This window comes from Manis javanica, chromosome 13 (assembly GCF_040802235.1).
Source record: "Manis javanica isolate MJ-LG chromosome 13, MJ_LKY, whole genome shotgun sequence".
Lineage (NCBI taxonomy): Eukaryota > Metazoa > Chordata > Mammalia > Pholidota > Manidae > Manis > Manis javanica.
Window position 1 is genome coordinate 87,791,814 of NC_133168.1, and position 72,089 is coordinate 87,863,902.

Consider the following 72,089-nt stretch of genomic DNA (forward strand, 5'->3'; position numbering starts at 1 on the left):
TCTGGTTGATCTGTCTGTTTATGTGAGTGGTGTTTTAAAGTCTCCCAAAATGGATGTGCTACAGTCCATTTCCCCATTTAATTCTGTTAGCATTTGTTTTAAATATTTTGGTGCCCCTATGTTGGGTGAATAGATATTTACAATGATTATACCCTCTTGCTGAACTGGAAGCAGCAGCCCAGCAACAGGCCCGTTACATCATCAGGTGGTTTAAGTTCAGTGAGGATCCTGGCCATAGGAACCCCAACTTCCCCACACTCATCATTCTGATTTTCTGTTGCTGATATATTTTTTCTTGAAATATAATTGATATACACTATTATACTGGCTTCAAGTACATAACAGTGATTCCACAGTTCTGTTACATGTATTTACTTAACAACTTATATCTTCATTCATCTGACACATATTGAGAGCACACTGTTGCCAGGCTCCATCATGATTGCTGACAATGCAGTCATGCACAGACAGACAGACATCCTTGTGATGGAATTTCTCAGATCCCATTGTCCCTGGGCTGCTCTGGCCTTGGTAGGCTTTTGTATCAGTGGCCTGAAACCACCGCTGTGCTATTGTCCCCACCACTCATTCCCTGTCAGCCCTGCTGGGCTCCTGTTGTTCTGTATCTTCATTTCAGTGCTACTGTGTTTCAGTGTTCCTTTTCTTCAATTTACATTCTGAGTGGTAGACTCTGGATGGGAAAGATTTTCCTGATCTCTTCTACCATCTATGGACTCCCTCTTTCCCACCTCACAGACTCACAGGTGCCCCCACTGGCTGCCAATCTCCAATCAGTTCTTGAGTCCCAAATTCAGTTGACTGTCTCCTGCTGCTTGGAGGTTCTGGGAATATCATGAATCCAGTTGCCTAGCCAGCAGGTGACTCATTCCAGCTCTTCCCTGGGGCTTTTCTGAACCTTTAACTGTTCCAGGTCCACATTCGGGAGCACATGCAGTGTCCACAACTTGTGTGTTCACCCACATTTCTCAAATATTGAGGCTCCATCTTTGTTTACACTTCAGCACCTTTCTGTTGTAAGACAAAACTTCTGGGATGCTCATTTCCCAAAAACAAGTTAACCTCTTCCATCTGGAGGTAAATCTACAGAACCTTTAGATTTTACCACTCACTCTGTGTGTGACATACTTGGTAGTACATGGAAGTATTTGTCTCTTTTCTGAATGCGACCAGCTGTGTCTTTTTATATTTTCCATTGATTTAATGTGTTGAAACGAAAGGGTGCCAATCAAATGCCATCTTATCCTTCGTTGGTTTCAAACAGTATAGCAAGAAGTCTGGTGGTTGAAAGCACTAAGCTCATAGAGAAAGTGAACACGAGGTAAAAATAAATTAGTCAATGAATGAATGTTTTCAATATGACTCATAAATTATAATTATGTTGTTTATAATATATGGTATAAATAATTATATAAATTAACAATATTCAGGAATGATGAAAATTTTGTAAGAAATGAACATGTGGTACCATCTTATAGGTTATGGTTGAAATCTCATAATTCCACTGATTTTATGGATGAAGGAGCATATTATTACTTTGGCCATGATCGTGTAATTTCTCATAACCTTATTAAAAATGAAGTGCCCTGACTTCAACTCATGATCGCCTATGTGAAAGAAAAATATACACTGAACAGATTGCCATGGAAACTGGAAGAGGAGTTTTTAAATTCTTCAGTCTGTCTACAGTGACCATAGTTAGAAATGTCAAAAAATGTATAGATCATATCCTGCAGTATGAAAGAGACAGGATTCAGATTAAGATTCTGGAAACATTCAGGGGATCTTGAAAGAAACATCTCATAGTGTTTGCACTTTACCATTACTTAGCTGAATTTACAAATGTATTTTTTATAGAAAATATAAACTCTGATTTCACACTTAGATAAAAACAGGTTTCCTGATGTCACTAATTGGATGAGATGACATTGCTTATACTGAAAATATGAAGATGGGATCCAATTAGAGGACAGTGTCTCCACACATGCAAGGTGTGGGCATTGGGGAGAGAGAAATGGATGGTGTGCCTCGGGCCTTGTGGGGTAGGGAGGCAGCCATCCTAATTGTCTGCCTTCTAGCGTCTTGGTCTTTAAGGGTTTGCACTGTCCTGGGACCCAAATAATAAAGTTTGTCTAATGAGGAGCTTAGGATTTTGAGCCTCTGGGGATGCAGAGACTGCAAATAGTGGGTCTGTGACCACCTCACTTAACGGCCCTGCCCAGTCAGGAGCAACAGCTGAGCCACCTTCCTGCCATGGTCCCTTTTTCCCAGAAACCCAGGGCTTCACAGGGTTCCTCACTCCTTCTCAGAGCAGAACTTGTGTCTCCATCATTCAGTATCCAGGGAACATGGTGAACATCGACCATCCTGCAGTGATGCCAGCCAGGTAATCCAACATCCCCTAGACAATGCTGTGATCTGAGGGCGGCATTTAGGACACACGCATTCCCGCGAGTTGCGAGGCATGCCCCTGCCTAAGGTGATCAACAGTGAGTGTGCACAGGACCCCTGCCTCAATGTCATGACCTTGAAATGTCTGCTTGCAGCTTTGCGACAATGCCCAGCTCCCACACTGCTGGGCTTCCCCTCTGTCTATGCAGTGGGAGGAACCATTTTTCTGTTGGGAATAAATCCTCCCCTTCACAAACATGATGCCGGCTACAAATTCTCTGGCGTTTACCTGCACCTTGGTGCTGGTGGAGGGCAGGGGTGTTAAGTCAGTTTCACCTGAAGCCACAAACATCCACCTACGGAAGAGCTTGGGTGTCACACTGGCCGCCTGGCTGTGCGGACTGCGCCGGAGGAGAGCAGACGCCGACCACAGAGCGGGCTGCTTCCTTTCCCTTCTTGCCCCCTTTATAAAATGAGCAGATGCTTTGAGCAGCATAATCAGTTAGAAATGCCTCCACTGACCCCTTTCTAGGGCTAACAAACACTGCCGTTCTGTTATATGAGCTTCATGCCTATTTCACTCAACAAAATAATAGAAATACAGAAAACACTCCTTCAACTTCTCCTTCATTCCCTGATTCCCTCCACAGAGGCAGCACTAATGTGATGCTGTTCCCCAGGCAGGCTTTCAGATTGTGTTTATATAAATATTTGTTTAATTCAAAGATAGTTGATGTATAATACTGTCTCAGATGTACAACATAGTGATGCAATAATTATATACATAGCTAAATGCTCACTACAGTAATATATAAAATTGAACTGTGCCTATTATTTATTCCAATGGCAATACCTAGAGGTGGATGATAATGTACGTGAATTTGATAATATTGACTGGTGAGCACATATTTATGTATACGTCAAAGTTAAGCATTATAACATCTCGCAGCTGGGAAATGGAGAGCTGAATTATGAGGTATTGTGTAGAATAATCCATGGTAGTTAAAAGGAATGAGGCAAATTGAGCATGCCGGCAGCAAGTAGGAAAGCCAAACATGTGTCAAGTAGGAAAACCAATTTTAAACGTGTACAGGGCATGACTGTGTATGTGTGCCTCTTAGAAAACCAGGACCAATGCATTAGGTTGCAAGAATACTACCTAATATAAGAAAAAGTGCAGAAGATGATGGATATCAAGTAAGGACAGTGTTTCATGCTGGGAAGGAAAGGAACCCAAATTGTACAAACCTGACATGGGGACTTCCTGTACCTCTTATTTAATGCAATGAAAATACCTCTAGGAAGAATGGGGAACAGCGTGAATTGGCTAATGTTGGCTGAGGTTGTACAGTCCTTCACTGCTAGTCTCTGTACTTTTTAATGCTTGAAAAATCCATCATAAGAAGAAACATGCCAATGTAAAACATATTTAAAATGTTTGCATGCTGTAGACGTTTTAGCAAACAATTGAATCTATTGTAGGTTTTCATTGCCTGTATTGATCATGTATCCAGTTTATTTTAGCATAAAACTCATTTTCATTGCCTTTTGTAAGTGACATGTGAATGATATTTCCTTCCTTGACCAAGACTCCTTATCATTAGGAGTTCTCAAAATCCAAACAAGAACACCGGGCTTCTTTCTCAACAGCTAAAGAGTTTTCCCCATCCACACAGCAAGTGCAGGGGCCTGGATTAAATTCAGTCTCAGAGTCTATAGATTATACCAGACAAAGCGGTCCTCTGATGGCAACTTGGGTCCTCGGGAGTTGGTAGACCTTGAGTGACCAGGACATGCTGTTAGATGCCAGGCTCTGGTGCTTCGTCTTCCCAGGACAAATTATCATTATTTGTATCAGTCTTTCAGATTCTTATGCATTTCATGCTTCCCTATCAGCTGGTTTTTTAAATTATATGTCATCTCGTTCATTAAGTTATCAAGTTCCTCAAGATGAGACCAATTTTGTAATTTCACTCTTATATTTCTGATTGAAGGTGTGAAATATTCTGAGGGAATAAAGCCATGTGATCTGTATTCCACACCCGTAACTCACCACAGTGTGTCAGACAGTCATTGTCAATACAATTTTGTGCTGCTTATGTGAGAGGAGGGTAGACAGGAAGGGAGAGAGAAGGGAGAGAGGAAGGATGGAGGGAGATACAAGAGGAGGAAATGGTTCCTGGAGTCCCTGGGGTCCATGGTACGGATGAGCATGTTTCTAGCACAGCAGTTCTCAGACGTCAGTGCATATCAGCATCACCTGGAGGGCTTGTTTAGATAGGTTGCTGGGCACCTGCCCTGGGAAGCATCATCAGTAAGATGGAGCGGGACCCAAGTACCGGCATCGCTAACAAGTTCCCACGTGGAGCGACTGCCTGTCCATCAACCATTCATTTCATTTCATTGGTGACCAATATTTCTGTAGATTCTTCATCAACATGGAACCCAGAAATCACACAGATGTTTCAGGATTCCTCCTCCTCACATTGACAGAGGATCCAGAGCTACAGCCCCTCCTCTTGGGGCTGTTCCTGTCCGTGTACCTGGTCACCGTCCTGGGGAACCTGCTCATCATCCTGGCCGTCAACTCTGACGCCCACCTGCACACCCCCATGTACTTCCTCCTCTCCAGCCTGTCCCTGGCTGACATCGGTTTAAGCACCACCACCGTCCCCAAGATGCTGGTGAACATCCAAGCGCAGAATCAGCACATCAGTTACACTGGCTGCATCACCCAGCTCTGTTTTATCCTGTTTTTCATTGGTTTTGAAAACTGTCTCCTTGCAGCAATGGCCTATGACCGCTACGTGGCCATCTGTCACCCTCTGATGTACACAGTCATCATGACCCCCCGGCTCTGTGTTCTGCTCATTCTGCTCTCTCTGCTCTTTAGTGCTGGGGATGCTCTGCTCCACAGTCTGCTGGTGCTGCGGCTGTCCTTCTGCAGGGACCGGGAAATCCCCCACTTCTTCTGTGAATTTGATCAGGTCATTAAGCTGACCTGCTCTGATACCTTCCTCAATAACTTCCTGATATTTTTTGTGGTTGGCCTAATTGGGGGTGTAACTATCTTCGGGATCATTTTTTCTTATGGTCAAATTGTCTCTTCTATTTTGCAAATGTCAAAAACAGGGGGAAAGTATAAAGCCTTTTCCACCTGCGGTTCTCACCTCTCAGTTGTCTCCTTGTTCTATGGGACAGGTTTTGGGGTGTACATTAGTTCTGCAGTTACCGACTCTTCCAGGAGGACTGCCGTGGCTTCAATGATGTACACTGTGGTCCCACAAATGCTGAACCCCTTCATCTACAGCCTAAGGAACAGGGACATGAAGGGGGCCTTTCGAAAATTCATCAGGAGGATACCTCTCCTTTAGTGAATTTGTCATCTTACTTGAGTCAGGTCTAGAATGAGAGACATTCTAGGGTTTCAAAGCACTTAACTTTTCAACTACTATGATTCTGTCAAAATGACCAGGAAATCCTGATGCTGAGAGCCTGACAAATTGGGATTGAAACCCAATTTTTCTCTTTGTCTAACTTTGTGACTATTGACAAATGATTTCAGCTGTCTAAATTCAGTTTTCTGGGCCATGTTTGATAAAGAGATTTTGGGTCCTGGGATGTTGGTATAGTGTCTGGGGGAGAACATTCTCAAAGTAAAATGGGACATGGTGGTTAGGGCAGAGAGTGTGTGTAAGCTGGGCTGTGGTCTCAGGTGGGCACTAGTTTTTGCCTTATCCAGTTGTTAGGACCGTGTGGATTTTGCCCCATATGTAGGCCTGCTGAGAGAGAAGAGGGATGGTCTTTCTAAACCAGCTTGCTCATTATTGAGTGATCCTTCTATTAAACTGTTTCTGCAGAGTGCTGTCATTATCCACTCTCCTCGGTTTCATCAGGTGTAGTATTGGTATGATTAGATTATGTCAATGGTTTTTGTTCCTGAGATATACGAACTGAAATCTGAAGCATTCTTCAGTTATAAAGAAAAAAGCAGCCTAAGAGGTAGAATTCTTCTCCAGGTACATGTAGTCAAACTATTGAAAATATCGTTTTCTAGGAGAGATGATCAACGAGTAAATGACATTTTCTGTACCCTTTTTCTCTCAAGAGCATGTTGACTGTTGAGTACCCTTATTCTTCCAGGTGCATTTGCCAATCAGCCAAGCAGGTTCTCTGAGGAACTAGGAATGTCACTGCATCTGTTGATGCAAGGATGTCCTCAGATCCTCCAGCTATTGCTATTTGACAGGAAGCATTTGACCGATCAGTCAGCTTGTCTTTCCTTTTGGCAATGCACTTCTGCCATTCAAATCCTTTCCATATACTTACTGTAGCAGAATCTGCCAGCTGATGTCCCCAGGGTCCCACCCGGCAGAGCTTCAGTCCCCTTTTGCCTCAGTGACTTACACCAAACATGATAACTAGTCCTTCCCAGAGGCTGCATCATGTAACTCTCAAGAGCAGATAATTAGGTGATGAGTCATGCCACATTCCAAGAGTCAGAAGTGTTCATACCCAATGCATTCTTCATCTGGTTGGGGTGTGTGTGTGTGTGAAATTTCCCTCACCTAAAATTAAACATTAACCATGTTAAAGTGTTTTAATTCAATGGTATTAGTTACATTCCCGCTATTTTGTAACTCTGACACTGTTTCCAAATCTTTTGCATCCCCGTAAATAGAAACTCTGTATCCTAGAAGCCAGCACTTCCCAGTTTCCCTCCCTCCAAACCCTGATAATTTCTAACCAAATTTCTGTCTCTAGGAATCACTTAAATTTAAAAATAAAACAGCCAGGTGTTTTTCTTTTAACCTGTAAAAAAATGTATTTATTTGTGTAGAACAGAGCATTGTGATGTGGGCCAGGCAAGGTGGGGCAAAACTATAGGCAAATGCAACAAGCAAAGTAACAGAGCCTTATTTTATGGAGAAGGATGACAAGTTGGGAGGGGTTGCTTTGAAGAAAGGCAGGAGTTCGGAGTGACGACAGTTGATCACTGGCTGAAGTGTAGGGCAAGTGGATCCCTTGTAGGAGATACAATGCACATCATTTCTCTGTTGGGGTCTGTAATTGAGGTGAAGTGGTAGTGCTCCCCCTTCTAGCCTCCTGACTCAAACTTAGGTTTTCTTTTATTCTTTTTGACATATCACACAATATATATCTTTTGATGTCTAGCTTATTTCAGTTTTCAAGGTTCTTCCATACTGAGCCATATATCAGAACTCCATTCATTTTCATTGCTGAATAATATTCCTTTGTATAGGTGGAGTGCATTTTCTTTATGGTTCAAACATATGAACATGAGTTATTGCCACGTATTGGCAGTTCTGACTAATGCTGCATTGAGTGTTGATCCAGAAATATCTGTTTGAGTCCCTATCTCAGTTCTTTAGAATAAACACCCATGAATAAAATCACTGAGTCATCTGATAACTTCGTTTTAGCTTTCTGAGAAAACCACAAATTGTTTTCCATAGTGGCTGTACAATTTTTCCATTCACACCAGCAATGGATCAGGGTCCCCAATTCTTTCAAAAAAGTTTAAAATTTTTTTATGAACACCAATGTATCTGCTTTTCCTTTTGTTTCATGCTTTTGGTGTAATATATAAGTGCACCAGGAAGTTACTCAGGACATTCACAAAGTTCTGAATGTATTTACCTTTAAGCCACTGTGAATAATGCTGCCATGCGCATGGGTGTACAAGCACCTGTTCAAGTCCCCGCTTTCATTTCTTTTGGGAATATATCTAGTAGTAGAATTAGTAGATCATATGATAATTCTACATGTAATTTTTTTTTCAGGAAATGCCATGCTATTTTCAATGGCAACTGCACTATTTTACATTCCAAGAAGACTGCCAAAGGGTTTCAGCATCTCCCCATAATTGCTGACACTTTTTCTGTTGTTACTTAAAAAAAAAAACTGCAATCACCCTACTGCATATCAGGGTGCATCACATGTGGATTTGATTTGCACTTGCTTAATGATTAGTGATGCTGAGCATCTCTTCATGTACTTGTGGCCTTTCCTTTGTCATCACTGGAGAAAGTGTATCCGAGCCGTGGTGCGTTAGTCATGGTTTAAAAACCATTTAGTCATGGTTTTTGTATGTTGTTGAGTTGTAGGGGCTCATTATGTTTGGGGGAGTATTAATCCATTATCATTTTAGCTTTAAAGTAGTTAAATTTATCACTCTTCTCACTTTTTACAGTGATTGTTTTATCCTACTTAAGAAATTATTACGTCTTGTCTATAGTTTCTTGCACTGTTTTCTAGGCATTTATCATTTTGTCTTGACTTTTAAGTTTTGATAGTTTGAAATAGTTTTTGAGTATGATGTAATATAGACTATAATTTCATTTTTCCTTTTAAATATAAGAATAATTTCAGCAATATTTTCTGAATGGGACCATCCTTTCCCTGCTTTGCCTTCACTGTCCTCAATAAAATCTTGGTAATTGGTACTATTTTTTTTTCTGTTCCAGAACAATACCATTTCAGTTACTATTTCTTACCTGTGTAATTAACTGTATAAGGTGTTCCCTAGTATACCTTGTAAGGCGGGAACTCCACTTTGTTCTCATCACGTCCAATATTCTGTCTCCATTGCCCTTTCATATAAATTTCAAAGTCAGCTCTCAAATGCAATAAAATCCCAGATTTGCCTTAAATTTACAAAGCTATTTGAGGAAGATAGATATCTCTATAATATTGGGCATATCAACCCCTGAACTAGTATATTCTTTCCCTTAATTTAGATCTTCTTTAGTGTCTTTCAGTAAAATGTTATAGATTTTTCCATGATGTGCTTTTGCATCCTTGTTAGAATTCCTCACACGTATCTACCTGACGATCTTGTTAGAGGCATCCTTTAAAATCACACTTGGGAAACAAATTGTGCTTCATAAAGACAATTGGCGTGTTCCTATGTCTCCAATCATCACCAACACTTGTTATTTCTTGTTTTTTGGATAGCGGCCATTCTGACTTGTGAGAGATGATACATCATGGTAGTTTTGATTTGCGTTTCCCTAATGATTAGTGATGAGGAGCATCTTTTCATGTGTCATTTGTGTTTCTTCTTTGGAGAAATGTCTGTTCAGGTCTACCTCCCATTTTGTAATTGTTTTATTTGGTATTTTTTGGTGTTGAGTTGTATGAGTTATTTATATATTTTGGATGTTAACCCCTTATCAGATAAATTGTTAATGAATATATTCTCCTATATTGCAGGTTGCCTTTTTGTTCTGCTGATAGTGTCTGTTGCCATGCAAAGCTTTTTAATTTGATGTTGCCAAACTTGATCAATTTCCATTTTTATTCCCTTGCCCAAAGGGGTGAGTCCAAGAAAAAATTGCTCATACTAATGTTAAAAAAATTTCTGCCTATGTTTTCTTCTAAGAGTTTTATGGTTAGAGGGTTTACATACAGGTCTTTGATCCATTTCACATTACTTTTGTGTATGGAGTTAGGCAATAATCCAGTTTTTCCAATACCAGTTATTGAAGAATCTGTCTTTACCATTTTATATTCATGATTTCTTTATCATATATTAATTGGCCATATATTGTGGGTTTATATCTGGGCTCTCTATTCTGTCCATTGATCTACTGGCCTGTTCTTGTGCCAGTACCACATTGTTTTAATTACTGTTGCTTTGTTGTATAGCTTGGAGACACGAGAGTAAGCCCCCTAGCTTTGTTGTTCTTTCTGTGGATTTTTTTTGGCTATTTGGAGTCTCTTTCAGTTCCATATGAATTTTAGAACTATTTGTTCTAGTTCATTGAAAGTGCTGTCGGAATTTTGATAGAGATTGTATTGAATCTGTAAATTGCTTCTGGCAGGATGGTCATTTTAACAATATTGATTCTTCTATGCATATGCATTGCTGATTCTTTAGATGTGTGGCTTGTTTTTGCATATCCTTTATAGAGTTTTATGAATGAACACATGTGCTTAGTTTTGATATAGTTGACTTTGTCAATATTTTCCATAATGCCTTGTGCTCAAGATGTCTTTTTTATGAAATACTTCCTTGAATCTGAAGAATTTTAGTATTGGCTTTTATATTTGTGGCATGAACCCATCCACAATTTGGTTTTGCTTTTGATGAGAGGAAAGAATAAAATTCATTTTTATGACCCTGTACCTTTTAATTGATAGTCCATCCCATCACTGTAATCCCACTTCTGTGATAACAGAGTAGTGCATATTAACATCAATGTAGTGGTTCTCTCTGGAGAGGAAAAAATTATCAAGAATGTAGAGAATAAAGTGGAAGCATGGAGAGACTTCAAATATACATGTTATTTTATTTCTTTATAAAAACATAATGTAAGATAACAGTACATTTTTTATTTTGTTGAGTGACTCTTACCAGGAACATTGTTTAAAGTGTCTTAACTGTATTTATAATTACATGATTTCTACCCACATATATAATCTATGTTTTCACACCTAAAATTGGAATTGGGCTTCCAGAGATCCAGTGTCAAGCGAACAGAGAAGTTGGTTTAGATCCCCATGGAGACTTTTTCTGAAATACTGAGTAGGAAGCAATTTCCTCCACCCCTTTAGTTTCTTCTACCTGGTTTAAGAATCATATTGACATAAGACAGAATAATAGGGGAAAAAATTAATTACATATATAAATATATCCTTTTCTGCTGAAAAAGATCTAGTTTAATTAGGTCTGAAATAGCAGAGTCATAGGAGATGTGGAGGTCCAATTAAACTTTAGTGGATATTGCTAAACAATTTTCCAAAAATGGTAAGTCAACTTAACCACATGTTCAAAGTCTGCATGTCAACCTGAGCTAAGGAGGATGGGATAGGGGTCTGAGATGTCAGAGGAAAAGGGAAGCAATTCACAGGCATAAGAAAGAGTACATGTCTGAGAAACAAATGTTTGCTTGGCCACACAGAAAAGCTGGGACCCAGAGAGGAAATGTGACAGGCTAGCCACACCCCTCCCTGTCCCCCACCCCTTGCTCACATTATCCTGGAGTTCCCCGTGGGGATGGCCCTCCTCCTGGGGCAGGTCCTCCATCTAAATTGTTATGCACTAGTTGGGGTGAGCATTAAAAATGTACATAACTATTGAATCACTATGTTGTACAATATAAGATTGTGTATCAATTATAATAAATAATATCCAGAAAAATCTTTTTATTGAATTGAGGGGGGTGTCAAGTTTCTTTCTGAATCTTTTGTGCCTTGGGTGCCTGCAAGTCGGAGACAATCTGCATGTCACAACGGCACCTCTTATGGGCAGCCTGCTCTTGGCGCCTACAGAAACAAAGATGCCTGTGTTTGCAACTAAATTCATTGGAAAATAGTGTGTGTGTATAGATGCAAGGCAAGTGGAGTCAGGTAAACATACACAGGTGGGGAGAAGTGGATAGTAGGGGCACAGCCATCCAGAATTCCTACTGTCTATAGACTTGGTCTTTAAGGGTTTACACTGCTCTGGGATCAGAATGACACTATAGGCCTGGCTAATGAGGATCTTGGGATATTGAGCCCCCAGGGGTATTGAACCCTCGAGGATATAGACTGCAGATTCCGTCTGTGGCCACCTCACCTGACAGCCCCGCCGAGTCAGGAACCACACACGTGAGGCCCCTCCCATGGGTGTCCTCCTTGATCACGAGCCAGGGGCCTCGGTCAGGCTGTCTGCCCTTCCTGAGGACAGACCTCCATGTTCCACATCCAGGGGCTGCATCGAGCATCACTCCTCCGTGAAGCGAACCAGGTAATCCAAGTCCCCGAGTGAATGCACTGTGAATAAGAGGATGTGTTTTATCAAACTTATTTCCTGTGGAAGCAGCTAGGTGAGTTCATGCTTAAAGTGATCAGAACCCAGTCGGCCGTGGAGCTCCGGCCTCACTGCCTGTCAGCACACCGGACAGACACCCCATATATGGGATTTCATAGCCCGCATGGCACCAGTGCTCCCTGGCTTTCACTCTCCGGGCCTCCTAACCCCACCTCTAGGGTGCACTTCCTCCAGAGCCAAAAGCTGCCCCTTCTCAGACAGGATGACGGTTATTTTTTCTAATATTTACTTCAGTCCTTGTGGTGGGAGCATGGAAAATTTTTGCTGATATTTTCCGTTGATTCCCTTTCCTGGTTCTTGATAATTTGAGTGTGTAGAACAGTTGTTGTCTTATTCCCATCGAGAATGAGCAGGATCCTGCTTGTCCACCTGGTCTCTGTTAAACTACCATGTACTTTAAATAAAAGCAGCAGAGAAAGTGTTGTTTATTTTATTTAATTTTTATTTTATTCCTCATACATTAGGACAGCAGCATCAAAAGAGAGAGTGTGATTTTTAAATACCCACATGCCCACCCCTCACATCATTCCAGTGCACGAATGCTGATATTCTGTTGTATCACCTTCAGATTTTTATATAAAATAACACAACAATACGCCTGCAGAAGGCGCCCCTATTGGATTCCCCTCTGTTTCCCCTCTTCCTTTCCTGGAGGCATATTATTTTGAACATATGGCTTCCATCATGCATGGCTTTTGACTGTACCTATGTCATAAATATACATAAGAATAAAAGGCAGTTACTGTAATTCTTGTCAAGTAGGGACTGGAGAAACAAATTGTGATGTATCTATATAGTAAGTCACTTCCTGGTTTTTCTAAATTTCATAACTTTTCTTTTGTTTACAATTTAAATATAGTTAATTTCTGTCTGGTTTTTAAATTAATGGAGCTGAACTGAATATCGAGATAAATAAAAAAATAGTTACACAAGGAGCCAACTGTATGTGACACGTTCAGTGGGGTCATGTTCACAAATCGTTCTTAAAGTACAAAACTGTGCAATTTTTGTGGCATCATATTATTAAATGTATAAAAAGTGCTGATGAGACCTGTAATCCAGTTAGAGTTGTGGTTCCTCAGGGGAGGAAAATAATTAGGATTGTGTAAATACATGATACAGGCTCTTTAAGTATATCTATTAAATGTGGTAATAAAATTAAACTTTTATGATGTGTGTGACTTTGATAATGTTGACTGGTGGGTACCAAGCTCTTTATTGGTATCTTTGTACTTTCGTTGCTCTTGAATAATTCATAACAAAAACAAGCACATCTATGCAGGATTAGAAAATGTCAAAAATATCTCATGGATAGACTTTCATCATACATGTTTTCCTCCAATAGGTTTTCATTATTTGTGTTCAATCCTGTATCTATTTATTTTTATTACTTGACTCATCTAAACTGCTGTGCAGTTCATCTTCTGTCCCTGCCAAATGAATAATGATACCACCAATGTTTCCTTAATTCCCTTTTTGCATGATTAAGGTTCCCAGCTGGGCTTGCAGCTCATAATGTCTTCCCTGAAATTTGCTGTTGTCACAGGTGGGATGTTCTTCTTGATTGTTTTCTTCCACTTGCCGAGCCCACTGCTTTCTTCCGATGAGTGACACATGCCAGGAGCTGCTGTTCATGGCAGAAAAGGAGAACCACGATAGGAAATGTCAGGGTGGGGGTGCCCTGTGCTGACCGCCATGCTGGATGTATTTCTATTCATCGTCATCATTGTAACATCCCCATAAGGTCTGATGAGGGTTCCCGTTACACAAGTGAGGACACGAGGCCTCTGAAGAGACAATGTTCCCAGTTCACAAAGCAAGTGCTGGTCTGGACTGAAATCACTGTTTGAGTTCAAGTTATCCTCCAAATGATAAGGGCTGTCGCGGCCACTGCAGGCTCCCCAGGAGAGCGAGGACCACGGCTTCACAGAGACCATCCTGTAGGTCACTCGATTGGCCTGTAAATAGCAGATATTTCTGCTTTATCTTGTCTTGACCTTCAAGGACCTACAGATTGTTGTTTTCCTATATGCCAGTACAATTCATTCTTTCTCAGTTTTAACTGTTTTTCTTAATGATATGACACTGTCACCTTAGGGAAGACATCCTCTCAGGATGAGGCAGAGCATCTCCCCGACACAGTGTCTGCTTCCTGTAGAATGAACCACTACGGCCGATGAGGACCGTTTCAACCGGGGCGTCTTATGATCTTCAGGCTGATGGGCAGCATTTCTTCTCTTTGCCAGGAGCTGAGCATATACTTGGATGGATGCCTGGACCTGCTACATGCTACTTCATGGGTAGAGGTAGACATACATGGCAGGAGCTGGAAAAGAGTTTGGACATTGCTCAGAATTAAAATGTCAAAAATGTTAAATGAAATTGTGAAATCTGTATGATTATAAAGGCTCGTTCTGTGTCATCAGGGGCATTAAGAGAGACTGTTCAAGAGAGTCGACTCAGCAGACATGTGGTCTAGACTGAGACCCAGTCTTTGCCGTGCACTGACCGTACTTCCTGTCCATGACCAAGCCTCTACTTACCCAAGTGTCCTCATGGGTAAATGGGATCATAGCATGTAAAATGCATCTGTAATGTGACCAGTCCTTCAGGTGATTCTGAAAAAGGCCAAATATTGGGGACCATTGTTCTAGATGCAGATTTTGTAACATTATTCTTGTCCTTCTGTTTGTTTGAAGGCATGGGATATTTCTAAAGGAAATGCCATGTCTTATTCTTGGTGTCAGTCTCAGCAGTTGGCACAATGTGTAAAATGGATTTGGTGATCTCTAAAATTTTGGGTCAGTAATGGGAAGACAGGAAAGAAATAGTGTGAGAGATGGTGATGGAGAGAGAAATTAGCAGAGGGACAGATCTGAATATTCATCTGGGTTCACAATATATATAGAGGTTTGTTTTGATTTAAGCACTGATTCTCAAGTATTAGCATGTTTGAAATTCATCTGGAGGGCTTGTTGAAACATACTTTTCTGGTCCTCACCCCTGAGTTTATGCACAGGAAATTTTCATTTCTATCAAGTTCCCAGTGGATATTGCTGCTGTTAGACCAGGAACTATTTCCATTTTTTCACTACTTCTTTCACATTAGATTCGTCAAGAATATGAATCACACAGATGTTGCAGAATTCCTCCTCCTGGGACTGACAGACGATCCAGAACTGCAACCATTCCTCTTCGGGCTGTTCCTGTCCGTGTACCTGGTCACCATCCTGGGGAACCTGCTCATCATCCTGGCCATCAGCTCTGACCCCCATCTCCACACCCCCATGTACTTCTTCCTCTGCATCCTGTCTTTTACTGACATATGTATAAGTACAACGACAGTCCCCCAGATGCTAGTGAATATTAACAGAGAGAATCAGCACATTAGCTACACTGGCTGCATTACACAGATTGGCTTTGTTTTATTTTTTGTTGGTTTTGAAAACTGTCTTCTGGCAGCAATGGCCTATGACCGCTATGTGGCCATCTGCCATCCACTGAGGTACGCAGTCCTCATGAACCCCCGACCCTGTGCTATGCTGATTCTTCTCTCTCTGCTCCTCAGCACTGGGAATGCCCTGCTCCACAGTCTGATGGTGCTGCGGCTGTCCTTCTGCAGGGACCTGCAAGTCCCCCACTTCTTCTGTGAACTTGCTCAGGTCATCAAGCTGGCCTGTTCTGATACCCTCATCAATAACTTCCTGATACATTTTGTAAGCAGCCTATTTGGGGGTGTTCCTGTATCTGGGATCATTTTCTCTTATACTCAAATTCTCTCTTCTATTTTGAGAATGCCCTCAGTGGAGGGTAAGTGTAAAGCCTTTTCCACCTGTTGGTCTCACCTCTCAGTTGTCTCTTTGTTCTATGGGACAGGTTTTGGGGTGTACATTAGCTCTGCTGTTACTGGCTCTTCCAGAAAGGGGGCAGTGGCCTCAATGATGTACATCGTGGTTCCCCAGATGATGAACTCCTTCATCTACAGCCTAAGGAACAGGGACATGAAGGGGGCCTTGAGGAAAATAATCAGTAGGATACCTCTGTCTTTAATGGGGTTACCTGCTTTGAACTTGTTTTTCTTGAATGCGTCAAAGTAACTGGAATTCTGGGTGGGCCAGATGCCTGTTTCTTCCACCACTGTGAGACTCTAACATTATCAGATCACTCCATGGCCACGTGCATCTCAGCAATGGCTTGAGTTGTGATGATACCTTACCTTTTGTTCAGTTCCAGGATAATTGAGAATGACCTCAGTTTTCTAAACTCTGTTTCTTTGCTCTGGACCCATACAACCAAAGCCGAGTCAGGGGTTCTAGTTTAGTGACTTTTTTTGTCAATTGCTCTCCAAATGAGGAAAATTGTTGAAAGTGGATAGGATGGGGAAGGGATTGAAGGCAAGCTGCAATCATTTCTAGAGACTAGCTTTTGTCTGATCTGTGGTTATGACCATGCCGGTTGCATCCCAGATTTAGGCGTGCAGTGGGGCAAGGGAGTTCACCTTTCAAACCCCGATTTAGTACTCAGACTAGTCATCTGTAAAACATACCCTCCCAAGTCTATGTTAGCCTCCACTATACTAATTTTCATTAAATATAAAATTGATACAATTAGATTATCTGAGTGGTTTGAGATGATTGTGCAATATTTGAGATTCATCAGTGGGAAGCAGATACAGGTGTCATTCTTGGACATAATGGCTGGAGACAAAAACCTGACTATTCTCCCCTTTTTAAGTTGATGCTGTACCTTTGCATAACATCAACAGAAGACGTATATGTCATGAGTGAATGCTGGTCTTCAAGATGTATCATCACATCCTTATTCTCCTTACGGTGATACCATATAAATATGAATTTGTATGATACTAGAGTCCATGGTACTTATTTAGAAAAGGAAAATTTTCAGTGAGGCACCTTCAGCTGGATTATCTGGAGGAATGGACAGTGAATGTAATCACGTGTATCCCTAAAATACAGACTGATATGGAGAAGACACAGAGAGAAGGTGCGAGCAGTGTAACTATGCAGAGAAATCATTTTGAGGCAGCCAATACTTAATTTTCATATTGTATGTTTTGCCTTACAAAAAGTCATGTATTTAGCTTTATGCATCTTTTTATTGCTTTTGCATGTGCATGTGTAGAATGTATTGAGAAGATTTGCTTCTTTATGACCTTGTTAAAGTTTCAACTCAATGAATGAATATCCCTTCTTGGTTGTTATTCTCCTCATTGTACCTCTGACATTCATACGTGTTATTGGGTTTAGCTATTATTTGTTTATTTTCAGTCCTCTCTATATTACATATGGTTGATAAAAAGATATAGGGTTTCTGATGCTGATTAAATTTTGGGAAATACTTTCTCCTACTATGAATAAAGCTGTTTGAATATTCTTTTCCACATCTCCTGGCATAAATCAGAGAATGTTTTACAGCTGGGGTGGAATTATTGACTATTGGGAGCATCTTTCCTCCTTTTGTAGTTCCCAGGAGTTTTCCTGAGCCGTTGGACCAATTTACCCACACATTGTATGTTCCAGCTATTCTACATCATCACCAAAACATTTTCATTCATCTGATGAGGGGCTGTGAAATATTTAATTCACTTACATTTCTCTTATTATGACGGGAAGCATTTTCACATATATGGGCCATTTATTTTCCCCTTTGTGTGAAATCCATGTCTGTCATATACAGTGTCTGTCATATATAGTATCTGTCATATTTACATGGAGATGTTTATAATTTTCTTATACATAAAGAGGTCGTTATTCAATTGACATAGCCATCTTTTTTGAGTTTATGCATAGGAAATCTATTCCTTATGTGAGTGGCTCAGTTTTAATGGACTTTATGTCCAATATTTGTGATGCATAATTATGCTGAGTTTTGAAACAGTTAATTTGTCAGTGTTTTCCCTGATGATTTTGTTCAATAGGCCTTCATGTTGAAATCCCTACTTAATGCATCCTGCAGGACAGATATGTTAGCCTTTTACATGAGAAATAAAGCTATGTGAAATTAATTTTTATATTTGGTGTGAGTTAGAAACCCAAATTTGTTTTATGTCTGAGAGATTTTTATTACAATGTCCATCCATTCACCATAATGTCAATCAGTAATAAGTATATTGCTCATCTATGCATTGGTATTTTTCTGGATGTTCTTTTCAGAACAGGTCTGATTGCTATCCTGCGCCAATATCGTATGTCTCAATTATTGTATCGCATCAGTCAGCTAAAACTAAATTTATTGTGGTAACAAATGAGTCCCATTTCCTATTTTAGTTTGAATCCCAATAGTATATTGTACCACAGGATAACCACTTTTATGACAATGTGATATTTACTGCAGCATTATTGACTACAAGACCCATAATTTTTATCTTTAGCCTGTAAGGTATTTGTGGATGCAACTATTATGAAATTGGGAAACATTGGTTGTGTAATTCTACAATGATAGTGAAATATCTGTTCATGCTTAGTCCATACTGATTACAGAGTACACACTAGGGTGTGCTCAGAGAATGATACCAACAGGATGGTAGAGGAAGAGGCATATTCCTGCAGTAGCACAAATTTGTTCCACCCATATATTCTTAGAGTCATCACGTTTCTCTACCTTGTTAAAAACTCATTAATTCTCAATCCTTCCCTTAGTTGACTTATTAACATTGATTCAGTTTATTATATATATTTTATTGAAGTATAGCTGATATACAATTTATATTGGTTTCAAGTAGAAAACACAGTGCATCAACAGTTACCCACAGTATTAAATTCTCACCCCAACTAGTACAGTTACTATCTGTCAACATAAAAAGATGTTGCAGAATCGATGGTATACTACAATCCCTGAGACCAACTTATATTATGATTGAGAATTTCCATGCTGTTTATCCCCTTCAATCTCTCTTTCTACCCACCCCAACCACTCCACCATGGTAACCAGCAGTCTCTTCTCTGTGTCTACTGCAATGAATCTACTACAATTTTTTTGTTTTTGTTTTAGATTCCAGAAATAAGTGAAATCATATGGTATTTGTCTTTCTCTGCCGGGCTTGTTTCACTTAGCGTAATACCCTCCAGAATCATCTATGTTGTTGCATACGGCAGGATTTCATTCTTTATTCATGGTGGAATAAAATTCAATTGTGTATATTAACCATGTTTTCCTTATGGAAATCATTTAGGAATGTATTCTCCCATATTATAGTTTACCTTTTGTTCTGTTGATGGTGTCCTTTGTTGTGCAGAAGCTTTTTAGTTTGATATATTCCTACTTGTTCACTTTGTATTTTGTTTCTCTTGCCTGAGGAAATGTGTCTGGAAAAATATTGCTCTATACTTTTGATCAAGACATGTTTTCCTTTGCTTTCTTCTAAGAGTTTTATGGTTAAATATCCTGCATTCAGGTCTTTGATCCATTTTAAGTTGACCTTTGTGTATGGAGTTAGACAGTAATCCAATTACATTCTCTTACATGTAGCTGTTTTCCCAACAACAATTATTGAAAGGCTATCTTTACACCACTGTATATTAATGGCTCCTTTATCGTATATTAATTGACCATATATGCATGCATTTATATCCGAGTTCTCTCTTTCTTTCCTGTTGGTAGATGGGTCTAATCTTGTGTCAGTACCATACTGTTTAATTAATGTTGCTTTGTCATTTAGCTTGAAGTCAGGGAGTATAATCGCCCCAGCTGTGTTCTACTATCTGAGGATTGCTTTGGCTATTTCTGTCTTTTTTGGTTGCATATGAATTTCAGAAGTATTGTCTCTGGTTCATTGAAAAGTGCTGTTACAATTTTGATAGGGATAGCACTGAATCTCTAAATTGCTTTGGGCAGGACGGTCATTTTGACAATATTAATTCTTCCTACCCACATGCATTGCTGATTCTTTAGCTGTGTGGCTTGCTTTTGCATAACCTTTATAGAGTTTTAGAAATGAACAGAACTGCTTAGTTTTGATATAGTTGACTTTTTCCATATTTTTCATAATACCTTGCTTGTGAAATCCCTAGTTACTTGAATCTGAAGAATTTGTAGTTTTGGCTACAAAATTCTCCATCTGCAATTCAGTTTTGTCTTTGATGTGAGGCAGGAATAAAGTTTATTTTTATGTCTCTGTACCTTTTAATAAATAGTCCATCCTGTTACCGTAATCCCACTTCACTTCTGTGATAAATAAACTGTGAATTTGCACACAGGGCATGTTAAAAGGCAAAATTCAGTTGAGGTCACTTGAACACCTAATTGGTTTATCAAGTAATTCATTGACAACATGCCATCCAGCAGGTAGAGAGATGGGAGGTTTTATAGGCATGAGTGCGGGGCAAGGAAGTTATTAGCAAAATAAAAAAAATATGGATTATTTCAGGCTAGGACATCTCTTTTGGGGGAAGGGACTACCAGGGTTTATTGTGCAGATTATCTCCCTAATGCTGGTAAGGAAATATCAGATCAACTGTTAAGAGGTCACGTTCTTGGAACAGGTTGAAACTGTAACTAAGTCTGGGCTTGCTGTCATGGGGAGCAAATAACTCCATTTGGGGTCTGCTGTTTCTTTTCTGTGACCAGCAGTATATAGCATAACTGAGCCACATCCTAGTTAAAATGACTTTGCACTGACAAAGCATGATATTTATATCTCAACATCCTAGGGAGCACTAAAGGATTTCCCTTTAGTGTTGTAATTCAGGTAGTTGGAAGTCTCCTTGGTCATGTTTGGGAGCGGAGACGGAGAGGTCTTTATCTACTAGTCGAAGACCATAGGCAGCCTGGTCAATTTCTTCTTACGTTTGCATTCCTTTTCTCTCCCTGATAACTTGATGGGGGATGTCTCTGTTCGTTACCTGTTCCCAGTGATGAGGAGGAAGGGGAACAAGGTGGACAACCAAACTGACTCTACAGGTGACACCTGCACTCTCCTGGTGTCCCTATTGGCATGTGAGATACATAGAGACGCAGAGTTGTACAGAATAGGAGCAAAAAATCCAGAATTTACAAACATTAACATGTTGCCATTCGAATTATCTTCCTAATGTCAAAATACAGAAAGAAGATAAATTCTTTATATTCTATTCAATTCCCCTCCTTCGCTTTTCACATCACCAGTCATGAATTTTGTTTCCAGGGTTTATTTTAAATTGTTCTCACATAAATATGTATATGTGTGTATGTATGTATCTATATAATGTGCATATATTATATACATGTATGTAAACAAATATATGTGCACATACACGCATATGAATTGGAATATACATACATGTATAATATATACGTGCCCATAAAAATGTCTAATTAATAGAGAAAATTATGTCATAAATGATACGTCACACAGTTAAATTTGATGACCCAGAGTGAAATGTACCAAGAGTGATGAATCACAAAATGTATTAAACAGCAGTTTTAAATGACCTTTTCAGCATATAAAGAACTGAAGCACAGAGTACGGATGTATTATGGACAGTATCATAAGGGAGGGTGGGGACACTTGAGTCCCCTGGGCCAGGATCCTCACCTGAACCTAAACTACCTGGTGCTGTCACTGGTCCCTGTCAGGCTCCTGCTCCCACACCCACAGACAATGAACTGCTTTGACTGAGTCACTATATAAGCTGCTCCGCCCAGTGCTCTGGATGCCCTGGATGGAGGCAGAGATGAAGGAGGACTGCAGACCTGCCGACTGTTTATTGCAGACGTGATTCTAGTGCTTGGAGTATCGCAGGGAGAATAAATCTGGGTGATAAACACTTTTTACCCCAAGAATATTCTATTGTTATTCCTCCTTCTCACTGAATCCATAGTGAACTTACCAAACCTGAAACACCTTGACAAGACAGGGAGGAAAACGATTTGCTTTACTCTCTTAGGTTCCCTGACCGGGTCTGAAAATTGAACTGACAAATATTACTAGGAAGGAAGCGTACACATTTATTTAACATATGTTTTACATGGCGTGGGGGCATTCACAGGAAATGGAGACCGGAAGAAACAGTTAGACATGAGTATCTGTGTGCTAGGTCTGATGAAGAGTGGGAAGTCGTGTGGAAGCACGAGAGGCCAGAGGGAATGGGGGGCACTGAGCAGGCCGCCTTTCTCGGAGCTCTTCTCTGTGCCCTTTGCCTTTGGACACAAGGATACTCGCTGCCTTTGCCGACCGGGAGGGCTCACCTGAAGGTTTTCTGACTTGCTCAGGGAAAACATGCGGGAGAATGTCCGAGTGAACTTCTTGCTTCTGATATTTTAAGAACCTCTTTGACTTAAAATTTTTGATATGCCAAGATGCCATATTTTGGGGTAGTGTTTCCTGAAGCCACCCACTTTCACATGAAATATACTGAAAATGCAGGGGGAAATAGCGCATATCAAGGTCAATGTAGTGGTTCCCTCTGGGAAGGGAAAAATTATCAAGAATGTGGAAAATAAAGTGGGAAGGGGGGGACTTCACATATACATGTGTTATTTTATTTCTTTATGAAAACTTAATGTAAGATGACAATGTATTTTTTATGGTGCCTGGTGACTCTTACTAGGAAACATTGCTTAAAACACCTTAACTGTATTTATAAATATTTATACCGCCATAGAGAAAGTATGTTTTCACACCTAAAACTGGACTTGGGTTTCTTGATGTGCACCCTCCAAGCCAACAGTGAAGCTGGTTCTGATTCCCCAGGGAGCCTTTTCTGGAATGTGGGGAGAAAGAAATTTCCTCTATTGCTCAAGGTTCTTCTGCTTGTTTAAGAATCAAATTGACAGGAGACAGAATAACAGGGGAAAAAACAAAGTTTAATTTCATATGTAGGAGTTCATAGCTACAAATGCCAAAGACAGTAAGGACCGTGGGTCTGTATGTCATTCTGAAGGAAGGAGAAGAGGGGACAGGTCTGAGATTACAAAGGAGAAGGGAGCCAATCACAGGAATATGAAAGAGTAAATATTTGGTAAACAAATGTTTGCTGGGCCACACAGAAATGATGGCACACAGAGAGGGAAGATACAGCCTAGCCACAGCCTTTCCTGTCTACCGCCCCTTATTCACATTAGAATGTAGTTACCTATGGGGATGGCTGTCCTACTAGAGTAGGTGCTCCATCTAAACTGTTTTTATGCACTAGTCAGGTGTCCATTTAATAATGTACGTAACTGTCAAATCACTATGTTGTACAGTATAATACTGTATATTAATGATACTTCAATAAAATATTTTATTTTTTTGAAAAATATTTTAATTAAATTGAGGGGAGAGGTCAAGTTTCTTTCTGAGTTTTTTGGGCCTTGATTGCTTTCAACTCTGAGACAATATGCAAGTCCCAGTGGCACATCTTGGGGCAGCCTGCTCTTGGCCCCTGCAGAAACAAAGATGCCTTTGTTTGTAACTATGAGAAGAACAAAAAATTAATTAGAGAATAGTGTGTGTGTACAGATGCAAGGCAAGTGAAGCCAGGTAAACACACACAGGTGGGTAAAAAGTAGTTGGTACGCAGCCATCCTGAATTCCTACTGTGTATAGATTTGGTCTGTAAGGGTTTGCACTGCTTTGGGATCAGAATGACACTAAATTGGCTTGGCTAATGAGGACTTGGGATATTGAGCCCCCAGGGAGACAGAGAGTCAGCCTGTGACCTCCTCACACAACAGCCCCACCGAGTCAGCAACCAACACACCTGAGGTTCCTCACAGGGATGCTCCTGCTTCATCATGAGCCAGTTCCTCTGTCAGGCTGTCTGCCCTTCCTGAGAACAGACCTCCCTCTTCCACATCCAGGGGCTGCATCGCACATCACTCCTCAGTGAAGCCAACCAGGTAACCCAAGTCCCTGAGTTAATGCACTGGAAATAAGGGCCGGTGTTCTACCAACATTCCTTCCCATGGAGGCAGTGAGGAGGGTTCATGCTTAAAATGATCAGATCCCAGTAGGCCATGGAGCTCCGGCCTCACTATCACCAGGAGAATGAAAGCCAGGGAGTACTGGACATCCCATATATGGGATTTACATATCCCATGGCACCAGTGCTCCCTGGCCTTCATTCTCCTGGTGTCCTAACCCCATTCTGTATGGTGCATTTCCTCCAGAGCCAAAATCTGCCCCTTCTCAGATAGGATTTCTGTTAAATTTTCTGATATTTACTTCAGTTCTTGGGGTGGTAACATGGAAATGCTTTGCTGATATTTACCTTTGATTCTCTTTCCTGGTTCTTTATAACATGATTGTGTAGAACACCTGTTGTATTGTCCCTATAGCCAATCTGGGGAATAAGAGGGTGGCCCAAGAAACTGGGATTTCTAGTCCCTTCCTAGTCTCACCTGTTCTTTAAAAAACTACCAAATATTTCAAGTAAAAGCAGCAGAAACACTGTTATTTCTTATTTGTTTCCTTTTCTTTTCTTTTTTATAACTTAGTACATTAGCAACACAAAGAAAAGATATTGTGATTTTTATAAGGCATATGCCCACCCCTCACTCATATCAGTTCAGAATGAATGAATGCTGACATTGTATTGTATTGCCTTTAAGTTTTTATATAAAATAACACAATAATATGCCTACAAAAGTGCCCCTATTGAATTACCCTCTCTTTTCCCTCCTCCACTTCTAGAGCCATACTACCTTGAACACAATGGTTTCCCTTATGCATGACTTTGGACTGTATCTCCATTCATAATTATATATATATAGAGAGGAAGTAAGCATAATTCCTATTAGGACATGGAGAAATAAATTATGATGTAACTGTATAGTAAGATAATTCCTGAGGTATTTTTATTTCAATTTTTTTTCCTTTTTCTTTTTTTAAGATTTATATATGATAAAAAAGATTATGGTCTTGTTTTATATTAATGCAGCTTGGACTAAATATCAAATTAATCAAAAAATAAATTACATGAGAGAGCCAACTGTAAATGACATATACGGTGTGGTTATATTCACAAAGATGTTTGAAAATTCAAAACAGTGCAATTTTTTGTGTTATCATAATATTAAATATAGTAAAAAGTGCAGAGGAATCCTCTATATCAAGTTAGTGTCATGTTTCCTTGTGGAAGTAAAAGAATCAAGATTGTATAAATACATGATACAGGGACTTCAAATATATTTGTATTAAATATTGTAATAAAAACACCTAGTAATGCTGATATAAGTGAATTTGATAATGTTTACTGGCTGGAACCAAGATCTCCACTGGTGTATTTGTAATTTTCTTTCACTTGAATGATTCATAGTAAAAATAAATGCATGTGTTTAGGATCAAGAAATATTTTAAAATTTCTCATGCTGTAGGATTTCTGTCATATGTGTTTTTTCTCCTGTAGGTTTTTGTTATTTGTGTTCATTCAAATATCTAATTATTTTTGTTATTTAATTCATTTAAATTGCTGTGTATTTCATCCCCTGTTCTTGCCAGATGAATAATAACATCACCGATGTCACCTTCATTCCTTTCTTACATGATAAAGGTTCCCAACTCGAATCTCAGCTTTTAATCTCTTCCCTGAAATTTGCTATTGTCACAGTTGGGATGTTCTTTTTGATTGTTTTTCTTCCACTTGCCGAGCCCATTGCTTTCTTTTGATGAGTGAAACATTCCTGGGGCTGCTGTTCATGGCAGAAAAAATAGAACCATGACAGGAAATGTCAGGATGGGGGTGCCCTGTGCTGACTGCCAGGCTGGAAGTGTTTCTATTCATCGTCATCATTGCAACATCCCCATAAGGTCTGATGAGGGTTCCCGTTACACAAGTGAGGACACGAGGCCTCTGCAGAGACAATGTTCCCACTTCACAAAGCAAGTGCTGGTCTGAGCTGAAATCACTGTTTGAGTTCACGTAATCCTCCAAATGATAAGGGCTGTCGCGGCCACTGCAGGCTCCCCAGGAGAGCGAGGACCACGGCTTCACAGAGACCATCCTGTAGGTCACTCGATTAGCTTGTAAGTGGCATGTATTTCTGCATTATCTTGTCTCGGTATTCTTTGGACCAACAGATTGTTCTTATTTTCCTATATGCCAATACAGTTCATTCTTTCTCACATTTAACTGTTTTTCTTAATGATATGACACTGTCACCTTAGGGGAAGACATCCTCTCAGGATGAGGCAGAGCATCTCCCCGACACAGTGTCTGCTTCCTGTAGAATGAACCACTACGGCCGATGAGGACCGTTTCAACCGGGGCGTCTTATGAGCTTCAGGCTGATGGGCAGCATTTCTTCTCTTTGCCAGGAGCTGACCATATGCTTGGATGGATGCCTGGACCTGCTACATGCTACTTCATGGGTAGAGGTAGACATACATGGCAGGAGCTGGAAAAGAGTTTGGACATTGCTCAGAATTAAAATGTCAAAAATGTTAAATGAAATTGTGAAATCTGTATGATTATAAAGGCTGGTTCTGTGTCATCAGGGGCATTAAGAGAGACTGTTCAAGAGAGTCGACTCAGCAGACATGTGGTCTAGACTGAGACCCAGTCTTTGCCGTGCACTGACTGTACTTCCTGTCCATGACCAAGCCTCTACTTACCCAAGTGTCCTCATGGGTAAATGGGATCATAGCATGTAAAATGCATCTGTAATGTGACCAGTCCTTTAGGTGATTCTGAAAAAGGCCAAATATTGGGGACCATTGTTCTAGATGCAGATTTTGTAACATTATTCTTGTCCTTCTGTTTGTTTGAAGGCATGGGATATTTCTAAAGGAAATGCCATGTCTTATTCTTGGTGTCAGTCTCAGCAGTTGGCACAATGTGTAAAATGGATTTGGTGATCTCTAAAATTTTGGGTCAGTAATGGGAAGACAGGAAAGAAATAGTGTGAGAGATGGTGATGGAGAGAGAAATTAGCAGAGGGACAGATCTGAATATTCATCTGGGTTCACAATATACATAGAGGGTACTGTTTCTATTTATTGAAGCACTGATTCTCAAATATCAGCATGTTTGAAATTCATCTGGAGGGCTTGTTGAAACATACATTTCTGGTCCTCACCCCTGAGTTTATACACAGTAAGGCTTCAGTAGTACCAAAAATTTTCATTTCTAACAAGTTCCCCATTGATGTTGCTGCTATTAGACCAGGAGCTATTTTTTTCACTGTCCCTTTTATATCAGATTCATCAAGAACATGAATCACACAGATGTTCCAGAATTCCTCCTCCTGGGATTGACAGACAATCCAGAACTGCAACCCTTCCTCCTTGGGCTGTTCCTGTCCATGTACCTGATCACTGTCTTGGGGAACCTGCTCATCATCCTGGCCGTCAGCTCTGACCCCCATCTCCACACCCCCATGTACTCCTTCCTCTGCCTCCTGTCCCTGGCTGACATCTGTATAAGCACAACCACCACCCCCAAGATGCTGGTGAACATCCAGGCACAGAATCAGCACATTAGCTACACTGACTGCATTGCACAGATTGGTTTTGTCCTAATTTTTGTTGGTTTTGAAAACTGTCTCCTTGCAGCAATGGCCTATGACCGCTATGTGGCCATCTGCCATCCACTGAGGTACACGGTCATCATGACCCCCCGACTCTGTGTCCTCCTGATTCTGCTCTCTCTGCTCCTCAGCATGACGGATGCCCTGCTCCACAGTCTGATGGTGCTGAGGCTGTCCTTCTGCACAAACAGGGAAATCCCCCACTTCTTCTGTGAACTTGCTCAGGTCATCAAGCTGGCCTGCTCTGATACCCTCATCAATGATTTCCTGATATATTCTTTAGGCAGCCTATTTGGGGGTGTTCCTGTATCTGGGATCATTTTCTCTTATACTCAAATTCTCTCTTCCATTTTGAGAATGCCCTCAGTGGAGGGTAAGCGTAAAGCCTTTTCCACCTGTGGGTCTCATCTCTCAGTTGTCTCCTTATTCTATGTGACAGGTTTTGGGGTGTACATTAGCTCTGTAGTTACTGACTCTTCCAGGAAGGCTGCTGTGGCCTCAATGATGTACATTGTGGTTCCCCAGATGATGAATCCCTTCATCTACAGCCTGAGGAACAGGGACATGAAGGGGGCCTTGAGGAAAATAATTACTAGGATACATCTGTCTTTAATGGGGTCACCTGCTTTAGGCTTGTTTTTCTTGAATGAGTCAAAGTGACAGGATTCTTTAGTGAGCAACATGCCTGTTTTCCACCACCATGTGGCTCTAAGATGATAAGATCACATGATGGCCATGTGCGTGTCAACATGGGCTTGAAATGTGATGATACTTTTTGTCCAGCTGCAGGATGTTGGAGAATGACTTCGGTTTTCTAAACTCAGTTTCTTTGCCCAGGGTCCATAGAAGCAAAGCTGAATCAGGGGTTCTAATTTTAGTGACATTTTTGTAGATTACCTCCCAGACAAGGAGCATTGTAGAAGGTGGGTAGGATCAGGAAAGCTTTGAAGCAAGGCTGTGGTAATTTCTAGAGACTAGCTTTTGTCTGATCTGTGGTTACAACCATGCCGGGTGCATCCCTGTGCAGTGGGGCAAGTCATCAAGCCTTTCTAACCCCAATTTAGTCCTCAGACTAGTCGTTTGTAAAACATACCCTCCCAAGGCTACTTAAGCCTCCACTACACTAATTTTAATTAACTATAAGGTTGATTTAATTAGATTTTCCTGGTGGTTTGAAATGATTGTGTGATATTTGAGATTCATCAGTGGGAAGCAGATGTAGGTGTCATTCATGGACATAATGCCCAGAGGCAGAAACCTGATTGTCCTTCCCTCGGTCACTTGATACTAGACCTGTCCACAGAGTCAACAGAATACATATGTGCCATGCGTAGGCTGGTGGTCTTCAAAATGTATGGCCACATCCCAATTCTCCTTAATATGATTTAATATAAATATCATATAAATATTAATTTGTCTCATCAGGGTGAATGGTACTTATTTAGAAAATCGAGTCATTTCAGTGGAAGACATTCAGCTGGATTTTCAGGGGGGACAGACAGTAAACGTAATCACACATATCCTTATAATATAGACAGATATGCAGCCAGACCCAGAGAAAAGCCAGGAGAAATGTAACCGTGCAGAGAAACTGGGTTGATGCAACCAACATTTAATCGCCGGTATTGTAGAGTTTTGCCCTACAATAATATCATTTTTATAACTTTTTACTTATTTTATTGCTTTTGCATGTATATATATACAATGTGTTACAAAGGTTTAATTCTTTTTGTCCTAATTAAAGTTTCAACTTAATGAATGAATATCACTTCTTGGTTGTTATGCTCCTCATTGCAGTTTTGAGAATTCAATCATGTTGCTGGGTTTAGCAGATATTTGTTCATTTTCAATGCTCTCTATGAACATTATATATGGTTACAATGCAAAAGACAGGTTTTATGGTGTTGATGAATATTTGGCAGATAGTTTTACCTCTTATGAATAAAGTTGTCTGAATAGTCTCTTCTGTGTCTCCTGGCATACATCAGAGATGGTTTTACAGCTGGAATGGGATTATTGGCTACTGGGATGTATCTTTCCTCCTTTTGCAGCTTCAAGGAGCGTTGCTGAGCATTGGGACCAAGTTACCCTCACATCATATGGTCCTGCTATTCTACATCATCACCAGAACATTTTCATTCACTCTGATAAAGGGCTGTATAATATCATTTAATTAATTTATATTTCTGTTATTTTTAGAGTAAGCATTTTCATAACTTATGGGCCACTTATTTTCCCCCTTGTGTGAAAGCCATGCCTATGATATTTCCATTGAAATCTGTGTCTATGATATTTACACAGTTGTTTATCTCTTTCTTATTAATTCATGTGATCTTTATTCAATTGCTTAGCCATCCTTTAGGAGTTTATGCAGTGCAAATCTATTCATTAGGTGAGGGCTCATTTTCCATGTCCTTTATCTACAATGTTTGTAATGCATTATTGTGATGAATTTTGAAATAGTTTTATATGTCAACATTGTCCCTCATGATTGGTGCTCAGTAGGTCTTGATGTTGAAACCCCTACTTACTTCAGTCTAAAGGACTGGTACTTTGCCTTTTCCATTTGAGACATGAAGGTCAAATTAATTTTTATTTTTGATGTGAGATAGGAATCCAAATTTGTTTTTACATTTGAGAGCTTTTTATTGAACTGCCCATCCATTCACTATAATGCCAGTTGGTAATAAGTACACCTCTCATGTATGCATTTATAATTTTCCAGATACTGTTTCAGAACAATAGGCCAGCTTCTCTGCACCAATATGCTATGTCTTAATTATTGTGTCACATCAGTCAGCTAAAACTAAATTTATTGCATTAACAAACAAGTCCCTTTTTTATTTTTGGTCATAATCACAATGGCACATTGCTCCACAGGTTGCCCACTTTGATAATAATTGCAACATTATTGATTACAAACCCTGTAATTTTTATTTATAACCCATAAGTTTTAAAATATTGATATGTAGCTTGAAGCTACTAGCATGAAATTGAGAAATATCAGTAATGGAATTCTAAAAGGGAGTGAAATAACTGTTCATATTAGTCCACACTGATTACAGAGTATATATTAGAATCTGCTCGGAGTGATACTCATCAATGTGGTAGAACAGTAGGCCCTTTCTCTTACCTCCCCATAGTAACAATAATTGGACCACCACTTAAAGAGTCATAAAGTTTGTCTACCTTGCAAAGTTCTCATTGTTTAATTCTCAATCCTTCCCCTAATAGAGTTATGAGCAAAATGGATTCAGTGTATTATTTTTATTGAAGTATAGCTGATATACAATCTTGTATTGGTTTCAAATAGAAAACACTGTAGTTTAAGAGTTACCCACATTATTAAATCCTCACACCAACTAGAAGACTTACCACCTGTCAACATAGGAAGACGTTTCAGAATGTTTAGCTATACTACCCATGCTATGCTACCATCCCTGTGACCAACTTATATTTTGATTAAGAATTTTTGTGTCCCTTTATCCCCTTCACTCTCTCCACTCAACCCCTCTCCCCTATGGTAACCACCAGTTACTTTCACCTGTATCTGCTGCTGTTATGTTCTTTTTGTTTTATTTTATTTTTAGATTCCAAAAATAAGTGATTTCATATGGTATTTGTCTTTCTCCACCTCATTTATTACACTTATCATAATACCCTCTAGATCCACTCATATTTTTGCAAATTACAGGATTTCTTTCTTTTTTATGGCTGCTTAATATTCCATTTTGTATATGTACCCTATCCTCTTTATGCATTCATCTATTGATGGACACTTTGATTGCTTCCATATCTTCACTATTGTAAACAATACGGCAGTAAACATAGGGGTGCATATATCTTTGAATCAAAGATTTTGTTTTCTTCAGGTAATTTTATAGAGGTGGAAATACTGGGTCATATGGAACTTCTCTTTTTAGCTCTTTTAGGAAGCATCACACTGCTTTTCACAGGGGCTCTACCAATTGAGATTAGTGATGTGGAGCACATATTCATATGCTTGTGGGCCATTTATATTTCTGCTTTGGAAGAATGTCTGATTCAGTTCATTTCTTACTAAGATACTTTTCTTTATCTTCTTTAAGCATCACATTATTTTGGATTTATTCTTCTGTCACTGGCTACTATTTCTCTGTCTCCTACAATCATAATCCTCATCTCCCCAGCCTCCCCCCACAGGAGGGACATTTGAATCAGCATTCAGTCTCCTCTGTAGCTAACATCACTTCTTTACAATAGCATCCAGATTCATGGTCTGTATGCCATCAACCCACTAAAGGCTCCCAAACTTATGTCTCCATAAAGCTCCTATACCTTGATTTCCAGAAGTGTATATTCATCTGTCCACTGACATCCCCACATAGATGCCACACAGGCATTTTGAACCCAAATCCTGATATTGATCTACAAATAGAATATGCTCACAGTTTTTCCCATCATCATTGATGGCAACTCCAATTCTTCTGCTGTTGAGTACTTTTCTCTCACTGGCACCAACCTTGATCCCTTCTTTCTCTTATAAACTGAGCCAAATTTTCCAGAGAACCCTGTTGTTTATATGTCAAAATATATCCAAATCCAGCTGAATCTTATATCTCCACCATTCACACCTTGATTGAAGCCACTAGAAATTTAGAATTGTTCAAAAGCCACCTCACCTGGGCTACCATTTGTCTGCTGTGTCATCACTAGAATGTTGATAAAATCTGTCTGACATTAGTTCTTTGATATCCTCTTTAATGTTTTTTTCCTCTTATCTGTTTCAGCCCATGCTGGTCCTCTTATGTTCTGATTATTCTCTTGTTGGTTTTCTGTTTCAGGATTATTTCTCTTGCTAGCTGTTAACCTTTTGGTTAACAGATTTTACCTGAATGAACAAGTTTTCTCCTCTCATGTGCTCATGCTTCCTTGTCTTCCAAGTTCACAGTTACACTCACCAATTCCCAGTTCTCTACTCCTGAATTCAGTTTACTGACGCTTGTTTGCTCAGTGACATTGAGAATACCACAGATTCAGCTGTTAGATTACTTCAGTTTTTCCTGAAGTTTTTTTTTAATATTGTATATCAGTCCATAGTCATGGTTCTACTCATACCCGTAATTGTGTGTTCATCCTTTTTGTCACAAATAAGGAACTTCCACTTCTGTCTTCGACATCAGGCATTTAGTCTTTTTAAAGGGTATTTCATTCTCATTAGCTGAAAGGGTGTCTTCATAGAGATAGAAGTAAATCTGTAGAGCTCCGTGGCCCCAGGCCATCTACCACTTGTGTTTCAGTTCTTTTGCTTGTACATGGAAACTTTTTACATATAGTTTGGTTATATCTTTGCCTTTTTTATCTATTAGTCATGGATTTGAAGTGTATGAGATTAAGACGGGAATGACACAAACACACCATTTTGCCAAAAATTTACTTCCAGTAATATATCTGGAAAAATAGAGATTAAGAAAGCTCATATAGAAATAGATAAAATGTAAAGTAAACTTATGAACAAATGAAAGTGCTGAAGTCCTTAAAGAAAAATGTTTTTTTTATTTTGCTATTGTTAATGTGAAATTACATGGACAATATGATAGTTACCAGACTCCCCCTGTTATCAAGTCCCCACCACATACCCCATTACAGTCACTGTCCATCAGCATAGTAAGATGCTATAGAATCATTACTTGTCTTCTCTGTGTTATACTGCCTGCCCCATATTCCCCCACCCCCACCATTACATTATGTATTCTAATTGTAATACCCCTTATTCCCCCTTATCCCTCCCTTCCCACCCATCTTCCCAAGTTCCTTTCCCTTTGGTAACTGTTAGTCCATTCTTGAGTTCTGTGAGTTTTCTGCTGTTTTGTTCCTTCAGTTTTTTCTTTGTTCATATACTCCACAGAGGAGTGAAATCATTTGATACTTGTGTTTTTCCACCTGACTCATTTCACTGAGCATAATGCCCTCTAGCTCCATCCATGTTGTTGTAAATAGTAGGATTTGTTTTCTTCTTATGGCTGAATAATATTCCATTGTGTATACGTAACACATCTTCTTTATCCATTCATCTAGTGATGGACACTTAGGTTGCTTCCATTTCTTGGCTATTGTAAATAGTGCTGCAATAAACATAGGGGTGCATCTATCTTTTTCAAACTGGGATGCTGCATTCTTAGGGTAAATTCCTAGGAGTGGAATTCCTGGGTCAAATGTTATTTCCATTCTGAGTTTTTTGAGGAACCTCCATACTGCTTTCCACAATGGTTGAACTAATTTACATTCCCACCAGCAGTGTAGGAGGGTTCTCCTTTTTCCACATCCTTACTAAATTTGTTGTTGTTTGTCTTTTAGATGGCGGCCATCCCAACTGTTGTGAGGTGATATCTCATTGTGGTTTTAATTTGCATTTCTCTGATGATTAGCGATGTGGAGCATCTTTTCATGTGCCTATTGGCCATCTGAATTTCTTCTTTGAAGAAGTGTCTGTTCAGCTCCTCTTCCCATTTTTTAATTTGCTTATTTGCCTTTCATTTGTTGAGGTGCATGAGCTCTTTATATAATTTGGATGTCAACCCCTTTTTGGACATGTCATTTATGAATATATTCTCCCATACAGTAGGATGTCTTTTTGTTCTATTGATGCTGTCCTTTGCTCTACAGAAGCTTTTTAGTTTGATATAGTTACACTTGTTCATTTTTGCATTTGTTTCCCTTGCCTGGGGATACATGTTCATCAAGTTGCTCATATTTATGTCCAAGGTTTTTGCCTATGTTTTTTTCTAAGAGTTTTGTGGTTTCATGACTTACATTCAGGTCTTTGATCCATTTTGAATTTATTTTTGTGTAGGGGGTTAAACAATAATCCAGTTTCATTCTCTTACAGATAGCTGTGCAGTTTTGCCAACACCATCTGTTGAAGAGGCTGTCATTTCCCCATTCATGGCTCCTTTATCGTATATTAACTGACCATATATGGTTGGGTTTATATCTGGGCTCTCTAGTCTGTTCCATTGATCTATGGGTCTGTTCATGTGCCAGTACCAAATTGTCTTGATTCCTGGGCTTTGTAGCAGAGCTTGTAGTCAGGGAGCGTAATTCCACCTACTTTATTCTTCCTTCTCAAGATTTCTTTGGCTAATCGGGGTCTTTTGCAGTTCCATATGAATTTTAGAACTATTTGCTCTAGTTCATTGAAGAATGCTATTGATATTTTGATAGGGATTGCATTGAATCTGTAGATTGCTTTAGGCAGGATGGCCATTTTGACAATAATAATTCTTCCTATCTATGAGCATAGGACGTTTCCATTTACTAATATCTTTATAATTTCTATCATGAGTGTCTTGTAGTTTTCAGAGTGTAAGTCTTTCACTTCCTTGGTTAGGTTTATTCCTAGGTATTTTATTCTTTTTTATGCAATTGTGAATGGAATTGTTTTCCTGATTTCTCTTTCTGCTAGTTTATTGTTATTGTATGGGAATGAAACAGATTTCTGTGTATTAATTTTGTATCCTGCAACTTTACTGAATTCAGATATTAGATCTAGTAGCTTTGGAGTAGATTCTTTAGGGTTTTTTATGTGCAATATCATGTCATCTGCAAACAGGGATGGTTTGACTTCTTCCTTACTAATCTGGATGCCTTTTATTTCTTTGTGTTGTCTGATTGCCAGGGCTAAGACTTCTAGAACTATGCTGAACAAAAGTGGGGAGAGAGGGCATCCTTGTCTTGTTCTGATCTTAAAGGAAAAACTTTCAGCTTCTCATTGTTAAGTATAATGTTGGCTGTGGGTTTGCCATATATGGCCTTCATTATGTTGAGGTACTTCCCTTCTATATTCATTTTGTTGAGAGTTTTTATCATGAATGGATGTTGAATTTTGTTGAATGTTTTTTCAGCATCTATGAAGATGATCATGTGGTTTTTGTCCTCTTTTTGTTGATGTAGTCAATGATGTTGATGAATTTTCTAATGTTGTACCATCCTTTCATCCCTGGGATGAATCCCACTTGATCATGATGGATGATCTTTTTAATATATTTTCGAATTTGGCTTCCTAATATTTTGTTGAGTATTTTTGCATTTATGTTCATCAGGGATATTGGTTTGCAATTTTCTTTTCTTGTGGTGTCTTTCCCTTTTTTTGATATTAGAATATTAGAGTGAGTTGGCCTCATAGAATGAGTTTGGGAGTATTACCTCCTCTTCTACTCTTGGAAAAATTTAAGGTGGATGAGTATTAGATCTTCGCTAAATGTTTGATAAAATTCAGCAGTGAAACCATCTGGTATGGGGGTTTTGTTCTTAGGTAATTTTTTGATTACCAATTCAGTTTCTTTGCTGATAATTGATCTATTAAGATTTTCTTTTTCTTTCTGGGTCAGGCTGGTTAGGTTGTATTTTTTTAGAAAGTTGTCTATTTCTTCTAGGTTATCCAGTTTGTTATCATATAATTTTTCATAGAATTCTCTAATAGTTCTTTGTATTTCTGTGGTGTCCGTAGTGATTTTTCCTTTCTCATTTCTGATTCTGTTTATGTGTGTAGACTCTCTTTTTTTCTTGATAAGTCTGGCTAGGGGTTTATCTATTTTGTTAATTTTCTTGAAGAACCAGCTCCTAATTTCATTTATTCTTTCTATTGTTTTATTCTTCTCAATTTTATTTATTTCTGCTTTAATCTTTATTATGTCCCTCCTTCTACTGACTTTGGGGCTCACTTGTTCTTCCTTTTCTAGTTTCATTAATTGTGAGTTTAGACTGTTCATTTGGGATTGTTCTTCTTTCCCGAGGTAGGTCTGTATTGCAATATATTTCCCTCTTAGCACAGCCTTTGCTGCATCTCACAGATTTTACAGTGTTGAATTATTGTTGTCATTTGTCTCCATATATTGCTTGGTCTCTGTTTTTAGTGGTCATTGATCCATTGATTATTTTGGAGCATGTTATTAAGCTTCCATGTGTTTGTGAGCTTTTCATTTTCTTTGAATAATTTATTTCTAGTTTCATACTTTTGTGAACTGAGATGCTGGGTGGTACCATTTCAATCTTTTCAAATTTAGTGAGGCTCTTTTTTTGGCTTAATATATGATCTATTCTTGAAAATGTTCCATGTGCACTTGAGAAGAATGTGTATCTTGTTGCTTTTGGATGGAGTGTTTTGGAAGTCTGTTAGGTCCATCTGTTTTAATACATCATTCAGTGCCTCTGTCTTCTTACTTATTTTCTGTCTGGTTGATCTGTCCTTTGGAGTGAGTGGTGTGTTGAAGTCTTCTAAAATGAATGCATTGCATTCTCTTTCCCCCTAGAATTCTGTTAGTATTTGTTTCACATATGTAGGTGCTCCTGTGTTGGGTGCATAGATATTTATAATGGTTATATCCTCTTGTTGGACTGACCCCTTTAGAATTATGTAATGTCCTTTGTCTCTTGTGACTCTTTTTGTTTAGAAGTCTACTTTGATACAAGTATTGCAACTCCTGCTTTTTTCTCCATATTACTTGCATGAAATATATTTTTCCATCCCTTTCTTTCAGTCTATGTATGTCTTTGGGTTTGAAGTGAGTCTCTTGTAGGCAACATATAGGTGGGTCTTTTTTTTTTATCCATTCAGTGACTCTACATCTTTTGATTGGTGCACTCAGACCATTTACATTTAGTGTGATTATCGATAGGTATGTACTTATTGCCATTGCAGGCTTTAGATTTGTGGCTACCAAAGGTTCAAGGGTAATTCCCTTACAATCTAAGAGTCTAATTTAATTCACCTCATATGCTATTATAAATACAACCTACAGATTCTTTTTTTCCCTCCTTTTTCTTCTTTGTATGTTATGTACCATATTCTGTACTCTTTGTCTATCCCTTGGGTGAAATCTATTTAGTCTTAGGAATAGTTCCATTTATAGGAGTACCTCCAAAATGCACTGTAGAGGTGGTTTGTGGGAGGTAAATTCTCTCAGCCTTTGCTTATCTGAAAATTGTTTAATCCCTCCTTCACATTTAAATGATATCCTTGCTGGGCAGAGTATTCTTGGTTCAAGGCCCTTCTGCTTCATTGCATTAAATATATCTTGACACACCCTTCTGGCCTATAAGGTTTCTGTTGAGAAATCTGATGATAGCCTGATGGATTTTCCTTTGTATGTGATCTTTTCTCTCTCTCTGTCTGCTTTTAAATGTCTGTCTTTATCCTCAATCTTTGTCATTTTATTTATATGTCTTGATGTTGCCTCCTTGGGTCCCTTGTTTTGGGAGATCTGTGCATCTCAATGGCTTGAGAGACTATCTCCTTCCCTAGATTGGGGGAGTTTTCAGAAATTACCTCCTCAATGACACTGTCTATCTCTTCTTCTTCTTCTGGTACCCCTATTATGTGAATATTTTTCCATTTGGATTGGTTACACAGTTCTCTCAATATTCTTTCATTCTAAGAGATTCTTTTTTATCTCTGTTCCTCAGCTTCTTTGTATTCCTCTTCTCTAATTTCTGTTACATTTACCATCTCTTCTACTACATTGAATCTGCTTTTAAATCCCTCCTTTGTATATTTCATTTCAGATATGGAATTTCTTAATGATTGAATCTCCATCTTAAATTCCTTCCTGAGTTCTTGAATATTTTTCTGTACCTCCATGAAAATCTTTATGATTGTTATTTTGAACTCTCTTTCAAGAAGATTGGTGAGTTCATTTCATTTGGCCCTTTTTCTGGGGTTTGTGAGATTTTGGTCTGAATCATGTTCTTTTGATGTTTTGTATTTTTCTGCTATTGTCCAGAAGCTCCAGTCTCTGGAGCTACTCAACCCCTATAGTGAGGTTTAGGGTCATATGGGAGCCGATCTGGTGCCATGGGGGAGGAAATATGTGTTTCCTGCTTCCCGTTTGCCTTGCCTGTCTCCTGGGTCAGAACCAGTAAGCCGAGCACACAGGTGAAAGCCTCTGCACTTAGCGTCTCTAGCTGTCGTAGGTGGGGCCTCCCTCTGGCTGGTCTGTTGCCAGAACAGTGACTGCTGGTTTGAGAGCTGGTGCCAGCAGGCCAGGAGGAAGGCTCAGCAGGCTGTGTGTCACAGTGGGGGGCCTCAGAGCTGAGTAGGCAGCCAGGGGGTTGGGGCACCTGAAGCTTCTCAAAGTTCCCAACCAGTTGGGCAGAGCACACCCAGACAAACTTGTTCTCCTGTCCCTTCTCCCGTGCAGCAAGCTCCATGCAAACCCCACCCCTTCAGCAGCCCCCTTGCTGCTAGGGAGCCTGTCAGTCTGCCCACCTTTCCTTGTCCCAGAGTGGCTGGGTGTGGATCCCATCCTCCACAAATGGCAGGAATCTCAGTCTCTTAAGCACTCTGCCTGTCCCAGCTTCCCATCCTCCAGAGCACCATACAGTGTAGGTTTCTGCTTGTAAAGCAGATCTCCATGGCTGTGCATTCAGAAGTCCCAGGCTTCCACCCCCTCCCCACTACATTTCTCTTCCTCCCACCCGTGAGCTGGGGTGGCGGAAGGGGTCGGGTCCTGCTGGATCAAGACTTTCATATGTTGCCCTGTTTTGTGAGGTCTGTTCTGTTCATGAGGTCTGTGTGCAGTCTGGTGCAGCCTTCTTTCCTGTTGCTGTTTTAGGGTTAGTTGTATTAACTATATTTTCACACTATCTGTGGTTTTGGGAGGAGTTCTCTGTCTCACCTCTGATGCCACCACCTTGAATCTCAATATCAGAAAAATGTGTTTTATAAATATTAACATGGAGTATCACCCACATGTATTAAATTATGGATGAAATATCATTCGAAAAAGGACAAAAGTACACACTACTCCCTTTTGGTGACATTATGTTTTATCCAAACACAATTGAAAATGGAGGGCCATAATGCAACCCGATGTCCCATAACATGAAGAAAAACGTACATTGTATTTGATTGTGTGGAAATATGGAAAAACGGTTATGAAAGTCTAAAAAGACAATATTTCTACTGATCATATTCACAAATGATCTGAAATAATAGATCAGACTGTGCTCCATAAAATATAGACAACAAAATTAAGGCATAAGATGCATGCATAACTCTAAAAATAATACACCAATAATTGTTTGAATTCTACTGAAGTTTACCTATGTTTATAAACATTTTCAACAAATAAACAGTATGTTTTCTCACATAAAATTGGAACCAGACTTCCTAATATAGTAATTAGCTAGAGATGCTTTTGTTTGCAACTTTAAAAAGAGGAGTGGAATTTATTAGCAAACAAGTATGTTTCATTGTGTGCAAGGTGTGTGAAGTGGAGGTGACCCAGAGCAGTGCAGAGGATGGATGGTGTACGTTGGATTCCCAGGGCAGGAATCAGGCATCAGGAAATCTACTCCCGCATCGTCTTAATCCTCAAGGATTTGCACAACCTAGCGGATCAGAATGACACTAAAAATATTTGTCTAATGATGAGCTTTGGATATTGGCCCCCCAGGGACATAGAGACTGTGAGGAGTCAGCCTGTGACAACCTCCCGGAGCAGCGCTGACCTAGTCAGGAGGCGCACACCTGTGCTCCGTGCTGGGCTGCCCTTTCCTGACCGGAGCCTCCTGCCTCACTTGGTGTCTCTGCCCTTCCTGAGGACAGACCTTCTGTCTTCAGTATCCAGGCCACTTTTCAAGCTTTGTTCCACACTGACACCAGCCAGGGAACACAAATGCTTTTGTGAAGAGGACAGGTGTTTTAAAGCAACTACATCTATGGGAAGCAGTGAGGAGGGGACAGGTATGAAATGATCTGAGCCAGGCATCCTGTGGTCCACAGGCTAACTGTTTCCTCAGGGACAAGTTATGATGAACATTTGGACCAATACTCAGCCTGTCTCCTACATTCTCTAAAACATGGCAGAACTTATTTTCCTCCACAGCAGAAATCGTACCTTTCTCAAACACACTGATGTACATATTTCTGACATTTGCTTGAATTTTTGTGTTTCATATGGAGGGTGTGTGAACAGCTTCTCCATTTGTTTCCTGGTTCTTGATGCACCCCTGCACAGAAGTGTGTCTGCATTATCCCCATAGCTGGGCTAAAGGACGCTGGGGAGAAAGTGGAGATGCAGAGACTCAGCTGGCTGCCTTCCTTGTACACCTGCTTGTCTTTATAAAATTACCATGTATATTATATAGCTGCAGCAGAGGTAGTACAATAAATAAAAAACAGAACCTCCTTCCAACTCATTCCAGGATTAACCGATGTTGACATTCTGCTGTATCATCTTCAGTAAGTGAAGTAACAAAACAAAATGCTCAGAGCAGGCATGTCTCCTGTCTCCCTGTCAATTCTTGTTCTGCTTCCCAGAGACAACATCATCTTGCTGGTGAAGTAACCCTCCATGCATGGCTTTATGTTGTATATGTCTTCACACACTAACACAGTGTAGAAGGCCCCAACCATAATACCCACGAAGTAGGGAATGGAGAAATGAATTGTGATATGTCAGTATAATGTTGACCCTGCTAATTAAAATTAATTTGCCATGCACTATGTACGTCATGTCCAGAATGTGACCTCTCCTTGCCCACATTTCCCCATGGATGAGTGCAGTGGCAATATGGCCTGACACATGTGGAATTTAGCAAGGCTTTCAGGTGATTCTGAGGCATGCCAAAGTTTGGGTACCATACCCTTCAAGATATGTTGGATAGCTTAATTCTCCTCTTCCTGTTTCTTGGAGGCAGGAAATATTTTTGAAGGAAACCCACATGTTATTCTTTCAGTCTCGGCACTTTGGTACAAGGTGTGCCCCAGAGCTGGTGATCAGTAAAAATAAGGGACAATAAAGGGAGTGGATGGAGGACAAGGTGTAGAAGTTGGTGATGGAGGGAGAAATTAGAAGAGGGACAGATGTGAATTCACTAGGGCTCACAATATATACAGTTTTAGTGCTTTATTTTAAGCACTGGACCCAAACTCTAGCATATTTCAAAGCCTCTGGAGGGATTGTTAAGATATAAATGCCTGGTCCTTCCCCAGGATGTATCCACAGTAAGCCTGGAGTGCTACCACCTCTGCTCATTTCCACAAAGTTCCCAACTGATGCTCCTGCTTAGCTGGGGACTGTTCATTTCTTTTACTTTACCCCTTATTTTCCATCAGATTCAAAAATACCATGGAACCCAAAAATCACACAGGAGCTCCCGATTTCCTTCTTCTGGGACTGACAGAGGAGCCAGAACTGCAGCCCTTCATCTACAGCCTGTTCCTGTCCATGTACCTGGTCAGCGTCCTGGGGAACCTGCTCATCATCCTGGCCATCTGCTCTGATCCCCACCTCCACACCCCCATGCACTTCCTCCTCTCCCACCTGTCCTTTAATGACATCTGTTTAAACACAACCACGATCCCAAAGATGCTGGTGAACATCCAAGCGCAGAGCCAGCACATCCCGTACACAGGCTGTCTCATCAGGCTGGCTTTGTTGTAGTCTTTGTTAGTTTTGAAATTGCCTCCTTGCAGCAATGGCCTATGACCGCTATGTGGCCATCTGTCACCCCTTGAGGTACACGGTCATCATGACCCCCCGGCTCTGTGCCCTGCTGATTCTGCTCTCCCTGCTCCTTAGCGTTGGGGATGCCCTGCTCCACGGTCTGATGGCGCTGCATCTGTCCTTCTGCACAAACAGGGAAATCCCCACTTCCTCTGTGAACTTGCTCAAGTCATCAACTTGGCCTGTTATGATACCTTCATCAATAATATCCTTTTATATTTTGTGGCTGGCCCCTTTGGGGGTGTTCATGTCTATGGGATAAATTTCTCTTATATTCAAATTGTCTCCTCTGTTTTGAAAATACCTTCAGTGGAGGGAAAGCGTAAAGCCTTTTCCACCTGTGGATCCCACTTGTCAGTTGTCTCCTTGTTCTGTGGGACAGGTTTTGGGGTGTACATTTTTTCTGCAGTTACCAACTCTTCCAGAAAGGCTCCAGAGGCTTCAGTAATGTACACTGTGGTCCCACAAATGATGAACCCCTTCATCTACAGCCTGAGGAACAGGGACATGAAGGGGGCACTGAGGAAACTCATCGGTGAGGTACCTTCCCTGTGATTCTGCCATCTCCCCTAGACTTGGGATTCTAGAACGAGGCAATGTCATAATACTGGGAGATCCACAGTGTTTGCTTCTTCCATCTCCAAATTTTTCTTAAAAGCCTAGATAACATAATAGCAAATGAATTATCACCTGGAGATGGAACCTGAGTCTGCCTTTTATCTATCAATATGATATTTGACACATGTTTTCAATTCTCTAAACTCAGTTTCTTTGTTCAGTTTCCATTGAAGCAGAGGCTGAGGTAAGGGTCCCTATTTTAGGGCTTGATTTAATTTTGTGGATCATTCTGAGAAGTAGGAACATTGCAGAAGGTCGACGGACTAAGAAAAGATCGAAGTGAGGCTGTGGTCATATCTAGAGTCTAGCATCCACCTGAACTCTGGGTGGGGCCATGTCAGCTGCACCCCGGAGTCTGGTCTGTAGCAGAGGAAGGGAGCTGACCTGTTGAGTTAGCAGCCTGATCACTGGTATCCCTCTGAGGAACATGAGCATGCACCACACTGAGTCTCATTTTATGAAGTCGCTGAATAGGTTGTCCCACTAGTTTGAGAAGGTTGTGAGATACATGAGCTTCATCGGTGAGAATGCCTTAATTTCTAAGAGCAAGGGTATCTGACTTCAGTATCCCCAAACAATAGAGTTATCTGTCATTGCAAGGATTCAGTAGAAGGGAATGTACAGGACAAGCGGAGCAGGGATACATTCAGACCTCTTGCATCTATTTTGGTTCTAGGACTGGTTCTCCTCAGGGTTATCAGGTTGTGGTTCCACATGGAGATGTTGTATCAAGACATGATACCCGCAGAGGGAAAACTGTCCTCCCTTGAGCCTGATGATGTCCGAATTTTCCATGAAGTTAACCAGAAGATATCTCTGTGATGGGATGTGTAGTGGCAGTTAAAATGCAATGTCCACATCCTATTTTCTCTGACTTGTCAGCAATAAATGTTAAAGGGATGAAAGTTACTTAGGTGGAATTAGTGTCTTTCAGAGGATGATCTTATTCTGCATTATCTGCAGGGACCCAACTTGTCCTCTTTGTCTCTTTGAAATCTTCCTGTCTTAATACCAGAGCAGGTACAAGAACAACGTGGATACTTGTGTGTGAGAGACTGTCTTTAGCAGGCTACGGTTCAGCTTAGGATACACTAACCAATCACTGCTTTACTTTTTCTATTTGTCAAATGACTGTGAGCATTTCATCTTTTATCCAGTCCACTCCTCTGTTTGGGGGAAGAAAAAGATACATTACAAATCACCTTGGAATAAAAGTGTTTTGATCTATGAGTCATTGAGAGAAATGAGTGTTTCATCAAAATCACAGCCATAACACCATGATATTTAAACATCATCTCTGGTTCTGAGTGTGGGCCCTGTTTTGAGGTTGTCCCTGACTACCACCTACCTGCGTGGTTTGGAAATTGAAAATCCTGGAGAGCAGGGGAAGCATTTGTGGGTTTATTCAAGTGGAAGTTATCAAGAGGCAGGTGATGGACTCTGATTTACCTTTCTAGATTCCTTATTCTGCACTACTTCCAGGTTATATCATGTAGTGATAGATGCTCAGCTTGAAAGTCTGGCTGTGTGATTCAGATCCCTTCACTGCCAAATCACATGTCAGATGCCAGGTCTCAATGTGCCCATGTGCCCATAACCTCACTCACTCTGTCTTTACCTTTACGTGAATTGAAGTCAACAGTAAAATGGGGGTTGATGAACATGCTGATTTCATAGGTCGGTTGAAGAATAAAATTAATTAATATCAGCAGTGGTCTGAGAACTATGCCTGCTAATAGAGCTACATTAAGTATTAGAAGTGGTGGTGGTAGAAGCAGTTTACCGTAATTATTCCATTTATAATTATGCATGTTTCTAATATTATTAATTAGAAAATTATACCTGCAGATATGAAGCCAAATCAAGGAATACTGACATTTAATGGGGAATTGAAAGGACAGGATTTGGAAGTCCATTGATGATGCAGAGGATCACTTGACTCATGATCCTAAACTGCCACGCAGCCCAGCCTGCAGAGCACTGGTGACGCTCCCCGTCCGCCCGGGAGACGCCCTGGGTCTATTCCCACCTGTACTGACTTGGTCATCCATTCCTCCCGTCGGTGTGGGGTCTCCAGAGCAGCACGAGCACATGGAAATTGTTAGAAAGGACACTTTTTCAGCTCATGCCCAAACTCCTAGATCTGCTCCTCTGAACATGGAGCCCAGCTATCGGATTTATCAGGTCTGCTAACGGATGCTGATGCAAGGCACAGTGGAGACCAACTGCGCTAAAGTGTGGATTTGCTATGTTTTGGCTTTGGTATTCCAGGTAGTTAAGAAGACTTGAGATGTTACTCAAGACAAAAGCCACCTGTTGTTTTTTTTCTTAATTTGAACAAGTTGGTATGATGTGGGCAAAGAGTAAATATTCTCTAAATAAAAGCGGGATGATTGTAGACTAGCACACAGGACTATACAAATAAAAGAGATAGGGAGTGATGCTGAGAGAGGCAGATGCCAAAGAGCGCATTTCACAGTATTCATTTCAGATTAAAATGTGAGGGTTTTCTAAATTAAGGGAATTTTTACATCAATTATTGAGTCTATCACCTATATATTTTTTCCATTTGCCTCATCAACAACATGGACTGATAAAACCAAACAGGTTAGCTTAATCCCTCTTTCTGGCTCATTCAGGGGTTTCTGAACTTCTCCCATTCTTGCTGGGTTCCTTCTGACCATGTAATTTGGTCACTGTACTTGGGAAGCTGACATCTGTTTCACCTCCACTCCAGCCCACAGGATGCTGGGGCACATCCAGAGACCAAGCAAGCCCAGCAGTTCACAGACTGCCTCACGGAGCTCTGCTTTTTACCAGATTTTGTGGTCTTGGAAAACTTTCTTCGTGAGCCAGTGGTTTATGTATGACCGGTATGTGGCCTTTTGTTATCTACCACGTACGTCATCATCATCACCATTAGTCCCCCCAGCCCTCCCTGTAGCCTGCTGATTCTACCCTCCCTGTTCATTAGCGTTGTGGCTGCCCTGCCTCAAGCTTTTGATAGGGTTTTCTTTCCACACTGTTCAGAAGACACCCTGTAGATGCTATAACCTATTGGAAATGATCTAATCAATGGTGGTGGGGGGAATCAGTGACACAGGAGAGAGAGGGGAGAATGAGCAGAACTATGTCCTAGAGTAGACAGAGTCTGTGAGTTCTAAGCACAAGAGTATGTATAGCTCATGATCAAGGGCACATACAACTGAACACATTTCTATGAAGAACTAATAGAAAGCAATTAATCTCTTAAAAAAACACCTTCTCATGACACCTCATCCTACCCTCGCTAGTGCCTCCTTTCTCCTTTCCTCTTACAAAAAACCTCGTCAGAACAGACCGCTGGATTCACACTCCCCAGTATCCTCCCATTTCTTCTGAGGCCATTCCAACCTAGATTCAGTCTTGAACATTCCATAGAACCCACACTGTACCTTGTTATGTTCTGATTGTAATTATGCGTTCTTCTTATAATTGTCTTGTCTACAGGACCGACTCAGTTTATTGCTTATTTCTAAACTGTTTTGGGTGACAGTGCTGCACCCTGTGTGGTTTCCCTCCTATTTCACTGACTAGTATTTCCTGTTTTCCCACCACCCATTTTCATCACCTTCTCAAACCCCAAGCACTGGAGGATGTCCATGCTCCTTCCCCAGATCTTTGCTCTGTTCTGATTACCTTTACATACTTGCAAAGCATCCAGATTCATGGCTTTAAAGACCATCCCAAAACTAAGGACTCCCAATTTTTGTTGTTGTTGTTGTTGTCATTAATCTACAATTACATAAAGAACATTATGTTTACTAGGCTTCCCACTTCACCAAGTCCCCCCACCACACCTCATTACAGTCACTGTCCATCAGCATAGTAAGATGCTGTAGAATCACTACTTGTCTTCACTGTGTTGCACAGCCCTCCCCGTGACCCCCCACATACTAATTATACATGCTAATCGTAATACCTCCATTCTTTTTCCCCACCCTTATCCCTCCCTTCCCACCCATCTTCCCTAGTTCCTTTCGCTTTGGTAACTATTAAGAACTCCCAATTTTATGGCTCCAGAAAGGTGCAAAGTTAGGAGATTCCATGAGTTAATCTGAATGAACAGCAATTATTAATGCTCATTTCTTATGGTCATATGATAAAATGTACAGCAATTAAAAGGAATAAATGAGAAGTAAATGGATTGAAACAAATAAAGTTTCAAAAAGCAAGTAATTTCCTAACATTACCTCTAAATCACGGTTCACTTAAAATAAGTTTTAAAATGACACAAATATGAAAGCTTTAGTCACTGAATAGAAAATATTTCAAGCATACGAAAAGTACAGAGAAAAAAGTTCTTGGTATTCACCACTAAGGACCATTAAATTAAATATCTTGCCATATCTGTTGCTGGTGTTTCTAAAGAAATAAAATAACACATATCTATTTTTCCATATCCTAAAATCCTTTCCCCATGGGAACCACTTCCTGAACTTGGATGTATTATTCCTGTTTTTCATAAGTTCAATCAGCGTCCATAAAACATATATTTTTTTGCATTTTAAAGTTTACATATTTTACATGGCATTTTTGCATTTCTGTTTTTAAAAACAATACATTTAATGTCCTGGCACATTTTTCTCTGTTTCACTCATGTTAACGACCTTCCCTTATTTCAGCATCCTGATGCATCACAATTTGTTCTCCTTCTCCAACTGAGAGGTATTTTCATTATTGCCCTTACACACACATTCAAGCCCACACATAATATATAAACAATTATAAATAATGCAAGGAGAACATTTAAATTCGACACAGTGGTTGCCTCTGGGAACTGAGAGGAACAGACCATGTATACTATATTTATTCATGTTGTTTTATGATACTAGGAAAATAATTTTTATGGCAAAATGTCAAGTCTTAGTAATTCAGGAAGTAGGATGCATGATTATTTGCTTCTTATTCTATGCTGTTTTGCCTTTTCAAATATTTTATAGACTCCTAAAGAGAAACAGGTGGAGTAGGGTGTAGTCTCATATCTGCTTCATTCTGTAATTCCTCCCTCTCAGAATACTCATAATCAGGAAACCATGTCAAAACCAGAGATCTCTTCTACCAGGGGGTGCCCTGAACCAGGAGTGGGAGGGCAAGGAGAGGGTGGCCACACACCTCTGCCCCTTGCTAAAGAAATGAAAGAAAATGTTAGATAATTCTAGAATAATCTTCAAAATTGAGCAAGAGTAGATTGCTCTTGAGGATGGAAAAAGTCCAGAGGCTTAAGGATCACAGTAGGTCATTATTCAAATGAGAGATACTTGAGAATTATTGCAAAGGGAAAAGCAAAGAGGTCTAGGAGAAGATGGTGGGCCACTATGTAGGCCCCTTGCAGGTGACCTATTCTGCTTATCATCTGCATGTGTTCACCTAACAATTCCCTCCGGAGGGACCAGTGAACAATGACCTATCCCTGTTGCAAAATGTGAAGTAGGGGATGTCAGATTACTGGGTACCCACAGTAAGGGATGGTATTTAGTTCTTTCCTGTATGTGAATTATAAAAATGGAAAGCTCTATATGCAGAGAGCCCAGAAAGACAGTGAAGTTCCTGGGTTTTTAAACAGAAATAATTGTCAATGGGACCAGGCTCAGGTGTGCTCTATATGATCTGGGCATGTCTGTTGACTAGGTGGTCACAGGAAGACTATTGGCAGTGTCTGTGTCCCTTGGGATTTCAATATCCAAAGCTCCTCACTATTCAAATATTTTTACTCTCATGTGATCACAGGGCAGCACAAATCCTTGAGGAGAAAAGCCCAGAGATGAAGAACTTGGCTTTTTCTGATTCTCTTACCCTGAGAGGGCAAATGAATGCCATCTTCTTCGTCCGTATGGCTTGGCTCATGTGCTTTTCAAGTCACCTGGCCACCCAAACACATCTTCCTTATAGATCTTATGAAGCCCCCACATCTACAGGTGCAGTGGCCTTCCAGGTTATTCAGAAGAATCTCCCCAGCTGATTGACAAATGCACATGGAAGAATACGGGTCCTCAACTGTCAACATGCTCATAAGAAGAAAAGGGTGGAGAAAATGCCATTATTAATCAACTTTCCTGTAAAATGATAAATTTTTTTTACTTCCAATAATATGACAGCATGTCCATAGAGAATTATACCTCTTTAGCTCCTTTAAAAAAAAATACCTGAAGACTTCTTCAGCTGGAGTTCATTTATCTCAAAATCTACTCTAATGAGTTAGGTGACCTAACCATACCAATACTACACATGATGAAACTCAGTATAGTTGGTGATACTGGCTTTCTTCATGGAGTTGAAGAATGAACTTTGCAAATGCTCAAGGTAGGCAAGCAGGAGAAAAACGCTTTTTATTCAGAGAAAGCTAAATACAGAACTCCCAGCACACACTGGGAGTGGACAAGAGGGCCTGTGTCTGGTCTTTGTCTAGGGCTCTATATCCCAGAATTAGCGGAGTTGTCTAATTTCTATAGTTCCCACTGGATTACTGTCCATTGTTTTGACCAATCTCATTGAAAGTTGTCTTATTTCCAAATTTGGCAAGCTCCTACCAAGCTCACATGACTGTAACTGCCAACAAAATGACAAAAAAAGGATGTTCTCACCACAAGCATCAAGTTTTTGCACATTCCTGAGGCTCTCAGTAAGCATCCTGTTTCTGTCCTTTCCTGAGGCCCTTACCCTGCTCTAACTGGGCAGGAGCTGCTCCCTTTCTCAGTGGGTTCTGATATCATTCTGGGAAATAGTTTAATAGAATAAAACTCAACAATGACCTGGTTGAGGTAAGAAAGTCCTGCTCCCTTTCCTCTCAGTAGGTCTAAATCTGGGAGAAAATCCACACAGTCCTAACCACTGGGTAAGGCAGAAGCTTGTGCCCACCTAGGACCATGGCCTTGCTTACATACTCATCTTCTCCAACCACCACCTCCCAGTTTATTTTGAGAATGTTCCCCCCAAACCACTGTGGCAGGATCCCAGGGCCCAGGATCTCTTTATGGTACATGACCCAGAAAACTGCGTTTGTACAGCTGAAATTATTTGTCAACGATTCCAGAGTTAGAGAAAGACCAAAATCAGATTTCAAGCCTGAGTAGACAGGACCCTCGCCATCATGTTTTCAAGTCATTTTACAGAACCTTAGTCATTGAAAAGTTAGGCACTCTGAAACACCAGAAGGCCTTCCTCTTGGACTCATTCTAGACCTGATGCAAATAGGATGACAAAATCAATAAGGGAGAGCTATCCTCCTGATGAGTTTCCTAAAGGCCAACTTCATGTCCCTGTTCCTCAGGTTGTAGATGAAGGAATTCATCATTTGTGGGACCACCGCATACATCACTGAAGCCACTACAGCCTTCCTGGAAGAGTCAGCAACTGCAGAACTAATGTACACCCCTAATCCTGTCCCATAGAACAAGAGTACCACTGAGAGGTGAGACCCACAGGTGGAAAAGGCTTTATACCTTCCCCCTGCTGATGGCACTCGCAAAACAGAGGAGACAATTTTAGCATAAGAGAAAGTGATCCCAGAGAGAGGAAGACCCCCAAGTAGGCTAAACACAGAAAATATCAGGAAGTTATTGATGAGGGTATCAGAGCAGGCCAGCTTGATGACCTGAGCAAGTTCACAGAAGAAGTGGGGGATTTTCCTGTTTGTGCAGAAGGAGAGAGGCAGCACCATCAGACTGTGGAGCAGGATATTCACGACATTAAGGAGCAGACTGAGCAGAAACAGCAGGGCACAGAGCCGGGGGGTCATGACGACTGTGTACAGCAGTGTTTGACAGATGGCCACATAGCTGTTGTAGGCCATTGCTGCAAGGAGACAGCTTTCAAAACCAATAAAAACAAGGACAAAGCCGATCTGGGCAATGCAGCCTGTATAACTGATGTGCTGATTCTGTGTCTGAATGTTCAATAGCATCTTGGAGATTGTGATTGTGCTTAAAGAGATGTCAGCCAGGGACAGGTTGCAGAGGGAGAAGTACATGGGAGTGTGGAGGTGGGGGTCACAGCTGACGGCACTTCAAGCAGCTTGTGGAGATGCATGTCTCCTAAATGCTGACCTCATGTCGAGCACTGTCTAGTGGACATTATGTTACCTGCTAGCATCATTACGGCAGGATGCTTGATATGTTTCCTGGAAACTGCATCATGGAAACAGAAGGCTGACTTTGAGAACGGCAGAGAGACCCGGTGAAATCCCTGGTTTCTCTGCAAGAAGGGCCATGGCAGGGGATGTGTCTCAGCTGTTGCTTCCTGGCTCTGCAGCACTGTTGAGTGAGGTGGTCACAGACCCACTATTTGCAGTCTCTTCATCCCTGGGAGTTCAATATCCAAAGCTTCTCATTAGACAAACTTTATTATTATTCAGGTCCCAGGACAGTGCAAACCCTTAAAGACCAGGACTATAAAAGGAAGGCAATTGGGATGGCTGCTTCCTTAGGCTGTAAGGCCAGTTGTTTACCATCCATTTCTATCTTCCCATTGCTCCCATTGCACACACCTTGCACATGTGGGAATATCAGTCTTCTCTATTTGGACCCAGTCTACATGTTGTCAGTAGAAGCTATGGCATCTAATCCAGTTAGTGATATCAGGAAACTGATCCTAAATTTAAGTGTGAAAACATATTTTGTGTAAAAAAATACATTTTTAAGTATACCTAAATAATGGTAAAATGCACTCAGATTTTTCTTTCAAGATTCCCTGAATGTTCCCTGGCTCTTAAAATTCATTCTATTTCATACTGCATGTTCTGATCTACAATTTTTAAACATTTCTTACTGTCATCAACATAGACAGATTTGAGATTTTGAACATCTTTCCTATTTCAACTCAATAGGTTCAGGGTACATTTTCACTTCATGGGATCATGGGTTGAAATTATGACGCTTCATCTTTAATAGAGTTATGAGAAATTACAATGTCATGGGCAAAGCACTTCTCTGCTGTGTGATCCATACTGTCAGTGGAGTGAATGAGATTTCCACCTTAAATTCTTGCTGAACACGCATTTCATCATTAATGAATTTACTGTATTCATGCACTGATCAATTTATATTTCCATGTTACCTTTTTAGATGATCTTGTGTTGGAAACAATATGGCATTTCCTCAAAATATTAAATGAAGACTTACATATGATCTAGTAATTCCACTTCTAGATGTGTTCTCCCAAAAATGGAGGCAAGGACTTGAAGAGGCATTTGGAAGACCCATGCTCATGGCAGTATTATTCACAATGGCCACACGGTAGAAGCAGCCCACCTGCCTATCAACTGATGAATGGATAAACAAAATACGGTACACACACAATGGACTTTATTGAACCTAAAAGGAAGGAAATTCTGGCACACACTGCAGCATGGATGAACTTTGAAGACATTATATTCAGTAAACCAAGTCACAAAGGGGTACACAGTGCCTGATTCTACTTGCAGGCACTTCACTCTGTTGAGTGAGGTGGTCACAGACCCACTATTTACAGTCTCTTCAGCCCTGGGAGCTCAATATCCAAAGCTCCTCATTAGACAAACTTTATTATTATTCAGATGTTTCTACTTGCATGAGGTTCCAAGGTTAGTGAAATTCAGTCACAGAAATGAGAATGAGATGGCCAAGGTCTGGTGTCAAGAGGACCTAGGTGGACTGTCAATAGGTACTGATTTCAGCTTGAGAGATGATGAATTCTATGGATGGCTGGGAGAGGGGGTTGGAAAAATGGTTAAGGACACTGACCTGGACACTTACAAGTGATGACAGTAGTAAAAGAGTCTGAACAGCCAAAGCCATCTTAAGAGAAACAAAGCTATAGAATTGCAGTGAGGAGAATAACAAACAAGAAGTGATATTCATTCACTAAGTTGAAACTTTAACAAGGCCAAAAAGAAGCAAATCTTTGTAAAACATTTTATACTTGCATATGTAAAAGCAATAAAAAGATGTACAAAGTTATAAAAATGACAGTTTTCCATGGAAAACTGTATGATACTGGCAATTACGTATTGGCTGAATCAATGCACCTTCTCTGCATGGTTACATCGCTCCTGCCTTTTCTCTGTGTCTTCTCCATATCTGTCTGTATTATAAAGACACATATGATTGCATTTATTATCTATTCCTTTACATAATCTAGTTGAAGATCACTCACTGAAGAGACTTTTCCTAAATAAATATCACTGACGCTATTATCATATGATATAATGTCGTATCATGGTATGGAGAATTAGGATGTGGCCATACATTTTGAAGACCACCATTCAGCTCATGACACATATGTCTTCTGTTGACTCTATGGAAAGGTCTAATATCAGTTGACCAAAGAAAGGGTAGTCAGATTTCTGTTTCTTGGCATTATGTCCAAAAATGCCCCCTGTATCTGCTTCCCACTGATGAATCTCAAATGTCTCACAATCATCAAACCACTGAGGTAATCTAACTACATCAACTTTATGTTAATACAAATGAGCATAGTGGATGAGAGGGTTGCCTTGAAAGAGTATGTTTTACTAATGGTTAGTCTCACTGAGTACTAAATTGGGGTTAGAAAGGCTAGCTGCCTTGCCCCACTGCATGCCTAATTCTGGGATGCAACCGGCATGATCGTGACCACAGATCAGAAAAAAAGCTAGTCTTTAGAAATGACTGCACCCTTGCTTTCATCCTTTCCATATGCTACACACTTTTTACAATGTTACTCATTTGGAGAGTAACCGACAGAAAGAAAAAATAAAAAATAAATACTAAATGTGGAACCTATGACTTAGCATTGCTTCTATGGACCCTGAGGTAAAGAAACTGAGTTTAGAATGAAATAATTCTCAAACATCATGGAGATAGACAAAAAAACATAATCATGTTTCAACCCTGTATTGAAATGCATTTCAATATTATGTTATCCAGTCATTTTTGAGGCACATGGTGGTGGAAGAAAGAGGCGTCTGGCTCAGCCAAGAATCATGTCACTTTGACTCATTCAATAAAAACAAGTCCAAAGCAGGTGACATCATTAAAGATGGAGGTATCCTATTAATTATTTTCTTAAAGGCCCCCTTCATGTCCCTATTCCTCAGGCTGTAAATGAACGGATTTATCATTTGAGGAACCACGATGTACATCACTGAAGCTACTGCAGTCTTCCTGGAAGTGTCAGTAACTGCAGAACTAATGTACACCCCCAAAGCTGTCCCATAGAACAAGGAGACAACTGACAAGTGAGATCCACAGGTGGAAAAGGCTTTGCGCTTTCCCTCCACTGAGGGCATTCTCAAAATAGAAGAGAGAATTTGAGTATAAGAGAAAATGACCCCGGATACAGGAACACCCCCAAAGAGGGAAGCCATAAAATATATCAGGATATTATTGATGAGGGTATCAGAGCAGGCCAGCTTGATGACCTGAGCAAGTTCACAGAAGAAGTGGGGGACTTCCAGGTCCCTGCAGAAGGACAGCCTCAGCACCATCAGACTGTGGAGCAGCGCATTCCCCATGCCAACGAGCAGAGAGAGCAGAATGAGCAGAACACAGAGCATGGGGTTCATGATGACCGTGTACATCAGGGGGTGACAGATGGCCACGTAGCGGTCATAGGCCATTGCTGCAAGGAGACAACTTTCAAATCCACCAAAACCAATGACTAAGCCCATCTGGAAAAGGCATCCTGTGTAACTGATGTGCTGATTGTGTATTTTGATGTTCACCAGCATCTTAGGGATAGTGGTTGTGCCTATACAGATGTCAGTAAAGGACAGGTGGGACAGGAAGAAGTACATGGGGGTGTGGAGGTGGGGATCAGAGCCGACGGCCAGGATGATGAGCAGGTTCCCCAGGATGGTGACCAGGTACATGGACAGGAACAGCCCGAAGAGGATGGGCTGCAGCTCTGGATCCTCTGTCAGTCCCAGGAGGAGGAATTCTGAGACATCTGTGTGATTTGTAGGCTTCATGTTGTTGATCATCTGATGTAAAAGAGGCACTGAAAAGAAAAAATAGTTCCTGGTCTAACAGCAACAATACCACCAGGGAACTTGTGGTTCAAATCTGTCCCTTTGCTAATTTCTCCCTCCATCACCATCTCTCACACCACTTCTCTCACCACCTATTGCCTGTCTTCCCTTTATTGGCCCAAATTTTTAGAGATCACCAACTCCATTTTACACATTGTGCCAAGCGCTGAGACACCAAGAATAAGACATGGCATTTCCTTTAGAAATATCCCATACCTCCAAGCAAACAGAAGGACAAGAATAACATTATGAATTCTGCATTCCTGAACAATGGTCCCCAATAGTTGGCATTCTGCAGAGTCATCTGAAGTTCCTGTCACATAACAGATGGGTTAATTCATGCTCTGACCCCATTTACCCTTGGGGACACTTGGGTAAGCTGAGGCTTGATCATGGACATGAAGTACACAGTCAGTGCACAGCAAAAACTGGGTCTCAGTTTAGACTGTCTTCTGAGTGGACTTTTGTAAGTAACCTCTGTTAATGCCTCTGAATGATGCACAGCTCACATTTCTATAAAGTCATGCAGATTTCATAATTCCTTTAAATTTTTCAATATTTCATCCTGAACAATGCCCAAACTCTTTTCCCTTGTCTGAAAGGTATGTCTGCCTCTACCCATGAAGTAGCATGTACAAGGCCCTGGCAACCACCCAATTATATGCTCTGCTCCTGGCAAAGTTAAAAAGTGTTCCCCATCAACCTGAAGCTCATAAGATGCCCCCAATAAAGTGGTCCTGATCTTCATTAGTGGTTCATTCTACAGGAATCAGAGCACTGTGTCGGTGAGATTCTCTGTCTCATCCCAAGAGGATTTCTTCCCCTAAGATGACAATGTCATGTCTTTAAGAAAAACAGTTAAATATGAGAGAGAATGAATTGCATTGGCTTCTGTGAAAATAAGAACAATCTGCTGGTGCTTGGAAGACTGAGACAAGATAATGCAGGAACATATGGTATTTACAAGCCAAACAAGTGACCTAAAGGATTGTGTCTGTTAGGCAGTGGTGTTCCCTCTCTTGGGAAGAGAGAAGAGGCCATGACAGCCTTTATCATTTGGAGGATTACTTGAACTCAAACACTGAGCTCAGTCCAGACCAGTGCTTGCTTTGTGAACTGGGAACATTGTCTCTGCAGAGGCCTCGTGTCCTCACTTGTGTCCTCACTTGTGTAACGGGAACCCTCATCAGACCTTATGGGGATGTTGCAATGATGACGATGAATAGAAACACATCCAGCATGGCAGTCAGCAGAGGGCACCCCGATCCTCACATTTCCTATCGTGGTTCTTCTTTTCTGCCATGAACAGCAGCTCTTGGCATGTTTCACTCATCAGAAGAAAGCAGTGGGCTCGGCAAGTGGAAGAACACAATAAAAAAGAACATCCCAACTGTGACAACAGCAAATTTCAGGTAAGAGATTAATAATTGAGACCCCAGTTGGGTACCTTTATCATGTAGAAAAGGAATGAAGGAAACATTGGTGATGTCATTATTAATCCAGGAAGAACATGAGAAGAAATATACAGCAATTTAAATGAATCAAATAACAAAAATAACTAGATATTGGAATTAACACAAATAATGAAAGCCTACAGTAGAAAAAACACATATGACAGAAATCTTACAGAATGAGAAATTTAAAAATATTTCTTGATCTTAAACACATATATTTATTTTTATTATGAATCATTCAAGTGAAAGAAAATTACAAATACACCAGTGGAGATCTTGGTACCAATCAGTCAACATTATCAAATTCACTTATATCAGCATTACTAGGTGTTTTTATTACAATATTTAATACAAATATATTTGAAGTCCCTATATCATGTATTTATACAATCTTGATTACTTTACTTCCAAAACATACCATGACACCAACCTGATATACGAAATTCCCTCTGCACTTTTTACTGTATTTAGTAATATGATACCACAAAAATTGCACTGTTTAGAATTTTAAAAACATTTTTGAATATGAACACACCAGATATGTCATTTACAGTTGGCTCTCTCATATAATTTGTTTTTTGATTCATGTGGTATTTAGTCCAGCTGCATTAATATAAAAACAAGACAATAATCAACTGTATTTAAATTAAAAAAAAAAAAGAAAAATTTGAAAAAAAATCCAGGAATTATCTTACTATACAGTTCCATCACAATTCATTTTTCCATGTCCTAATAGGAATTATGCCTACTGCCTCTCTCTCTATATAATTATGAATGCAGACACAGTCCAAAGTCATGCATGAGGAAAGTCATTGTGTTCAAGATAGTATGCCTCTAGAAGTGGGAGAGGGGAAAGAGAGGGTAATTTAATAAGCGCACCTTCTGTAGGCATATTCCAAGGCATAAACTTGGAGGCAAAGCTGAAAACTTTTCCTCTAAGATCGGGAACAAGACAGGGATGTCCACTCTCCCCACTGTTATTCAACATAGTGCTGGAGGTCCTAGCCACAGCAATCAGACAGAACAAAGAAATACAAGGCATTCAGATTGGTAAAGAAGAAGTCAAACTGTCACTATTTGCAAATGACATGATATTGTGCATAAAAAACCCTGAATAATCCACTCCAAAACTATTAGAACTAATATCTGAATTCAGCCAAGTTGCAGGATACAAAATTAATACACAGAAATCTGTTGCATTCCTATACACTAATGATGAACTAGCAGAAAGAGAAATCAGGTAAACAACTCCATTTACAATTGCATCAAAAAGAATAAAATACCTAGGAATAAACATAACCAAGGAAGTGAAAGACCGATGCCCTGAAAACTACAAGACACTCTTAAGAGAAATTAAAGAGGACACTAACAAATGGAAACACATCCCATGCTCTTGGCTGGGAAAAATTAATATTGTCAAAATGGCTATCCTGCCTAAAGCAATCTACAGATTCAATGCAATCGCTAGCCAAATACCAACAGCATTCCTCAATGAACTGTAACAAATAGTTTTAAAATTCATATGGAACCACAAAAGACCCCGAAAAGCCAAAGCAATCCTGAGAAGGAAGAAAAAAGCAGGGGGGATCTCGCTTCCCAACTACAATCTCTATTACAAAGCCATAGTAATCAAGACAATTTGCTACTGGCACAAGAACAGACCCACAGACCAGTGGAACAGAATAGAGAATCCAGATATTAACCCAAACATATATGGTCAATTAATATATGATAAAGGAGCTATGGACATACAATGGGGAAGCACAGCCTCTTCAACTGCTGGTATTCACAAAACTGGACAGCTACATGTAAGAGAATGAAACTGGATCACTGTCTAACCACATACACAAAAGTAAATTCGAAATGGATGAAAGACCAGAATGTAAGTCATGAAACCATAAAGCTCTTAGAAAAAAACACAGGCAAAAATCTCTTCGACATAAACATGAGCAACTTCTTCATGAACTTATCTCCCCAGGCAAGGGAAACAAAAGCAAAAATGAACAAGTTGGACTATATCAAGCTGAAAAGTTTCTGTACAGCAAAAGACACCACCAACAGAACAAAAAGGCACCCTACAGTATGGGAGAATATATTCATAAATGACATATCTGATAAAGGGTTGACATCCAAAATACATAAAGAGCTCATGCACCTCAACAAAGAAAAAACAAGTAATCCTATTAAAAAATGGGCACAGGATTTAAACAGACACTTCTCCAAAGAAGAAATTCAGACGACCAACAGACACATGAAAAGGTGCTCCACATCGTTAATCATCAGAGAAATGCAAATTAAAACCACAATGAGATATCAACTCACACCAGTCAGGATGGCCACCACCCAAAACACAAACAACAACAAATGTTGGTAAGGATGTGGAGAAAGGGGAACCCTCATACACTGCTGGTGGGAATGTAAATTAGTTCAACCCTTGCAGAAAGCAATATGGAGATTCCTCAAAAAACTAAAAAACAGACATACCATTTGACCCAGGAATTCCACTCCTAGGAATTTACCCTAAGAATGCAGCAGTCCAGTTTGAAAAAGACAGATGCACCCCTATGTTTATCGCAGCACTATTTACAATAGCCAAGAAATGGAAGCAACCTAAGTGTCCATCAGTAGATGAATGGATAAAAAAGATGCGGTGCATATACACAATGGAATATTATTCAGCCATAAGAAGAAAACAGATCCTACCATTTGCAACAACATGGATGGAGCTAGAGGGCATTATGCTCAGTGAAATAAGCCAGGTGGAGAAAGACAAGTACCAAATGATTTTACTCATCCATGGAGCACAAGAACAAAGCAAAAACTGAAGGAACAAAACAGCAGTAGACTCACAGAAACCAAGAACTGACTAACAGTTACCAAAGGGAAAGGGACTGGGGAGGATGGGTGGGAAGGGATGGAGGGAGAAGGGGAGAAAAGGGGCATTACTATTAGCAGACATAATGTGGGGAGTGTACACGGAGGACTGTACAACACAGAGAAGACAAGTAGTGATTCTACAACATCTTACTAAGCTGATGTACAGTGACTGTAATGGGGTATGTGGGGAGGACTTGGTGATGGGGGTAGTCGAGTAAACATAATGTTCCTCATGTAATTGTAGATTAATGATACCAAAATAAAAAAATAAAATAATAAACGTGAAGGCAATACAATAAAATGTCAGCATTCATTCATTCTGTACTGATGTGAATGAGGGGTGGGCATATGCATTTTTAAAATCACAATATCTTTTCTTTGTGATTCTGATGTACTAAATTATATAAAAAAAGAAACATTAAAGAAATAACATGTTTTCTGCTACTTTTACTTAAAATATTTGGTAGTTTTTTAAAGAACAGGTGGGCTAGGAAGGAACTAGAAATCCCAGTTTCTTGGGCGACCCTCTTATTCCCCAGATTGGCTATGGGGACAAAACAATAGGTGTTCTACACAATCATGTTATGAAGAACCAGGAAAGAGAATTAAAGATAAATATCAGCAAAGCATTTCCATATCACCACTCCAAGAATTGAAGTAAATATCAGAAAATTTAACAGAAATTCTGTCTGAGATGGGGAAGATTTTGGCTCTGGAGGAAATGCACCCTTCAGAATGGGGTTAGGACACCAGGAGAATGAAGACCAGGGAGCACTGGTGCCATATGTGGGATGTCCAGTGCACTGATAGTGAGGCTAGAGCTCCATGGCCTACTGGGTTCTGATCATTTTAAGCATGAATTCGCCTCACTACCTCCATAGAAAATAATTTCGGTAAAACACCTCATCTTATTTTGAGCACATTAACTCATGGGTTTGGGTTACCTGGTTCACTTCACTGAGGACTGATGCTCAATGCATCCCCTGGATGTGGCAGGTGGAGGTCTGTCCTCAGGAAGGGCAGAAACCTTGAGTGAGGCCCCTGGCTCATGATGAAGCAGGAGAATTCCTGGGAGAAGCCTCAGGTGTGTTGGTTGCTGACTTGGTGGAGCTGTTGTGTGAGGTGGTCACAGACGGACTCTCTGCATCTCTGGGGGCTCAAAATCCCAAGTCCTCATTAGCCAAGCCAGTTTAGTGTCATTCTGATCCCAGAGCAGTGCAAACCCTTACAGACCAAATCTATAGACAGTAGGAATTCAGGATGGCTGCATCCCAACTATTTTTTACTCACCTGTGTCTGTTTACCTGGTTTCACTTGCCTTGCATTTATATACACACACTATTCTTTAATTAATTTTGTGTTCTTTTTATAGTTACAAACAAAGGCATCTTTGTTTCTGTAGAGGCCAAGATCAGGCTGCCCCAAGATGTGCCACTGGGACTTGCATATTGTCTCAGAGCTGAAAGCAATCAAGGCCCAAAAGACTCAGAATGAAAGTTGACCTCTCCCCTCAGTTTAATAAAAATATTTTTCTGGGTATTTTTTATTGAAGTATCATTGATGTACAGTATTATACTGTACAACATAGTGATTTGACAGTTATGTACATTATTAAATGATTACCTGACTAGTGCATAAAAACAATTTAGATGGAGTCCCTACCATAGTAGGACAGCCATCCCCATAGGTAACTACATTCTAATGTGAATAAGGGGTGGTAGACAGGAAAGGCTGTGGCTAGGCTGTACCTTCCCTCTCTGTGTGCCATCATTTCTGTGTGGCCCAGCAAACACTTTTTGCCAAATATTTACTCTTTCATATTCCTGTGATTGGCTCCCTTCTCCTTTGTAATCTCAGGCCCGTCCCCTCTTCTCCTTCCTTCAGAATGACAAGTAGACCCCTGGTCCTTACTGTCTTTGGCATTTGTAGCTATGAACTCCTCCTGCATATGAAATTAAACTTTGTTTTTTCCCCTGTTATTCTGTCTCCTGTCAATTTGATTCTTAAACAAGCAGAAGAACCTTGAGCAATAGAGGAAATTTCTTCCTCCCCACATTCCAGAAAAGGCTCCCTGGGGAATCTGAACCAACCTCACTGTTGGCTTGGAGGGTGCACATCAAGAAACCCAAGTCCAATTTTAGGTGGGAAAACATACTTTTATATGGCGGTATAAATTTTTATAAATACAGTTAAGGTCTTTTAAGCAATGTTTCCTAGTAAGAGTCACCAGGCACCATAAAAAATACATTGTCATCTTACATTAAGTTTTCATAAAGAAATAAAATAACACATGTATATGTGAAGTCTCCCCCCTCCCACTTCATTTTCCACATTCTTGATAATTTTTCCCTTCCCAGAGGGAACCACTACATTGACCTTGATATGAGCTATTTCCCCCTGCATTTTCAGTATATTTCATGTGAAAGTGGGTGGCTTCAGGAAACACTACCCCAAAATATGGCATCTTGGCATATCAAAAATTTTAAGTCAAAGAGGTTCTTAAAATATCAGAAGCAAGAAGTTCACTCGGACATTCTCCAGCATGTTTTCCCTGAGCAAGTCACGAAACCTTCAGGTGAGCCCTCCCGGTCGGCAAAGGCAGCGAGTATCCTTGTAACCAAAGGCAAAGAGCACAGGGAAGAGCTCCGAGAAAGGCGGCCTGCTCGGTGCCCCCCATTCCCTCTGACCTCTCGTACTTCCACACGACTTCCCACTCTTCATCAGACCTAGCACACAGATACTCATGTCTAACTGTTTCTTCTGGTCTCCATTTCCTGTGAATGCCCCCACGTCATGTAAAACATATGTTAAATAAATGTGTACGCTTCCTTCCTAATAATATTTGTCAGTTCAATTTTCAGACCCAGTCAGGGGACCTAAGAGAGTAAAGCAAAACGTTTTCCTCCCTGTCTTGTCAAGGGGTTTCAGGTTTGGCAAGTTCACTATAGATTCAGTGAGAAGGAGGAATAACAATAGAATATTCTTGGGGTAAAAGTGTTTATCACCCAGATTTATTCTCCCTGCGATACTCCAAGCACTAGAATCACGTCTGCAATAAACAGTCTGCAGGTCTGCAGTCCTCCTTCATCTCTGCCTCCATCCAGGGCATCCAGAGCACTGGGCGGAGCAGCTTATATAGTGACTCAGTCAAAGCAGTTCATTGTCTATGGGTGTGGGAGCAGGAGCCTGACAGGGGCCAGTGACAGCACCAGGTAGTTTAGGTTCAGGTGAGGATCCTGGCCCAGGGGACTCAAGTGTCCCCACACTCCCTTATGATACTGTCCATAATACATCCGTACTCTGTGCTTCAGTTCTTCATATGCTGAAAATGTCATTTAAAACTGGTGTTTAATACATTTTGTGATTCATCACTCTTGGTGCATTTCACTCTGGGTCATCAAATTTAACTGTGTGATGTATCATTTATGACATAATTTTCTCTTTTAATGTAGGCATTTTATGGGCACATATATATTATACATGTATGTATATTCTTATGCATATGCATATATATGCACATATATTTGTTTACATATATGTTTATAATATATGCACATTATATAGATACATACATACACATATACATATTTATGTAAGAAAAATTTAAAATAAACCCTGGACACAAAATTCATGACTGGTGGTGTGAAAAGTAGAGGAGAATGGAATAGAATATAAAGAACATATCTTCTTTCTGTATTTTGACATTAGGAAGATAATTCGAATGTCAACATGTTAATATTTGGAAATTCTTGATTTTTTGCTCCTATTCTGTACAGCTCTGCATCTCTAAGTATCTCGCATGCCAATAGGGACACCAGGGGAGGGCAGGTGTAGCCTGTAGGGTCAGTTTGGTTGTCCACCTTGTTCCCCCTCCTCCTCATCATGGGAACAGGTAACGAACAGAGACATCTCCCATAAAGTTATCAGGGAGAAAGAAGGAATGCAAACGTAAGAAGAAATTGACCTGCATCCCTATGGTCTCCAACTATTAGACAAAGACCTCTCCCTCTCCACTCCCAAACATGACCAAGGAGACTTAAAATTACCTGAATTATAACACTAAAGGGAAATCATTTAGTCCTCCCCGGGATATTGAGATATAAAAATCAAGCTTTGTGCAAAGTCATTTTCCCTGGGTTGTGGCTCAGTTATGCTACATACTGATAGTCACAGAAAAAAAACAACAGACCCCAAATGGAGTTATTTGTCCCCCATGACAGCAAAACCAGACTTAGTCACAGTTTTAACCTGTCCCAAGAACATGACCTCTTAACGGTTGATCTGGGATTTCCTTACCAGAAGTAGAGACATAATCTGCACAATAAACCCTGCCAGTCCCTTCCCCCAAAAGAGATGTCCTAGCCTGAAATAATCCATCTTTTTAAAAAATTTCCTAATAACTTCCTTGCCCCGCATTCATGCCTATAAAACCTCCCATCTCTCTACCTGCTGGATAGGATGCTGTCAATTACTTGCTTGATGAACCAATTAGGTCTTCAAATGACCTCAACTGAATTTTGCCTTTTAACATGCCCAGTGTACAAATTGACAGTTTATTTATCACAGAAGTGAAGTGGGATTAAGGTAACAGGATGGACTATTTATTAAAAGGTACAGAGCCATAAAAATGAACTTTATTCCTGCCTCACATCAAAGACAAAGTAAATTGCAGATGGAGAGTTTTGTAGCCAAAACTAAAAATTCTTCAGATTCAAGTAACTAGGGATTTTACAAATAAAGTTATTATGAAAAATATGGACAAAGTTAACTATGTCAAAACTAAGCAGTTCTGTTCATTCATAAACTCAATAAAGGATATGTATAAGCAAACCAGAGAACTAAAGGATAAGCAATGCACATGGGTAAGAAGAATTAATATTTTCAAATGACTTTCCTGCCCAAAGCAATTTAGAGATTCAGTGCTATCCCTATCAAAATTATAACAGCACTTTTCAATAAACCAGAGCAAATAGTTCTAAAATTCAAATGCAACGAAAAAAGGCCCAAATAGCCAAAGCAATCCTGAGAAAGAAGAACAAAGCTGGGGGGATTATACTCCCTGACGTCAAGCTATATGACAAAGCAACAGTAATTAAAACAGTATGGTACTGACAGAAGATTAGACCCGTCTATCAACAGGAAAGAAAGAGGGAACTCAAATATAAATGCATGCATATATGGTCAATTAATATACAATATAGGAGCCATGAATATACAATGGTCAAAAGATAGCCTTTCAATAATTGTTGTTGGAAAAACAGCTAAGTGTAAGAGAATGTAATTGGATTACTGCCTAACTTCATACACAAAGGTCAACTGAAAATGGATCAAAGACCTGAATACAAGACATTTAACCATAAAACTCTTAGAAGAAAGCAAAGGAAAATATATCTTGATCAAAAGCATAGAATAATATTATTCCAGAGACATTTCCTCAGGCAAGAGAAACAAAATACAAAGTGAACATCAAACTAAAAAGCTTCTGCACAGCAAAGGACACCATCAACAGAACAAAAGTAAACTACAATATGGGGGAATACATTCATAAATGATTTCCATAAGGAAAACATGGTAAATATACACAATTGAATTTTATTCTGCCATGAAGAAAGAAAGAAATCCTGCTGTGTGCAACAACATAGATGGTTCTGGAGGGTATTATGCTAAGTGAAACAAGCCAGGTGGAGAAAGACAAATACTGTATGATTTCATTTATTTGTGGAACCTAAAATAAAAACAAAAAAGTTGTAGTAGATTCATTGCAGTAGACACAGAGAAGAGACTGGTGGTTAGCATGGGGGAGTGGTTGGGGTGGGTAGAAAGAGAGAGTGAAGGGGATAAACAGCACGGAAATTCTCAATCATAATATAAGTTGGTCACAGGGATTGCAGTATACCATCGATTCTGCAACATCTTTTATGTTGAGAGATAGTAACTGTACTAGTTGGGTTAGGATTTAATATTATGGGTAACTGTTGATGCACTGTGTTTTCTACTTGAAACCAATATAAATTGTGTATCAGCTCTACTTCAATAAAAAAATAGTATAAACTGAATCAATGTTGTTGATAAGTCAACTAAGTGAAGGATTGAGAATTAAACAATGGGTTTTTAACAAGGTAGAGAAATGTGACGACTCTTTAAGAATATATGAGTGGGCCAAATTATTGCTACTGCAGGAAGATAAGTGAACAGCCTCCCCCTCTACCATCCTGTTGGTATCATTCTCTGAGCACACTCTAGTGTGTACTCTGTAATCAGTATGTACTAAGCATGAACAGATATTTCACTATTATTGTAGAATTACACAACCAATGTTTCCCAATTTCATAATAATTGCATCCACATATACCTTACAGAGTAAAGATTAAACTTATGGGTCTTGTAGTCAATAATGTTGCAGTAAATATCAAATTGTCATAAACGTGGTTAACCTGTGGTACAATATACTATTGGGATTCAAACTAAAATAGGAAATGGGACTTGTTTGTTACCACAATAAATTTAGTTGTAGCTGACTGATGCAATACAATAATTGAGACATGGGATATTGGTGCAGGATAGCTATAAGGCCTCCTGTTCTGAAAACAGCATCCAGAAAAATACCAATGCATAGATGAGCAGTATACTTATTACTGATTGACATTATGGTGAATGGATGGACATTGTAATAAAAATGTTTCAGACATAAAACAAATTTGGATTTCTATCTCACACCACACATAAAGATTAATTTCACATAGCTTTATGCCTCATGTAAAAGCAACATATCTGTCCTTTAGAATGCATTAAGTAGGGATTTCAGCGTGAAGGCCTATTGACCAAAATCATCAGGGAAAATACTGACAGATTAACTATTTCAAAATTCAGCATAATTACGCATCACAAATATTGGAGATAAAGCCTATGAAAAATGAGCCACTCACCTAAGGAATAGATTTTCTATGTATAAACTCAAAAAAGATGGCTATGTCAATTGAATAAAGACCTCTTTATGTATAAGAAAATGATAAACATCTCCATGTAAATATGACAGATACTATATATGACAGACACTATATATGACAGACATGGATTTCAATGAAAATACGATAGATCATGGATTTCACACAAGGGGGAAAATAAATGGCCCATATATGTGAAAATGCTTCCCATCATAATAAGATAAATGTAAGTTAATTAAATATTTCACAGCCCTTCATCAGATGAATGAAAATATTTTGGTGATGATGTAGAATAGCTGGAACATACAATGTGTGGGTAAATTGCTCCAACTGCCCAGGAAAACTCTTGGGAACTACAAAAAGGAGGAAAGATACTCCCAATAGTCAATAATCCCACCCCAGCTGTAAAACATTCTCTTATTTATACCAAGACGTATGGAAGACAATATTCAAACAGCTTTATTCATAATAGGAGAAAGCATTTCCCAAAATTTAATCAGTATCAGAAGCCCTAGCTCTTTTTATCATTACCATATGTAATATAGACAGCACTGAAAATAAACAAATAGTTGCTAAACCCAATAACACGTATGATTCTCAGAGGTACAATGAGGAGAATAACAACCAAGAAGTGATATTCATTCATTGAGTTGAAACTTTAACAAGGTCATAAAGAAGCAAATCTTCACAATACATTCTACACATGCACATGCAAAAGGAATAAAAAGATGCATAAAGCTAAATACATGACTTTTTGTAAGGCAAAACATACAATATGAAAATTAAGTATTGGCTGCCCTAAAATGATTTCTCTGCATGGTTACACTGCTCGCACCTTCTCTCTGTGTCTTCTCCATATCAGTCTGTATTTTAGGGATACACGTGATTACATTCACTGTCCATTCCTCCAGATAATCCAGCTGCAGGTGCCTCACTGAAAATGTCCTTTTTCTAAATAAGTACCACTGACTCCAGTATCATACAAATTCATATTTATATGATATCACAGTAAGGAGAATTAGGATGTGATGATATATCTTGAAGACCAGCATTCACTCATAACATATACATCTTCTGTTGATGTTATGCAAAGGTACAGGATCAACTCTAAAAGGAGAGGAAAGTCAGGTTTTTGTCTCTGGCCATTATGTCCAAGAATGACACCTATATGTGCTTCCCACTGATGAATCTCAAATATTGCACAATCGTCTCAAACCACTCAGATAATCTAATTATATCATTTTTTGGTACCATTAATCTACAATTACATGAAGAACATTATGTTTACTAGGCTCCCCACTTCACCAAGTTCCCCCCACATACCCCATTACAGTCACTGTCCATCAGCATAGTAAGATGCTGTAAAATCACTACTTGTCTTCTCTGTGTTGTCCAGCCCTCCCTGTGTGCCCCACACTATACATGCTAATTATAATGTGCCCTTTCTTTTTCCCCACGCTTGTCCCTCCATTCCCACCCATCCTCCCCAGTCCATTTCCCTTTGGTAACTATTATTCCATTCTTGGGTTCTGTGATTCTGCTGCTGTTTTGTTCCTTCAGTTTTCCTTTGTTCTTAAACTCCACATATGAGTAAAATCATCTGGTAATTGTGGAGGCTAACATAGACTTGGAAGGGTATGTTTTACAAATGACTAGTCTGAGTGCTAAATTGGGGTTTGAAAGGTTAGCTCCCTTGCCCCACTGCACGCCTAAATCTGGGATGCAACCGGCATGGTCATAACCATAGATCAGAAAAAAGCTAGTCTCCAAAAATGACTTCAGCCTGCCTTTAATCCTTTCCCCCTCCTATTCACTTTCTACAATTTTCCTCATTTGGAGAGCAGTCGACAAAAAAAATCACTAAACTAGAACCCCTGACTCAGCTTTGGTTGTATGGGTCCAGAGCAAAGAATCAGAGTTTAGAAAACTGAGATCATTTTCAATCATCCTGGAGATGAACAAAAGGTATCATCAGAACTCAAGCCATTGCTGAGATGCACGTGGCCATGGTGTGATCTGATAATGTTAGAGCCTCACGGTGGTGGAAGAAACAGGCATCTGGCCCACCCAGAATTCCAGTCACTTTGACGCATTCAAGAAAAACAAGTTCAAAGCAGATGACCCCAATAAAGACAGAGGTATCCTGCTGATTATTTTCTTCAAGGCCCCCTACATGTTCCTGTTCCTCAGGCTGTAGATGAAGGAGTTCATCATCTGGGGAACCACGATGTACATCATTGAGGCCACTGTAGCCTTCCTGGAAGAGTCAGTAAATGCACAGCTAATGTACACCCCAAAACCTGTCCCATAGAACAAAGAGACAACTGAGAGATGAGACCCAAAGTTGGAAAAGGCTTTCCACTTACCCTCCACCAAGGGAATTCTCAAAATGGAAGAGAGAATTTAAGTATAAGAGAACATGATCCCAGATACAGGAACACCCTCAAGTAGGCTGCCTATGAAATGTATCAGGAAATTATTAATGAGGGTATCAGAGCAGGCCAGTTTGATGACCTGAGCAAGATCACAGAAGAAGTGGGGGATTTTCAGGTCCTTGCAGAAGGACAGCCTCAGCACCATCAGACTGTGGAGCAGGGCTCCCCCAACGCTAAGGAGCAGAATGAGCAGGACACAGAGCCAGGGGGTCGAGATGTCCGTGTACCGGAGCAGAGAGCAGATGGCCACATAGCGGTCATAGGCTATAGCGGCAAGGATAAAGTTTTCAAATCCAGCAAAAACAAAGAAAAAGCAGACCTGGGTGATGCAGCCTGTAAAGCTGATGTGCTGATTCTGTGCCTGGATGTTCACCAGCATCTTGGGGATGGTGGTTGTGCTTATACAGATGTCAGTGAAGGACAGGTTGCAGAGGAAGAAGTACATGGGGGTGTGGAAGTGGGGGTCAGAGCTGATGGCCAGGGTGATGAGCAGGTTCCCCAAGACAGTGACCAGTTACACGGACAGGAACAGCCCAAAGAGGCTGAGCTCACTTCTGGATCCTCTGTCAATCCCAGGAGGAGGAATTCTGAAACTTCTATGTGATTCTGGGGTTCCATGAGGTCAATGATTCTGATGGAAAACTGGGATGAAAAGAACAGAAAATAAATAGTCCCCAGATGCCCACCAGCAGCATTGTAGGGGAAGGTGTGTGAAATGCCAATTCGTGGTGCAACTGCAGATTTACTCGTGAGAGACTCTGGTGTGACGACTGGGAACCTGGAGCTGAACAGAAGCTGCAGACGTTTATTGCATGCTTAAGCCCAATAAACAAAAATAAATAAAAAGAAATAAAACTCTGTATATTGTGAAGCCAGGTGAATATTCACCACTGTCCCTCTGCTAATTTCTCCTCCATCCCCATCTCTCACACCCCTCCTCCCTCGGCTCCCCTTAGTGTGCCTTATTTTTATTAATCACCAATGTTTCATTCCCTGTGCCAAGTGCTGAATCTAAAAAAAAAATAATGGGTGACACATGGTGTTTCCTTCAGAAATATTAACTCCCTCAAAAAACACAAAGACAAGAAGGAAGTTCTCCGAGCTGTCTTGCAGAGTGTAGTGCCCAGACTTTGGCCCGCCTCAGAGTCCCCTGAGAGGACTGATGAATTCCAAACGTGTCAGACCACGCACACACTGCCCCTCCATTTGTCCACGGGGAAACAGGGCGGTGTGGCTACAACAAGGACACAAAGCGTGCAGTGCACGTCAGAGACTCAGTCTGACCTTAGATCGTCTGACTGCTGAGCTGACTCTGTTGACCCATCATTGTTAAGCCTCGGCATCATACAGAAGCGGCATGCCTGAACCAGCACCCCAGATTTCAGACTTCCCCTTTAAAATGGTAATATGTTCATTCTGAACCATGTCCGAAATCCTCCCCCTTCTCTCTCAGGTACGTCCACATGTACTGTGAAGGAGGGTGCAGCAGGTCCTGGGATCAGTCCTAGTACACGCTCTGATCATGACAAAGATTAGTAAGTGGTGCCCATGACCCCAAAGCTCATAAGATCCCCTATGGAAACATTTTGTCTACACTAGTTATTAACTCTAAGAGAAGCAGGACAAGTGTGAATAAGAATCTCTGTGTCATCCCCAAGGGGACTTCCTCCCAAAGGTGAAAGTTGGCATGTTATTAAAAAGAAACAACAGGTAAATGAGAAAGAAAGAAATGCATGATCTTCCAAACACTAGATGAAAACAGCAACAATTTTAGATTTTGAAAGACAGGAAATGACCACATAAGAGGCTTATGCGATACCTACAACATATTTAGGCACCCTATCAGGATATTTTCTGTAAGGCAGGGGTTCCTCTTTCTTGGAGGAGAAGGATGGTCACAATAGCCTTTGTTATTTGGTGGGTGACTGAGATCCCAACACTGACTCCCATCCGGGCCAGCACTTGATTTGTGAGTGGGGAAAGCTGCTTCCTGGTATAAGATGCCTTGTGTCCCCACCTGTACCATGGGAATGCTCATCACACCTCCGGAGGGCGCTGCAGTGATGAGCCATGAATAGAAGACACACATCCGGCCTGGTGTTCAAGCACGTGGGGCCCACATTCTGACCTTTCTACTGGGGATGTTTCCTGTCATGAACATGAGCATTCTGCGTGTGTCACTCCTCACAAGGAAGCACTGGGTGGAGCAAGTCGGGGGATGATGGTGGAAAGAGATAATATCTCCACCGTGCTAAATACAGATTTCAGGGAAGAGATGATGAGCTGAAATTCCATGTGGGGACCCTCATAATGTAGGAGAGTCTAAAGGAGCATCAGGTATGTCATGATTCTTCAGAAGGAACATGTCATACCTGTGCAGGTCTATTTATGATGGGTTATTCAAACATTACAAAGTATAGAGAATCATCTTGAAGGGCTGAGTACCCTCCAGCCAACATTTGCCAGTTCACACTCTTTCCCATCCTTCCTAGAAGTATTTTCATCGCAAGAGGCACATTTGAGGCGCTCGCCTCAGGTATGTACAAGTTGAGTTCCTTTCCTTCCCAGCAGGGAACACTGTACTAGCTTGATATCCATCACCCCCAGCACTTTCTCTTATATTAGCTACTGTTCTTGTAAAACCAACTGCATCGTTCTAGCTTGTTAAAGAGGCGCACACACAGACTCATGCTCTGCCTGCATTTACAACTGGCTTTCCTCCTAAACATATGTTTACTGATGCTCTGTTGGCCTCATTCATTTTAAATACCGTGCAGTGTTCTGTATTGTACACCACGACCAAAGTCTCCATTTCCCAGCTGAGATGGATATCATGATTCTTAACTTTTATTATATACTTAAACATGTACCCACCAGTAAACATTATGAAATTCGCAAACATTATCTGCTTCAGGTGATGTCATTAGAATAAATAAGACGTATGTTTCAAATATATATATATTACTTTGATGAGCCTTTAGTAATGTATATAATTATTGCATCACTATTTTATAATGTGAAACCAATATAATATTGTATATCAACTATATTCAAGAATAAACTATACATATAAACGCACAATGTGGGAGCCTGCCTGGGGAACACCATCATATGGCGCTGCCTGCGTGGAGGGAGTCAGAGGCTGAACGGGAAGTTGAAAGGGGTGTTTTCTGTATGTCTACCATATTGTTGATTAAAAATCATACACATGAAGCTGGTATAGCGGAATGCCAATGTTTAGTAGTTGTGGAAAGGGGTTAATGGTGGACTTTCTAATTGATCAGGCTCCCCTTATAATTCAAAATATTTGCTCATTGTAAGAAGAGGGTCAAAGACACCAGGGACGCAGCGTGCTCTGCGGGTCTGGGTCTTTGCTTCCTCCTCCTCATTCCTACAGTTGGGCCGCCAACATGACACCAAAGCTCTTCTGTGCATGGATGTGTGTGGCGTAAGGTGAAGCTGATCCCCTTGGGCAGGGGCACTCCTAGCAGCTGGTAGAGGTGCGTGTCTCCTAAACGCTGACCTCACGTCAGAGCATTGTCTAAGGGAC

At 40.3% G+C, this 72,089-nt stretch overlaps 5 protein-coding genes and 1 pseudogene across 5 annotated transcripts; 4 read left to right on the top strand and 2 right to left on the bottom strand.

Moving 5' to 3' along the window:
* Positions 1 to 4,838: 4,838 nt before the first annotated feature.
* On the top strand, positions 4,839 to 5,783 carry LOC108399735 (olfactory receptor 7G2-like). Its single transcript, XM_017664672.3, has one exon. It carries the CDS (start codon positions 4,848 to 4,850, stop codon positions 5,781 to 5,783), a length of 936 nt encoding a protein of 311 aa, XP_017520161.3. The 5' UTR covers positions 4,839 to 4,847.
* Positions 5,784 to 12,041: 6,258 nt separating this feature from the next.
* Positions 12,042 to 16,347, top strand: LOC118970680 (olfactory receptor 7G2-like). Its single transcript, XM_037009084.2, has 2 exons — positions 12,042 to 12,166; positions 15,360 to 16,347. Exons 1-2 carry the CDS (start codon positions 12,042 to 12,044, stop codon positions 16,345 to 16,347), a joined length of 1,113 nt encoding a protein of 370 aa, XP_036864979.2.
* Positions 16,348 to 25,905: 9,558 nt separating this feature from the next.
* On the top strand, positions 25,906 to 28,357 carry LOC108389233 (olfactory receptor 7G2-like). Its single transcript, XM_073219478.1, has 3 exons — positions 25,906 to 26,005; positions 26,112 to 26,175; positions 27,370 to 28,357. The coding sequence occupies exons 1-3, from the start codon at positions 25,906 to 25,908 to the stop codon at positions 28,355 to 28,357; spliced, it is 1,152 nt and encodes a 383-aa protein (XP_073075579.1).
* A 13,451-nt stretch (positions 28,358 to 41,808) lies between these two features.
* LOC140845398 (olfactory receptor 7G2-like) lies at positions 41,809 to 42,741 on the top strand (annotated as a pseudogene).
* A 7,306-nt stretch (positions 42,742 to 50,047) lies between these two features.
* On the bottom strand, positions 50,048 to 50,812 carry LOC140845399 (olfactory receptor 7G2-like). Its single transcript, XM_073219479.1, has one exon. The coding sequence runs from the start codon at positions 50,810 to 50,812 to the stop codon at positions 50,048 to 50,050; it is 765 nt and encodes a 254-aa protein (XP_073075580.1).
* A 2,973-nt stretch (positions 50,813 to 53,785) lies between these two features.
* On the bottom strand, positions 53,786 to 54,772 carry LOC140845400 (olfactory receptor 7G2-like). Its single transcript, XM_073219480.1, has one exon. The coding sequence runs from the start codon at positions 54,767 to 54,769 to the stop codon at positions 53,786 to 53,788; it is 984 nt and encodes a 327-aa protein (XP_073075581.1). The 5' UTR covers positions 54,770 to 54,772.
* Positions 54,773 to 72,089: the final 17,317 nt, after the last annotated feature.

Coding starts and splice junctions, on each gene's coding strand:
- LOC108399735 (XM_017664672.3), top strand. CDS start 4,848: ATGGAACCCAGAAATCACACAGATGTTTCAGGATTCCTCCTCCTCACA.
- LOC118970680 (XM_037009084.2), top strand. CDS start 12,042: ATGGGTGTCCTCCTTGATCACGAGCCAGGGGCCTCGGTCAGGCTGTCT. Junction 12,167..15,359: donor TCCTCCGTGAAGCGAACCAG/GTAATCCAAGTC, acceptor CTTTCACATTAG/ATTCGTCAAGAATATGAATC.
- LOC108389233 (XM_073219478.1), top strand. CDS start 25,906: ATGGGGGTGCCCTGTGCTGACTGCCAGGCTGGAAGTGTTTCTATTCAT. Junction 26,006..26,111: donor TGAGGGTTCCCGTTACACAA/GTGAGGACACGA, acceptor CCAAATGATAAG/GGCTGTCGCGGCCACTGCAG. Junction 26,176..27,369: donor GGCTTCACAGAGACCATCCT/GTAGGTCACTCG, acceptor CTTTTATATCAG/ATTCATCAAGAACATGAATC.
- LOC140845399 (XM_073219479.1), bottom strand. CDS start 50,812: ATGTACTTCTCCCTCTGCAACCTGTCCCTGGCTGACATCTCTTTAAGC.
- LOC140845400 (XM_073219480.1), bottom strand. CDS start 54,769: ATGAAGCCTACAAATCACACAGATGTCTCAGAATTCCTCCTCCTGGGA.